Below are 72,089 nucleotides of genomic sequence, written 5' to 3'. Positions count from 1 at the left end.
TCCCACATCACTCCCCCAGTAATCAACCGATCACGATACAAAAGAAACGAAGCGCTGTGGTCTTACAATCTGTCTGCCAGCGCGAGTGGTTTTGGTGGCCATTGGATGTGTGGCATCCCCTAATACAGGGGTGGGCAAAAGCCGGCCCGCGGGCCGGATCCGGCCCTCTTGCTAATTTTATCCGGCCCGTTGAAAAATTCCGCACATAAATTTTTTTAAACTCTTTTATGAGATATTGTTGACATCAGCGTTATTACTGTGCATACTGTATATATAATAGTCTTAATAAAATGGGCGGTCGGCTAACTACACTAGTGTGGACGATGTCGTGAGCTTGAAACAATCCTCGTGTGTTTCACACGGGTCGCTCGCGACGATCGCTCTCAGGGCGGTTTTTTCGTCAAACACAAAGGAGACCGCGCTAGGTTCGAAATGCCTGTGAGTACGGCATATGCCATAGATGACTAGATGTGAAACTCTTTTTCTCGTGAGAGCGCTGAAAAATGTGCATTTTTTATAACATTTTTCAATATTGCCACACCGGTAGAAACATGAATTGGGTATTTTTGAATCAAAGGTCTGGAATTTTTAGTTTCCACACCACCATTGAGGTTAGTATTTAGTGTGCGGTTGCCCAATAGCCTTATATCACTCGTAAACACCTACATATACTAAAAATAAGCACAATCCGTACGAAATATGTACATATGTTGTTGCACACAAAATTGCTAAGTTATGTAAGCCGTTTTCTGAAGCAGAATTTGTTAAACAATGCATGGTACAAGCAGAGAATGTTAATGCAATGAGAAGGTGCAAATGTTACTGTAAGCTTTTTTTAGTACAATTGAGATCTGAAAGATTTGTAATAAGGTCATTTAGCACACCGAGTTTATAGACACCTCACTGACTTTTGCCCACACAAAAATTAGAAACACCACACATCTTTCACCTCAACACACAACACATTTCTCACCTCGACATTAAACCAATTAAATTTGTACTATTTTCGTATTTTTGAAATAATAAGCGAATACGTAAAATTTATTACATAATTTTTTTTTTTCAATTACATTAAAAAAAAAACGATTTTAAAAAATAAAATTTATAAAAAAAAGTTTGCACCGGGAATTGAACTCGAGTCTAACATGTGGCGAGGAAAAATAGGCGGTGCGTTTATTTCTTCGACTGCTTATTTTTTGACCATTTTGTTACTTTTGAAATGATAAGCGGATACATAAAATTTATTAAAAATTTTTTTACGATTACATTAAAAAAAAAAATTTAAAAACGAAAAAAAAAAAATTTGCACCGAGAATTGATGGCGAGTCACGTGGGGAGGATAAATACATTAAACTAATTAAATTTTTACTATTTTCGTATTTTTTTGAAATAATAAGCGAATACGTAAAATTTATTACACAATTTTTTTTTTCAATTACATTAAAAAAAAAAAACGATTTTAAAAAATAAAATTTATAAAAAAAAGTTTGTACCGGGAATTGAACTCGAGTCTAACATGTGGCGAGGAAAAATAGGCGGTGCGTTTATTTCTTCGACTGCTTATTTTTTGACCATTTTGATACTTTTGAAATGATAAGCGGATACATAAAATTTATTAAAAATTTTTTACGATTACATTAAAAAAAACACATTAAAAAAAAAAAAAAAATTGGCGCCGAGAATTGATGCCGAGTCACATGGGGAGGATAAATACGCAGTGCGTTTATTTCTGCGCCTGCGTTGTGAACCAAGGTTTTGTGCATGCGCGCGACGCGAATTAATTTTAATAAAGTTCTGAAAGTAATTCAAGAAGTTTTTCATTACATATATTCATAAATGAACGTATACTCTATATGTACATAAATGATGGTATATGACAATATACATACATAATATGTATGTACATGTCAATAGGAGGTATTTGCATTAAGAAAAAAAAAAAACGGTTTAAGATAAATCAACACTTACTATTTTATATTGTATGTCAATTTATAGTTTATGTATTCGACAGCATTTACATACATATGTAGGTATGTACATTTGTATATGAAAAACAATAATGCACAAGCGCAAGAACATCATCTTCCTTTCATACATATGTACATATGCATGTATGCCCAAATAACCTTGACTTATGTATGTACACAAGTCACAGCACATCACATTCTTACAAGACAAATACACATACGCACTAGCGAGTTTCTTCCTAACAAGTGCAAAAACAATTCTGCTCTATGTATGTATTATGTCCTAGCATATATACATACATATATACCTATTTGCCTTCTAAACTTCCTACAAAATAATTGTATTCATATGTTACTACATCCATGCACGTTCATACATTCATGCATATGTATATGCGCGAGCACAGCTCTCCCTTCTTGCTTCCGTGTACTTTTGTCTTTCACCAGTCGATATTCCTAATATTGTACTTACAAAAACACGATATGTACTTTGATAGACGCAAAAGCAACAGCAAGCGCAACGCCATGGCCGCTTTGCCACCGCACATTCTAAAATGTTCTAGAACACAACAAAAACACATACCTCACATGCGCATGTCGCCCAAAGCTAAAATCTAAGCCTGGCGACTACAAAAATAAAATACATTCGTAGACGCAGTCGCAGCGGCCATAATTCTATCAGCGACTGCGCTGAACAATTTAGAAGAAAAACAAAAAGTTCATTCATAAGTTAGAGCTCATATTTCAATTTCATTCATAAAACGAGCCGCCCATATGCCAATTTTCGCGACCATTCGAAAATAGTCAATATTGGAATATTTCGCGTGGAATTATTTGCCAATATTTGATAAATCTTAAATTTTTGTCATGTCGAGTGGCCGCGGCTCCGTATGTATGTATGCACCCTTATATGTATGTAAATATGTCTTCTAACTGTGCGACAGTCGCGAGTTAATGCGACTTCCAGCGAATCACACATTGCTGTCCGCAAAGCCGCAAGTATGCACCTTATGATCAGAAAGTACCGGGAATGTTTAAATTAAACAAAACAGAGTTAAATTTAAGGCAAATTTATATTATCTTCTTCAAAATATGACCCGTCTGAAGCAACACACATGTGCCAACGTTTAACCCAGTCCTCCAAACACCCCCGGCAGGCCGATTTGTATTCTCTTTGATCAGTGCGATGGCGCGTTATCATCATGCAAAATCTGAGAATTGTTTGCTCACATTTCAGGCGGTTTGCAACACACAGCATCTCTCTAAGGTTTCAAAACGGATAAATAATATTCTCTATTGACTGTCTGGCCCGATGGAAGGTACTCATGGTGGACTATGCCTTGGCAATCGAAGGAAGCAGTCAACATCACCTTCCCGGTTCTTTTTGCTCATAGGGTATACATATCCCATGTGTCAAGTGTGCGCAGAAGCTTGTGTTCTGGGTTTTGTTAGAATGGTGGTGGTTTGTGCATATATTTAAACACATATGTGAGTATGCGCGTTAGGCTTCCTGGATGGATATTAGAATATTTTCTCATCAATATGTGTATGTAAGTAGTTCAGATTTGACTGAAGAAATTAAATATAGGAATGCATATTCATATGATTGACTTTATGGCTGTTTTACATATAAATCAATTCAAATGAATAATGTTATATAGAAAATAAATTTCTAAATAACTGGTATTAGAAAAACCTGAATACACTATTTTAAATCAATTTCAATTAAACCAAATATAAAAAATGAAATAAAAATATCGAATAAAAAACTGTGCACAGGATTTGAACCTGAGTCAAATATGAGACGATGTACTGCATATACGACACGTCTTTCACGATTGCGCTAATCTACAATTATTAATGATCTTTTCTAAATCACTCATTTATTCGATTCGCAGTTTTATATGTACATATTCTGCGTTAGTTGAAAGTTTGTATGCGTAATTATATGAATATGCATCTGTGTATGCGCGTTTGGCTTTCTGGACGGATATTAGAATGATATTTTCTCATCAATATAATTTGGATTTGATGAAATAGATTATAGACATATGTACATATTTTCTGTTTTGATTGATTTATATAAAAATCAGGTCATATCCAGTATGAACTATTTTATACCGAAAAGAAATTTCCATTTATAAAATACAAAAAACAGTATTTTAAAGAAATTTTAATTAAAATAAACTCAAAAATTTTACCAAACTTTCCTGGTTTGAATTGTAAAAAAAAAAAATGTGCAAGAAAAAAAATATGACTTCAGGATTTGAACCTGAATTATATACGTGCCAAAAAACAAAACAAATAATTCCGCCGACTTTAGCTTCTGCACCACAAACTAACTACCGCGCGGCCTTCTTAATCGCAATTTTATTCGCTTCGATTTCCTTAGTAGTGTGCCGAAAAATCTTATGAACGTCCTCAATAGTATGGTAAACGCAGAAAATATCTGAATTCTTGGCCTAGCGTGGTAAGTAAATATAGAAACCCTCCACTCGCGTCACTCGCGTGGTAAATATCTGCAATTCCGACCTCTTCAGGAAAGTTGAATTTGAAATGACCTTATTATGAATCTATAAATTAGAACTCGAAAAAAGCTCATTTAACATTTGTTCCTTCTCATTGCATTAACATTCTCTGGTACAAGTGCCGGAGATATGTTGTCCTGAAAAGAAACATATTTTTGAAAATGTAAGCCTTTCAAGAAGAACAATAGTACGACGGATTGAAAATATTTCAGGAAACTTACTTGACCAGCTAAGAACAAAAATTGCTGATTTTACCTATTGTTCTCTGGCTTTAGATGAGTCCTGCGATATTACTGATACAAGTCAATTATTAATATTTATTCGCGGCATTAACAAGAAATGCGAAATTAGCGAGGAACTTCTTAGTGTGCATCCAATGAAAGATACAACTACTGGTGAAGACTTTTTTCTCGCTCTTGAAGAGTGTTTAGTTAAAGTAAGTTTAACTTGGAATAAAATAGTAAGCGTCACTACGGATGGTTGTCCTAGTTTAACAGGGAAAAATGTAGGCTTACTTAAACGAATTCGCGACAAAGTAAAAAAGTTACAACCAGAACACGATATATTATTTTTGCACTGCATTATTCATCAAGAAGTGCTATGCAGAAAGGTTTTAAAACTGAATCACGTCGTTACTGTTGTGACCAAAGTTGTGAATTTTATTCGAGGACGTGCCGTAAACCATCGACAGTTTGTTGAATTTTAAAGAAATTGAAAGTGACTTCTATGAAATTCCTTATTACACTGAAGTGAGATGGCTTAGCATTGGTAAAGTTTTGGACAGATTTCAATATTTGCTTGATGAAATAGTATCCTTCTTGTCGATAAAAGAAAAACTACATGATTTTCCTGAATTGCAAAATAGAGCTTGGCTAAACGATTTCTCATTTTTAGTAGATATCGTAAAATATTTGAATGAACTAAATATAAATCTACAAGGGAAAAACAATTCGCTTTCAATATGCACTCAAACGTCAAAGCATTTATGACAAAACTAAGTTTACTTGCTGAAAACTTTAATAATAAATTATTAAATCATTTCCCCTCATTGCAAGCACGGCGAGAATCATTGAAAAATACAGATTTTTTTAAATATAGTACAATAACACAAGACCTGCATTCTGAATTCCAAAGAAGATTTCAAGATTTCAAAGCTATTGAAAAACCTTTATCATTAATTAGCCAACCTTTCAATTTCGATGTGCAAGAAGCCCCTGTTGAAATTCAACTAGAACTAATTGACTTACAATCAAATATTTTACTAAAAGAAAATTTTCACTCAAACGAATTGAGTGCTTTCTATGGCGCTTTGAATGATGAACATTTCAAACATTTTTTGAACTATGTTCAAAAATACCTTGTTTTATTTGGTTCGACATATATTTGTGAAAGAACTTTTTCTTTAATGGTTTCCACGAAAAATAAATATCAATCACAAATTACTGACGAAAATCTACACTCGCTATTAAGGATTGCTGCAAGTGATTTGGAACCCAATTTTGAAGAAATAATGTCAGATGAACATTCGAGATTTCACGTTTCGCATTAACTTTAAATATTTATTTTACCGTTTGATGTTTTTCTTTTCTTTTTTGAATTCTATTTACTATTATATTTACGAAATGCAATATAAATGTTAAATTGTAATAACTATGTGTCAATATAAAATAATTTGTATCATTAAGACATAAATAAGTAACAAAATAAAATGTTTCATTGACTGGTTTATCTAATAGGCATTTATTTATAAAAATATTTCTTTAAAAATTACGTGACATATTTTATTCAAATTGAAATGATACTTAGTGTTTTTGTCAAAAAAAAAATTGGCAGGGAAAAAAATCCATTCAAAACATCCGCTTGTGCAAAGCATATGCGGTATAGTCCTCCGGCCCGGGAGACATTTTGAAAATTTCATTTTGGCCCGCGCTTTAAAGTATTTGCCCACCCCTGCCCTAATAGGTTGTTTTTTGTAACTTAAATCTAATGGCTGTACATTTTGCTTAGGAGTAATTGTTGGTTGAGCCTCTTGATTTCTATTAATATTAGGAGGTAAATTTTGGTTAACAAAATTTGAGTCTATGCACGCAGCCGTGACTCTGTCTGTGGTTACCGTCACCGATCTGCCTCGAATGTCAATGTCAAGGGTCTTATCTCCACGTTTGATGATTTTGTAAGGCCCGTCATAGAGACGTTTTAACGATTTGCGAACTGAGTCGACGCGTAAGAAAACGTGAATCCAGTTGGCAAGCCCACTCTAAATGTAGCTTTTAATATTGGCGTGGTTGGACGACGCGATCGGACGTAACTGCTCAATGGTACTCCTCAACCCGCTCACGAACTCGGTCGAATACTCAGGTTCTTTGGAATACTCAAAAAAATCACCGGGGAGACGCAAGGTTTTACCGTAAACGAGCTCGGCCGGCGAGGCATAATGAGAGGAAGTGAATTGGACCAAGTGGGATCGTTTTTGCACATGATCGCAGCTTTAAGCGTGCGGTGAAAACGTTCGATCATGCCATTCGCTTGTGGATGATACACAGTCGTGTGATTGTGTTTGAATCCAAGAATTTTTGATAATTCCATGAACAAATCGGATTCAAACTGCCTACCTTGATCCCTTGTGATAACGCGTGGAACACCATAGTGAGAGATCCATCCGTTTAAGAGAGCATTTGCGACAGCCTCCGCCGACATATCTTGCAGTGGAATGGCCGTAGGCCATCGGGAGAATCTGTCAATGCAAGTGAGACAATAACGGAAACCATTTGAGACCGGCGGAGGACCAATCAAATCGATGTTGACATGGTATGTTGACATGGAATTTTAAACTCAGCAAGAGTTGCTCGATTATGTCGACAAATTTTACTTTTTTGGCAATCGAGACATTGACTTGTCCAACGCGTGACGTCTTTTTTCATGTCTGGCCAGAAATAGCGTTCTGTGATAAGCTGTGATGTTTGCCGGGATGACAAACATTGTGTACCAGATTGAAAATTTGTTTTCGTAAAGCTTGTGAAATGAAAGGGCGAACCCTCTCCAGGGAAATGTCGCAAAATAGGGGTAAATCAGAATCATGAATCGTGATTTTGTGAAGCTTGATATGAGTGTTGGAATCTGGACTCAACAATGATGTCAGCTCCTCATCATTGCTTTGCAACTGAGCGATATCACGATGGCCAATTTCGCTCTTGGAAATGGATTCGATTCTTGATAGAGCGTCTGGCACAACGTTATCTTTGCCCGATATGTACCGGATGTCTGTGCAGTATTGGCCAATCAAGTCAAGATGCCTTAACTGTCTGGGCGAAGCTTTTTCCGGTTTTTACTTGAAAGCAAACGTAATGGGCTTGTGATCGGTGAGAATGATGCATTCACGACCCTCGATCACGTATTTATTATGCTTGACAGCCAAGTAGATTGCCAATAATTCACGATCGTAGGTACTGTATTTCTTTTGGGTATCAGACATTCGTTTGAAAAAAAAACTTAGGGGTTGTAAATCATTACCCACTCGCTGTTGTCAAACTGCACCAACCGAAAAATTGCTGGCATCAACATTTAAAATCAGTTGGGCATTCGGCAAAGGATGTGCCAGCAGTGTGGCCTTAGCCAGATCAGACATGCATTGTTCAAACGCCTGGGACGCCTCTTCAGTTCAGATCAATGGCGTTCTGTCTTTTTTTGTATATCCGACAATGAGAGATTGTAGTTTACCCTGCGTATAAGCAGCATTAGCCAAAAAACGACGATAATAATTGAGGAGTGCCAAGAATCGGCGCAACTCATGAGTTACTATCGGCTTTTTGAACTGACAAATGGCCTCGGTTTTGGCCTTAGGAGGCGCGACGCCATCTGCCGTAATCGTGTGGCGAGACAAATTATTTAGGGCTGGCCGAGGGTGCATTTGGCGAGATTAATCTTCAAATTGTAAGCGCTTAATCTCTCGAAAGCTATGCGAAGATGCTTCCGGTGTTCGGTTTCGTTAACCGAAGCCACGCAAATATCGTCTATGTAGACGAAAACGAAATCAGAATTCATGAACAGCTTGTTCATGAACCTTTGGAATGTTTGAGAAGCATTTCTCAGACCTAATGTCATGACCCGAATTGGGTGATTATGGCCGTTTTTTCCTTGTCAGACCTATCAAATGGAATTTGGTTGTAAGCACTAACCCAATCGATGATCGAGAAAATTTTGCATCCAGCAAACTTTTGTGTTAAGTAATGGATATGAGGCAAGGGATAGCGATCTGGTACTGATAGTCAACGCAAAATCGCCAGCGCCCATCTTTTTTGGGAACCATATGTAATGGACTTGCCCATGCACTTTTGCTTGGACTGCAGATGCCAGCATTGAGAATGGCTTCGAATTCTGTTTTGGCAATTTTAAGTCGCTCCGGGTTGAGACGACGTGCTGCCGAAAATATGGGCTGACCCGTGGTAATGATTTGATGAGTAATGTCATGAGATGGGACTGAATCCGTATTGCTAAAAATCGGTGGAAGTGTCAGAGCCTTGAATTCGCTAATGAGATCAGCCATATTGTTATTCCCGACATTGATGGTGGATAAACGTTCATATGGAGTCATAATGGAATTGCATTTCAGTTGGGGTTTTTCGTCAATAATTTTGCGCTTTTTGACATCAATAATGATACCGTAGTAATTTAAAAAGTCTATGCCGATGATTGGCTTATCTACATGAACATCACGATCATCACCAATTATCAAGCAAGCTCGAAGTGTAACAGGCAATCTTTCAATCTACCAGCTTTTTAAAATTGTTTTCGAAACTGAGCTTCCGGCCAGGTCAGGCATGTGGCGCAGAAGCTGAGATGGTTTACGGTCACCAAGCTCAACGTCATTAAGTAACTTTCGAATTTTTTTCGATTCGGAGTCCGCGAATTCCGTTTTTGAGACACTCGTATTTGTCCGTTTCGGGAGGATTGCGAAGAAAATCACTGACCAGTTCGAGAATTCGCGCGTCCAATGCGACGACCACGTGGTCATATTTTGTATCATCCCGAGAAATGTTAGCGCGTCGAAAAGGCGTCTACATTTGAATGAAAAATATATGAGGGCTACTTTTCAAGAAAACGGGTGGTTTAACGACAATATGACTACTTTGTTAAGGCTGATTGGTGAAGGTACTCACATTTTCGCGAAAGTCTTGTTTTAGTTGCCGTTGAGAGGCTCCTTATGAGGTTCCAGGTGTGCAGTCTCCTTGGATCATTCTGGTAAATATTGATTGTAGGTTCCGTTGAATGGCTTCCAAAACCTCGATTGGTATTTGCTCTCTTGGTCGTAGATAAGGCTTCTCGTTGTTTGATGATATTCTCCTTCGAAAAAATATTGCATCCAAAATGTTGTAATAGGACTATGAATAAGTTCGTGCGGTTTTACAACAGATGGCGTAACTTGATTATTATTCCATCGATCCACATTTCCAAACATTCATTGGAGAGCTACTGTCGTAAGGCACAAACGTCAGTATAAGTTTTTTATTTGAAGCGTAAACAACAATATTTTTACCACACTTGAAAATGTCGAATTTCGTGCCAAATAATGTGTTTTTGCGGGGAATTTTTTAATATGAAGAAAAAAGCAGCCGAAAGTCATCGTATCTTGGTGGAAGTTTATGGTGAGCATGCTCTAGCTGAGCGAACGTGCCAGAAGTGGTTTGCACGCTTTAAAAGTGGTGATTTTGGCTTGGAAGACGAAGAACGCGAGGGTGCGCCGCCAAAGTTCATGGATACCGAATTGGAGGAATTGCTCGATCAAGATCCGGCTCAAACGCAAGAAGAGGTTGCAAAAACTTTGGGAGTTGATCAATCAACCATTTCCAAACGTTTAAAAGCCATGGGAATGATCCGAAAGGTAGGCCATTGGGTGCCGTATGAATTGAAGCCAAGAGACGTTGAACGCCGTTTTATGGCATGCGAACAACTGCTTCAACGGCACAAAAGAAAGGGTTTTTTGCATCGAATTGTGACTGGCGATGAAAAGTGGGTCCATTACGACAATCCAAAACGTCGGGCAACGTATGGATACCCTGGCCATGCTTCAACATCGACGTCGGCGCAGAATATTCATGGCCTGAAGGTTATGCTGTGTATCTGGTGGGACCAGCTGGGTGTTGTGTATTATGAGCTACTGAAACCGAATGAAACGATTACGGGGGATGTCTACCGACGACAATTGATGCGTTTGAGCCGAGCACTGCGAGAAAAACGGCCGCAATACGCCGATAGACACGACAAAGTTATTTTGCAACATGACAATGCTCGGCCACATGTTGCACAAGTGGTCAAAACATACTTAGAAACGCTCAAATGGGATGTCCTACCCCACCCGCCGTATAGTCCAGACCTTGCGCCATCCGATTACTATCTCTTCCGATCGATGCAACATGGCCTGGCTGACCAGCACTTCCGTAATTACGATGAAGTCAAAAAATGGATCGATTCGTGGATTGCGGCAAAACCGACCGAATTTTTCACAAAGGGAATCCGTGAATTGCCAGAAAGATGGGAAAAAGTAGTAGTAAGCGATGGACAATACTTTGAATATTAAATTTGTAACCATTTTACGTCAATAAAGTTTCAAATTTCGAAAAAAAACCGCACGAACTTATTCATAGTCCTATTATTTGCACGTTGAATTGCGTTTAAAGTTGCATTAATAGTACAATTGTTTGTATGGTTGCATAGAATTGTGAGTTAAATGCGGAAGGTAATTCCTACCAACCGCGTTGCATCAATAAAAACCCCTTTCAAATCTTTGTGTTAAATTTCGCCGTTAAGTTCCGAACTTTGGTGTAGCACCACAAGCGTTGGTTACACGTGGTGGAATGCGCGGTTATGTTAGTATGCTGGTGCAGGTGAAATTTAGGTTATGGTGGATGCACGCTCGCCGTATTAGAAATGTCCACAATTTTCTCGGAAAACACTTTTTTATGAAAATGTTCTTTGTTCGGGGTCACCAATTTGGGTTTTTCTAATTAATACGGCGCTTCCAGATTCTAACTGCTGCCGTTTGTAATCGCTCCTACACCGACTCTACGTTCTTGCACTTTTCTCACCCTTCAACTCCAACTCGAAGCAACTTAAACAGCCAACCAATCTATGTGGCGCGGAACTTTTATTTTAGTTTCAATTGTTTTCCTCTTATTTTTAGTTATCAGTTATTAAAAACATTCGTTGCGAAAAAAGAAGCTCTTATCAAGACCCAAACCGAAAAAGTAATAATTCAAAACAAAAATACTAAAGCAACGGTATGAATTGTGAAATTGTTGGAGCATTGCAACAAATGCTACACGAAAGAAATAACTTAGTCCGAATGTTTAAGAAAGCTCTTGAACAAATGCCGAATAATGAATACAAAATCGTGATTAGAGCAGATAGAACTCCAGCAGGTGAACATGAAAGACGTTTCAATGCTCCAACATTAGATGAAGTTGCAATCATCATTATCGGTAATGAATTTGACAGGAGGGACATTGTGCTTCACAAAAGAAGTAATGCCTTACAGCGAAATTCAGAAACCCATCGATCATATGACGCACTTCAATACTCGTATTCATTGCTTTTTTGGGAAGGTGAAGACGGATACAATTTTAACGTTCATGAAGTTAATTCCCTAACGCATGAACCCACAGATAAAAAAGTTTCGGCAATGAATTTTTATTCTTATCGCATAATGATAAGACCATCTACTACACTGTGCAAAATTATTGCAACAGTTTTTAGTTGACAAAATTGAAAGTGAGCGTCTTTTATACGTGAGACTTAACCAAAAAAAACTAAGAGCAGAAGAATATGTTCACTTACGAGATGCAATGCCGAAGATATAGGAAAAATGGTAATTTTACCTTCATCATTTACAGGTAGTCCTAGGCATATGCAAGAATATACGCAGACAAAATCATCTCAGCTGAAATACCAAACGAGGAAACAGATCCTCTTTTATTCAAAATTGTTAGCAAAAACATGATCCACGGTCCTTGCGGAGCATTAAATTCCGCTTCACCATGCATGAAAGATGGACAGTGCACGAAAAGATTTCCGCGTGCATTTTTTCTCGAGACTCAAACTGGACAAGATGGCTACCCCACATACAGAAGAAGAAGACCAGAAGACGGATGGCATGAAGCAATTGTTATGAAGCAATCTATTAAATATATATGCAAGACATGAAGCAATCTATTAAATATATATGCAAGTACATTAACAAAGGAAGCAACAAGGCAATGTTTGGAGTCACGAACGAAAATGATGAAATAACTCTGTTTAAAATGGGGCGGTACATTTCGAGTAACGAAGCAGTTTGGAGGATTTTAAACTTTCCAATACATGGCCGTCACCCGACTGCTGTTCATCTTGCTGTACACTTGGAAAACGGCCAAAGAATCACATTCACAGCTCAAAACGCTGCATAACTAGCAGCTGATCCACCAAACACCACACTAACAGCTTTTTTCAAATTATGCAATGAGGACCGCTTTTCCAAGACACTACTTTATCCAGAAGTTCCTCAGTATTACACGTCGAATGCATCACGAAAACAATTTTATCAGAGGAAACAAGGCGCTATAGTACCTGAAACAACTGCAAGGAAGAGCGACGCTCTAAGTAGAGTATACACGGTCCATCCTAACAATGCCGAGTGCTTTTACTTGCGGATGCTACTACATGTTGTGAAGGGTCCTACATCGTTTGAACATATACGCACTGTCGAAGGTGATATTTGCTCCACGTATCGTCAAGCATGCCAGAAACTGGGACTTCTAGAAGATGATCAACATTGGGACACAGCATTCGGAATTCACAGAGAGAACGTTGGTTCCAATCTCGGCGAAACACCAAAATTAAGAAAAACATTTTTCTAATAGCGGTCGCCACTCGGCAGGCAATGGCAAACCTCCGAGTGTATTTCTGCTATGAAAAAGCTCCTCATAAAAATATCTGCCTTTCGGAGTCCCCTTGAAACTGTAGGTCCCTCCATTTGTGGAACAACATCAAGACGCACACCACAAATAGGAGGAGCTCGGCCAAACACCCAAAGAGGATTTACGCGCCAATTATATATATATATATATATATGTATATTTTAACAACCTGTGCACCATCTGATCCAATGGCATTGTGGAAGAAACATCGTGATTCATTGAGCGAAGATTATCTGCTGCTATCACGCAGAGTTGCAAATAATCCCGACTTGCAGATTTCAGACATGCTGTACAATAAAGCCTTAATCGACATTGAAGACACGTGTGTGGCAATTCTTAACAAGCCTCTAAACAGCTATCGCATCATCAGGTATCGCAGCTTCTCTCTTGAAAGGGGGAAGAACTGCTCATTCAGCTCTCAAATTACCGCTCAATCTTTCGGCAACTGATACTCCCATTTGCAACATCAAAAAGAATTCTGGGCAGGCAACTGTGAATGAATACACCAGGCAATTACTCCGTAACATTCCTTGAGACATTTTGCAATTTGGTCGAATCTGTAGAGGAAATTATTCAAAACGTGTTTCGGGACATCAATGAAAATTTCGAAAATCATGTATCATGTATCATTTCGGCACCGCGAAATGACCAAGTAGGCAACCTTAACATCATTATCCAGGACAACCTACCAGGAGCTGTAACAACGTAAAAGTCCATCGACACTGTAATTGATGAAGACCAAGCCGTCAACTATCCTGTAGAGTTTCTCAATTCGCTTGAATTATCGGGAATGCTGCCCCATCAACTTATTTTGGTTGAAGCAACAATTCTGTCTGGCAAAATAGGTGAAGATGTCTCCTTACCTAGAATTTCCCATAATTCCATCAGATATGCCTTTTGAGTTTAAAATACTTCAATTTCCTCATGTTTCATGTTTTTCACACGGTTAGTTATACGTTGCCTGATCAAGGGTCGGCAACCCAAAAAATCTATTCATATATGCTCCAAATAATACAACGAATAACGTTGTTTACCAAAATGCATTAAAATAAAACGCATATTATGTTATACGGCTTCCGATTTAATTACTAGAGCAAAAGATAATATATGTCAAGAAATGTTACAAAGTATTATATTTATGCTTATTGTTATATTATGGTTAATAACCATTGGTTATTAATAATAAATTATTTTCTATGAAATTGTTGTTTGTAATTCTTTTATATGCATATCCTAAATCCCTCAAAACTACTCCATTACTACATAAAGCTAGTTTATAAATATTTTTTTGAATAAATTACTTTTTTTATTACTTCTTTTGTACGGTTTTTTGAAAAAAATTTACAAACATATCCCCAAATTTAAAATACCTGCCCTGCCCATAATTATGAAAGTGATGTAAGTCATACAGTCTCTTGTTTCGAGATATTTAATGAATTGGGTTTGAAAGAGTTAAAAAATATTTTTATATTGCTACATTTTAATTTATAATTTTCTTAGTCTTGATTAATGGAAATTTATTATCAATATGAAATTTTGTATGAATTTTATACGAAAATTTGGCTTTTAAAGCTCTAAACTTAGATTATTTTCAAAAGTAATTGAATGTCCTATAAATGACTTAATCAAACAATAACTTTAGTGAAATAATTTATAAACATTTATTAATTATTTTTAAATATATTTAAAAAAAGAATGAACTGACGCTGTCAGATGTATTTTTTACACGATTTTTTCGCACATTTTCTATCCTCCCTAATACTATATCATATGTACCTACATAGGTACATATGTGTGCTTGTCAATTAGTAGGCTTACTTTATTGTAATACAGCTCAATATATAACACACACATTCATGCTTATGTTTGCACATTTCATATTATTGAAAAACTTACCTAAGTTGAGGGTGGGGATTGCACCCTTCTTTAAACATTGTCCCCCACAACACATGCTTCAAAATGTTTTATAAAACAAAAGAGTTGTGGGGTGAAGATGCTCCGTCCGGGCAATATGCAAATTCTGCCTCCATTTTTTCGCTTGTATAGTCTCCTGAGGGCGGTCAGGCAGTTACTGTGAATAGTGTTCGCTATCGTGAGATGATAACGAACTTTTTATGGCCCGAATTGGAAGATATGGATGTGGACGATATGTGATTTCGACAGGACGGTGCCACTTGTCACACAGCTAACGAAACAATGGCTCTTTTGCGCGAAAAATTTGCTGGCCGAATAGTCTGACGTCGCGCCGATGTCAATTGGCCGCCAAGATCATGTAATTTGACAAAGTTGGACTTCTTTCTTTGGGGTTATTTGAAAGAAAAGGTGTACGTCGATAAGCCAGCAACAATTCAATAGCGAAAGGATGAGATAATTCGGCACATTAACGACATAGAACCTCAATTATGCCTCAGCGTCATCGAAAATTTCGACTATCGGATGGAGGTGAGCAACCGAGGCCGCGGCGGCCATTTGGCCGACATTTGGTTCAATACGTAGTTGAGCCATACCAATATTATCATAATAAAGAGAAATGACAATAATTTGCTCCTTTACTATTTCTAAATACTATTTGGTTTGAGATAAAAATATGCTTACATGTATCTATTGTATGAAGGGACAAAGACTATGTTTCTATTGTTTATCATTATTATTGTGTGGAAACAAAAATAATTAATTAATAATTATCATTATTATTGTTTGGAAACAATAATAATGTATGCTTGCAGTGTATGTATGTAGTGTATCTGTGTAGTGTATGTGCCAACTTCGTTAACTCTCCCGGTGTTTAAAATGAAATGTCCTCATTTCAAATCTGCTGTAGTCGGAGTAGTTCGGCTTCATATGCTCTTTGGAATATTAAGCGTCTCGTTTCTTTCCGTTGGTTTCAGTTATATTGGCTTAATTTTAGGTATAAGTAAATTGTTAAGGTAAAGGCAATTATGAAAAAAATAACATATAATGTAAATTTTAATGGATGCTCTTCTATAGGTATAACATATTTATGTAATTGTTGAATACTATTAAATTTATAATTTGAGTTTGCTGCAAGATATCTACTTGTTCGTTATTTTGTGCGTGAATAACGTTTTTTATTTCTTCTTGGTGGTTCACATATGTTTTATTATCTACACTTGTAGAAGTCTCAAATTGTATTAAATGTGGTCCGTTTATTTTTAAACCATTCCAAGTATATATAATATGTTCATTAGTTATTACAATATTGCCGTGGTCTAAAATTTGTATTGAAATATTATTTCCTTGTATTATGTTACATTGAGCTTGTTGATTTGATAACAGTGGCATTGTGCAGTTATCCTTTAATTCCTGTTTACAAATACTAATGCCTAATTAGTTTTTACATTTTGATACATTAATAAATTCGTTATTATATTTGGAACCCTTTGGTTCAATTCATATTTTCCTTGTTTAAATGCTAAAGGAAGCACTTGATATAGTTGACATTTATTTGAAATTACAGAATATTTGTATATGGTTATTATTGCGGTTTTAAACATTCCTACATGGATGTCGGAATATTCTAGTATATCAATTAAAGGAATATTATGTATTTCATTGTTGATTACTTCATTTATTTCTTTTAAATTTAAGGTTCCTGAATAAAAGTTTTCTAACCTTACAAAGTTTATCGTATTGGTAATACTTTCTAATTCTTTCAGGACTTCTGTCATAATTGGTTTCTATTCTGTTTACGAGTATTTCTTCTTGTTGTGATTACTGTATTTTATAGTGTGACTTCATTATGTTTTCGTATGGGGCTAATATATTAGATAAGTTCGCTATGTGATATAGGTAAGCTGTGTGGTCAAACATATACATCTTATCTGATGCTACAAGTACAGTTTTTTACCTTTTAAGTCCGTTATTTTGTCGGAATAAGTAATAATATAAATTCAGTTGCCTTCATGTTGCTACTTTCCTGATACTGTCTTTATGTATAATTTTCCCTTTTACTGTCAGAATCTTGTCCCCACGATCTTCTTTGACATGGTGTTTGTTGTATTTTGCCGAGGTTTTATTTCGCCGATCTGTCCTTCTGTAAATCGTATGGCCTTCTTTGTAGGTTATAATCTTTCGATTTTTGTTATGGTACTTTAAAAGCTGGTGCTGCTTCTGTTCAAGTTTTTCACGAATGTCAGGATATTTGTCGCGATTAAAAAACAAGTCATCAGGTTTATATCCTGTTCTTGAGTGAATAGTTTTGTTGTATTGGCAAACTGCGTTGTATAATTCGACATCGGGAGCTGTTTTCTTCTCTGCAGCTTAAGTTTGACAGAGTTCAATAAGTGTGCTATGTAACCGTACAACTTGAGCGTTTGACGATGAATGATGTACAGGCGTCACGGAGTGGGTTATTTGTAGTCGATTGTATACTGATTTTGCCATATTTCCTATGAATATACTCTCGTTATCAGTCATAAGATATTTTGGGTTGGAGTAGATTTGTGTGAGAACTTCCTGAATATACTCGTGGCAATGTAATTTATTTTCTAATTTTCGAATAAAACAGTATTTCGAGTATCTGTCTATTGAACTAAGATACATATTATTGTTCATATGAAATATGTCCATTTGTGAGTATTCGCCTACTTTTGTTGGTATTGGTGTTTTTCCAATAGGTGGTCTGTTCGGTTAACGTTCGTATTTATGTGCAAGGCATATTTCGCATATGTTTGTTTCCTCACTGCATTTTTTTTTTGGTTTGGCCAGTAGTAGTTTAAAAGTATCTCTTGGGCGTTATTTTTGTAATTTCTATGAGCTCTTCTGTGTGTTTGAATAATAATCTCTTTTTGTCTATCGGTATTCGTAATATCAGTAAGGAGTGTTTGTGCTTGTAGAAACGTACAATTTGGAAATGTACGAATAATATCTTTTCCAAAGTGAAATATTTCTTAATTTTCTAAACTTAAAGCGTTTGTAACGTTTGGTCTGACTACCTCCTTCAAATTGTTGCATAAAAATTGTGAATCGTTGTTGTCTGAGATACGGTTTCTTTTTCTTCATTGGTTTTTATAATAATTATTTGGTTTTCGAAAGAGTTCAATGGTTGTTTCACTTTTTTCATTATTTCTGTTGGTGAGTTTTTGTGCGGAATGGGCTGAGCAATCCGTTGAGGTGTTTATTTTGTGTCGAGAAAGTGCATCTGCTACAACATTTTGATGACCAGGTTTGTAAACTAATTTTGCTCCGTACTCCTCTATTAAGTTTTTCCATCTTTTTAATCTGCTATTTGGATTTTTTTCTGATATAGAATAAATTAATGATTGGTGGTCTGTATAAATTGTCAAATCGGCTACTATACATACTATAGCTAAAAATTCTTTTTCATTGGTACTATAACTGTGTTCGGTATCGCTAAGAATTCTTCAAATAAAAGCGATGGGTTTTGGGCAAGTGCAGCTCCTATAGCAAAATTACTTGCGTCAGTCGTGAGTTCAAAAGGTTTTGAAAAATCTGGTTGAGACAATTCTACCTGTGCCTGTAATTCTATTTTAATTTTTTCAAAGGCCTGTATTGCAGCTTCGTCTAACTTTATTTCTATTTTTGCGCTTTTATTCTTTTTTACCATACCTTGTTCTCCTCTGAGATGTATTGCCAAGAGTTTTGTTATTTCTGCAAAATTTTTAATACATTTTCTATAGTAACTAGCGAGTCCTAAAAATGACCTCAATTCTTTTAAGGTTCTTGGTTCAGGAAACTTCTTTATTGTTTCGATTTTATTTGGGCCTACAGTCACTCTATTATGTTTAATGATGTGGCCTAAGTATTCAATGGAAGCTTTGAAGAAATGTGATTTTTCTTTCGAGATCTTCATGTTAGCATTATGGAGTGCATTGATTATTGTTGGGATGTGTTCAATATGTTCTTCGGTTGAAGAAGAATATATCAGTACGTCATCAATATACCCATATGCAATATTCCAATATATTCACGCAAAATATCGTCAACACATCGTTGAAATATTGCCGGTGCATTTTTTAAACCAAAAGGCATCCTAACAAATTCGTATTTTGCACCATTTACCGAAAATGCTGTCTTTTCTCTATCTTTATCTTTAATGAGGATTTGGTGGAATCCTGATTCTAAGTCTAATGTTGAAAATATTTTTGCTTTCCCTAGACTTTGTATAGTCATGTTTATATCGGGTATAGGGTACCTATCTGTAATTGTGTGGGAATTTATTTTCTGAAAATCAACAACCATCCGTCTCTGCCTTGGTCATCGGTGCCCTTTTCAGGAAAGGTCCATATAGGGGAATCATATGGGCTTTTGCTTGGTGGAATAGGAATTAAGTTTAAGTAATTTATTTATTTCACTTTTCACATACTCATGGTCTGCCATCGGATAAGGGTATTGCTTTGTCCATATGGGGTCGTCCGATTGAGTTCTAACACTACGTTACAAAAACGAACTTTTTTTCTGTCCTATGAACCAAATATACTTTTTCGGAAAGGGGAGAAAAAATAAAAATACACGTGTATCGGCGATTTTCATGTACACGTCAGAATTTTTTTTATGTATAAAATATAGAGCTTGTAGTCCGCCTGTGTGAAAAACTTCGGATCAATTTTTAACCCTTTTTCCGTGATCCAATCGCGCTGAATTTCTGCAGGCAGACTCGTGGAAATGTTTTTATTATGTGAAATTAAAAAAAAAATTATTGTATCAATTCCCAGATTTTCTTGAATTTTTTTTTCTAAAATAAAATTTTTTTTCTTAATTTTCGGCATAACTTGAAGGGACTCCAAATTTTTAAACAATTTATTAACCTTTAATTTATTGTTTCATACAACACACTCTGTGCCGTTTGTGTGTGTCTTCCAGTTCCGGAAGTTCCGATCATATGACAGTTGCGCTACTAGGAGACGTATACTTTGACAATTGTTTTAAGTTCTGTTGCGCGAAAACGTCTTTCTGTATATTTCATCTTACGAAAAATGCAGTGCCCGACTCGAAATAACTTTTGCTACGTTTGTGGCTTATTTGCACCAAGTAAAAATTTTAAAAATATTACGAAAACAGTGGTTAATTCGTTTCAGAAAATATTCAAGACTGCTTATGTTCCTTACTTGTGGTATACTCCGGAAGTCGTGTGCGACTATTGCTATAGAAATGTATGCAAGTTTACTGATGGAAGGTCAACAATAAAGTACTCTGTACCAACAATTTGGCTACCACGTACGGAACACTGCAGTGAACTGTGCTACTTTTGCGTAACTTTTACTCAAACTAAAGGGTACCAATACTTTCGCCGCAACAAAATTCGATACGCTAATGTAGAATCGGTTATTCCAGCGGTTCTGTACTCACCAGAAGAACGTATAGCGGCTTCAATGAAGATTTTTATGATGTTCCCGAATTAAGGGATGGAGAACAAACAGTAGCACCAACAATGCTATCAACATTTCTTGCATCGAATGCGAGATGCGGGGAACCAGAAGTAGCGGAATTTGTACCAGTGAACTTGGGACTGCAGTGCCGCATTTAGTAACGCAAGCCGACTTCAATGACCTTGTACGAGAAGGAAATTTGTCAAAGAGAACAGCCGAACTCTTTGCATCACGCTTTAAGCAGTGGAATATCGTGATCGACGTAGCAGTATTCCATATGACGAAATTTTTAAATTGCACGAAGATCGGGAAAAAAACCTGGCTTATTGTTGTGATTGATTCGATGTTTGAAAAAATTGGTTACCCTCATATTTCAGAGGAGTGGCGACTTTCCATCGATGCATCGGTCAACAGCCTTAAAGTAGTGCTGCTTCATATCGGTAACAAACATCCAGCGCATATGCCACCAACCTCAAAGAAACATACGAAGGCATGGAATTAATATTACAGCTGATAAACTACCAAGAGCATAATTGGAAAATATGCTGCGATCTAAAAGTGGTCGGATTACTCATGGGTGTTAAGCGTGGATTTCCAACCCACCACAGCTTTTTGTGTACATGGGAAGGTCGCAAAAGAGATCAGCATTACACTGAATTTAAGTGGAAGCCGCGAACATGCAACAAAGTAGGCGTAGAAGGTATAGAAAATCTACCATTAGTGCAGCCATCTCAAATCATTTTGCCATCACTACACATTAAGCTCGGTGTCGTATCTAATTTTGTCAGGGCGAGGCGATTGCAAGTTTGCGCAATATTTTTCCGAAACTGAGCGGTTGCAGGTATTTCTTTTACGAAGGCTTTTAGTAACTTTATTTTTTTAATTATGTGTATAATTTAAGGTGTTTTCAGTGGTCCGCAGATAAAAAAAATAGTTGCAAGTTATGAATTTTCATCAAAATGGAATGCTATCGAACAACGTGCATGGAAAGGCACAGTTGCCGTTATTGAGCAGTTTCTTGGCAACAAACGAACTGACAATTATAAAAATATTGTTGCAGAAATGATTTCGGCATATGGCGAAATGCGCATATTAATGTCGCAATGTCCATTTCCTTCACAATCATTTAGATTGTTTCCCTGGTGATTTAGGAGCTTGTAGCGATGAACATGGCGAAAGGTTCCATCAGGACATTGCGGCTATTGAAAAGCGCTTTAAAGGACAAGACATTACGCATATGCTTGGCGAATACTGTTGGTCTATTTGTCGCGATACTGACACAAATGCTTACAAACGCAAAAAAATGTAACATTTTTTAATTTTAATATAATAAAATTAATAAGAAAATTCGGGTTTTTATATCTCTATTGTAATGCGGAGTGAATTGCTCGTTTAAAGTTATAAAATACAAAAAACAAAAATTGTGACGTTTACATGAAAATCGCCGATACACGTGATTTTTATTTTTATCCCCTTTCCGAAAAAGTATATTTGGTGATCGTGAGGTATTTTGGCCCATTCTCGTATAATCGCTTTTTTCAGCGCATCCATACTGGCATATTTTTTAGTCCTCACCTTGCTCTCCAAAATGTACCGGATAGAATAGTCCATCGGATTTGCGTCTGGCGAATTCGAAAGCCATTGTGTGGACGAAATGAAGTGTGGAACATGATATTTGAACCATTCTTGGTTCACACGAGCTTTATGAGATGGTGCCGAGTCCTGTTGGAACGTCCATGGTCTACGACCGAAATGTTTGCGTCTCCACGGCTCTAAAGCAGCTTCTAAAACATTTTCCCAATAATAAGTCGCATTCCCTTTGAAACCAGGCTCGATAAAAACGATTGGAGAGCGTCCATCAGCGGTCACTGCGGCGCAAACCACTACTTGCGATGGGAAATTGCTTCCAGCCAAATATAACGCAATCACACTATTACGTTTGAGTTCCATCACAGAAAAAAAATTCAACAAAACTGAGACGCAAATGCTTTTGATGGCTTATAAACAATATATTGAACTGTCATTAGAACAATTTTGATGTTGATGTCGATATGTTTTACAAATACAAGTAGTGTGAAGTTGGTAACACTTCATATTGTTCCCCCGTATAATCTTTTCTTTGCATAATTTGACCAACTTTCTTATTATAACTCTCATTATCTAAGCTGTAATTAATTTTTTGTTCTTCAATCCTCTTTTTATGTTTCAGGCTATAATCAAATAAATTTACTTCTGCTTTTATTACACGTAATCCCTGTTCACCTAAAATCATATCGTAGTCGTTTAGTTCATCAATTTCATAGAAAGATAAGTGGTGTCCGAATAGTGTAATGACTTTTTTTAGATTTTATTACTGAGTTTCCATGCAATGTTTTTGTGCGTGTGTGACGGGTTTCCCTATTTCACAATTGAAACTAATATAATTATTTGTAGCTCCTGTATCTACTAAAACTGTTACTGGTTTGCCAGTCATACTGCATTTTGTTACAATACATGGCAAACCTTTTATACGCCTAAAAAGTACTTCCTGTTTCAAATTTGTCTTCAAAACAGCCTACATTTTCTACTCTATTTTCTTCTTGGACTGTATGAGTTATTCTCTGTAATTTCTGAGGATTTATGTTTTGATTTGACGGCACTCTGTCTCTCTTAAATGGGTTATTATATTTACAATTCTGTGTAGTCCGAACGAATACTCTTGAGTTGTCGCCTTCCATGGGTACTGCTCTCTGCGGCTGCTGTTAGTGCTGTTGGTGCTGAAATCGCTGATTATTCCCGTATATCAGTATCCCTGGATTATATCGATGTTGCCTGTCTTCATACCGTGGTGCTGGACGGGATAATGATGACGTGCTGGATTTGATCGCTGCGGCTGTATATCAAACTGTTGATTCACATTGTCGTGGTATATTGTATATATTGCTGTATAATGTTCCGCTAGTGTATTTGCTGTTTAGCCCTAGTATAAAAGTACGCACAGCTTCTTCGTTAGCATATTTTAACATTGCTGCATTGTTTTGACTAGCAGACATCTCGATTTTAAATTTAATGCCTTGCTGACCTCACTGTGAAATTCAGACAATGTACGTCTTCATTTAACTATTCTCTTCATATCGTCTAGTAGGACATATAACGGACGCTAATTTGAACGCATATGTGTAATTTAGTCGATTGATTATCGAGTAGAAATTTAATTTCGTGTTGTGGTTTGTTAGGATATCAGCAGCCGACCCAATAATCTTCGAACGTACTATTCCCAACGCCGAGTAATAACGGGGGTGTTGCATAAAACTCTTAATGGACTCCATAAATGTCCAGGCTTGATTTCTCCAAGAACGGTACTGTGCTTTATCGCCATCAAATTTTGGTAACTCCAGATCAATATCCTTAGGGGCTGTTAGTGCCAAACGGACTTCTTCATGTTGAGTAACAAATGCTACTTGTTGAAATGATTCCCTTTTAATGGTTTCGATGTGTTGCTGGAAGGATTCTTGTTGGCTCTGCGTGTTCATTATCAATGCCGTTATTTGGGCTTTCAGGGCTGCTATTTCGGTTTCCATATTGATTTTTATATCCCGATTACTGTCGTAGGTGTGTTGTTTTTCAACTAGCCGTTCAACAGCTATTTTAATGCTTACATCTAGTTATACTATTTCTTAAACCAATTTGGTTTGAGATAATAATATGTTTACAACAATAATAACACTGTGGTACAAAAAAAAAAGTTGCAAAAAAACTTTGGATCGGACATGGTGAGGGTTGTAGCTTATGAAAAACTGAAAAGAATGGTATGTATTAAATTTTGAATACACCCTCAAAATCTCGCTTTAGAGCCAAAAAACCGTTTTTAGGCATATTCATGTACAAAATACATCGTATCTTTGTCATTTTTTGACAAAATTAAAATTTTTTTTTTCATTTTCCAGCTAAAAGTTTAACCTTTCCAACCGTGAAAGAATTTTTTTATTATCTTTTGAATTCATGGAGATAGAGACCAAAAACTTTCAAAAAATTTGATTTTTTTACTTATTTTTCAACTTTGAGACTAGTTGGTAGCTTTAATTTTATATAAAACATCTATTTTCTCTTACTACATCAAAAGTGTATTTAATTTTGCTTTTAATGACCCCTAATTCAAAAGAATTCGTTAGAAATTATCCAAGGAATTGCGTTTATAAGATTATAGTCACTTTACTAGTTTTACAAGTAATGTGATATTTTTTCAATTCTTACTTCCTCGTATTTTTTTTTTGCATTTTATGCACTTTTCTATACTTATTCCACAAAATTATCAGTGTGTAGAGTTTAATAATATGTTTATCTGATACTATAGAATAATAATAAATTTTCCCTCAATCTTATTGAGGGAAATGCATTGAGAGCATCTCTGTTTTTTCATACTTATTCGGTACTCGACTATCCCACTCACAAAAATAGTATAGATTTTTGGTATATCCATCTTGCATGCCGAACAAAATTGTTAAAACTTTTAAAGCTGCAAGAATTCGCCACTTATGCTCATTATATTTTATCATTTGAAGTATTTTCTCCATTGTAGCATAGGACTCCTTCATCAATCAATAAAACGGAACTGTCATGTCGTTTATGTGCTAAAGATGCAAAAAACGTGTGATCAGAAATGATAAGCGAAAATCGAAATAGCTTTTGCTACATTTGCGGCTGGTTTATAGATAAGAAGCATCGTTTAAAATTTGAAAACAATAAAGCAATGGTTCTAGTGTATAATAAAATTTTTAACCGCGCATACGTAACTAGTAAATGGTATAACCCAGAGTATATTTGTGTGGCTTGTTCTTCAAAATTAAAACTAGCAAAATCAAAAAAGAATAACAATCATTTACAACTTTTGAGTCCAATGATATGGAAAAATCAAACTTATCATAAAGAAGAAGATTGCTATTTTTGCCAAACAAATGTTACTGGTCACCATTACAAAACACGTTGTAATATAAAATATGCTGATGTTCTGACCGTAACAAAACCTGTGCCAGTAGCCGTTGACAATTTGCACACAATGCTTGTAAATGATCAATTAAATTGTAATGAAGATCACCAATCTGTAAATATACTAGATTGTGAAGACAGTGATACAGAAAGTGTTCCTTCTACATCACATTCACCTAAACGCCATCTAATAACTAATGCAGATTACAAAGATATTGTACGTGATTTTAAATTTTCTCGAAGACAAAGCGAAGGTCTTGCTTCACGATTAAAGCAGTGGAATGTGGTAGATAGTGACTTCAAGATCACCTCCGGTCGCAATGATTTAGATCGAATGTTCTTCAAACTACTTTTTGAAGAAGATAAAAACCAATCTCTTGTTTATTGTACAGATGTTAATGGATTGTTTATTGCCTTGGATCACGCCTATGTACCGCATGAATGGCGCCTGTTCATTGACGGATAGTGTAGAAGTAAGAACACTCTAATTTAACTTTAGATTGACAAATATATTTTTTAAAAATTAATGATAATTTATTTTTTAAGGTCTGAAAGCTGTGTTATTATACAATGAAAATTCATTTCCGTCAGTTCCTGTAGCGTACGGAACAAACATGAAGGAGTCCTATGCTACAATGGAGAAAACACTTCAAATGATAAAATATAATGAGCATAAGTGGCGAATTCTTGCAGCTTTAAAAGTTTTAACAATTTTGTTCGGCATGCAAGATGGATATACCAAAAATCTATACTATTTTTGTGAGTGGGATAGTCGAGCACCGAATAAGTATGAAAAAACAGAGATGCTCTCAATGCATTTCCCTCAATAAGATTGAGGGAAAATTTATTATTATTCTATAGTATCAGATAAACATATTATTAAACTCTACACACTGATAATTTTGTGGAAAAAGTATAGAAAAGTGCATAAAATGCAAAAAAAAAAAATACGAGGAAGTAAGAATTGAAAAAATATCACATTACTTGTAAAACTAGTAAAGTGACTATAATCTTATAAACGCAATTCCTTGGATAATTTCTAACGAATTCTTTTGAATTAGGGGTCATTAAAAGCAAAATTAAATACACTTTTGATGTAGTAAGAGAAAATAGATGTTTTATATAAAATTAAAGCTACCAACTAGTCTCAAAGTTGAAAAATAAGTAAAAAAATCAAATTTTTTGAAAGTTTTTGGTCTCTAACTCCATGAATTCAAAAGATAATAAAAAAATTCTTTCACGGTTGGAAAGGTTAAACTTTTAGCTGGAAAAGGAAAAAAAAAATTTTAATTTCGTCAAAAAATGACAAAGATACGATGTATTTTGTACATGAATATGCCTAAAAACGGTTTTTTGGCTCTAAAACGAGATTTTGAGGGTGTATTCAAAATTTAATACATACCATTCTTTTCAGTTTTTCATAAGCTACAACCCTCACCATGTCCGATCCAAAGTTTTTTTGCAACTTTTTTTTTTGTACCACAGTGTAATGTATGTTTGCAGTGTATGTATGTAGTGTATCTGAGGCGTTATGTTAGCACTACATAGAGTGCGCTTGATATGGAAGGAAAAAGAACAAAAAAATCGAAATGGGTTTTAAAAGTTGAACGCAACTCTGATGGTGCGCTTATTCGTTATAAAGCGAGCTGGTGGTAAACGGCTGCTCGCAGAAACTCGGAAATCTTTTCACCTGCAGTGAGATACATTTCATAACGATTTTCGATTTCAGTACATCAAATGGATACAGTGACGGCATTATTAAATGGTGAGCTTGAAGAGGAGGATAATGGGTCAGGCAGAGTTTGTCGGTTGATAGTCTTTGTACGATTTGAAGCAAGCGAGTAAAGTTTGGAACGATAAACACGGTGCTTATCTCCTTGGGGCATCTTAGAAGTGATGTTGATCAATGCGATTTCTATTGCGTGAACGAATACATTTATTTTGACGACGTCTTCGTGTTCTCCAACAACAAAAAGGTTACGCACGTATTAAGAACGAGTTGTCTTTTAGATTTAAATCGAAAGCATGGGTTTAGCTTCATCGATGCTTGGCATACGAGTTCAGCGGTACGAGGTAAAAAAGTTAATTAAACTTCATCAATCTGAATATATTTCTAGTATAGTGAATCGTTTGGGAATGGACGATTTTAACGCTGCTTCAACGCCATTCGACTTGCCGCAAAAGCTTACTGCAGAGATGTGTCCATAAACGCAAAGAAAGAAATGGAATACGTTGTCTTCTGCATGCCGAGCAAAAAACGTGTGATACGGTGTTTGAAAGGTACTATCGACAATGGCATCGTTTATCAGAAGTGAGCTGAAGGTCGTACTGGTTTTTTCGATGCTGACTAGGCAGGAGATACATGTTTGTTATGCAGGGTGGAGCAAGTGCTTGGTCTACAGACAGACAGCGAACGGTTGCATTTTTATCCAATGAAGCAGATTTAATGTCGGCAGTGAGTGCGATGCAAGAACCAAGCACGAATAATTTTTCACGTGGACATAAAGATGAAGTTTATACAAGAGAATCTTAAGAATAAATCTGTTAAGCTGGAGTTCATCCCTACAAGCGACATGTTGGCAGTGCAATTTCCTTCTCTACCTCCATATGAGTTTTTATTTCTGGAATCTCTACCCATAGCGTTTTATTCCTAGCCGCCAGGAACCTCATTAGCCATAATCTTTTTATTATCCCTCCAACCACCCCTTGGTATAACATATAAAGTCAGTCACCGCGGGGAGGTAGAGCGGGTCATACATCGATCTTAGCTAGACATAAAAAAATATCGGGAATTGTTCATTTGAAAGCGCGCGTTACACATATGTCTAATTTTTTTTTGCTGGAATGTTGGTACAACTATCCTCTATAGTGTAGCAGGGTTTGCGCGTGGTCTGTCAATGAGCTTGTTTGGCATTTAATTAAATCAGTCAACCGCAGATGTGCTCCGCGATTTTCACTATTGATAAAATGATCGAACAAAAAATGTGTCTTAAATTTTACACCATTGAGCATGATCATCAATCGTGCCAAGAGAGTTGAATTTCTTTAAAAAAATTCATCGGAGAAAGGGGACTGAAGACATGCTTGAACAAGTGAATTCGGACCCAACGTTTATCCAGCGCATTAGGTATAACAGGTAAGAGTCGGTCGAAAGTGAAAGTCATGCTACTCATTTTCTTTGATTATCCTGGTGTTGTGCACTCGGAACTCGTTCCAAATGGTTCTACGGTAAATAAAGGATATTATTTGGGGGTTATGCGACGTTTGAGAGAGAATGTGTGTAGGAAACGGCACCATTTGTGGGAAGAAAACTCAAAGCGGAAAACCTAATAGCGGTCGCCACACGCCATTTTCCCAAACCTTGCATATAAGATGTCCTCCGTTATTTTATTAATTTGGAAGATGTAGTTTTGGCCTCCATCCGCACTTGCTGATTTAGCCACCTTCAACACCTTCCAATAATAGGTAGGACGCCGCTGAACCAACCTGTTCCATCAAATGTAGGCATTGTTGCGCTCGTATCAGCGTCAATTTTTGCAAACAGAGCCTCCAGTAGTCTCGTCTCAAATACCTTCCATTGCTCCTGCGTTATTCGTTCCAATGGGTTCCTGCGATCAGGTCAAGTGCTTCTTGGCTACCTCACTGACTACCGCCGGTGCTTTAGATGTGGATGGTTTTTCACCGTTTCTGCTTAAGTGCTTTGCGATTAGCTTTACAACGTCGCCTTTGCACCTTCTTTATGTGCTGGGCATCTTCCCTTTGCTTTCTGTAGATCGCTGCCTCTTTAAGGCCATTTGCTTCTCTACATTTTTGGCGAACTTTGGGTTCGATGCGGCACATCCAGCACGTGTTGCAAAATATGCACGGCCTTTTCCTACTTCCTCCCTAACCCATGCCATAAAAATTAAAATAGTTTTTTAACCGATAGTAACCCAAGTTTATTTGTTTTTTATTATATTAATTAAATACACTTTTAAGCGATAAGTTTCATTTCGAATCAAACAAATTCTCGATTTTGGTTCGTTTTGTACACATTCACTTGTTCAGAATCACACTGTCTCTGAGCATCTGCAGCGTCATATCATCGTTTAAGCAAGCAATGTTCAGATACTACTGACGCTTTTTCAAACAGTTTTTGAAGTATGACTGAATTAAAGTTGCAGCAAGAGCATCACATGCACCAGCTAAAAACATATTACATATGTCGATATTTTGCAGTGACTTATAGATAGTTTCTCCAATGTGACTTGAGAGGGTTTTTTTGTAGTTCTATTTAGTAAACCTCATGACGTTTTGATGCACGGGCTGTATTAGAGCCGTACAGTTTGGAGGAAAACACATTACCAATATTTGGTCGCCGCAGCCCTTTAACTCGCCTTCTTTGGGATGGCATTGGAGCATTATCATTAAGAAGTGCTTTTTTCGAAGGAATTCTTTTACTTGCTTATTTTTTTTGTTTTGACAAAAAAGGAAGATATTTCTGGAACAAATGTTCTGTGAAGCCATTCTTCTATTAAAAGTCATCCAAGCACTTTTGTTTCCTTCGTATACAACAGGTGTATAACTGAAAGCTTTTAATGAAAGCGGATTCGCCGATATCCCAATAATCAATATTTTTATTTTATGATTTCCAGGAGCATTTGTACAAGCAAGGAATATTATTCTCTCTTTACTGATCTTATGCCCCAGAGCCGAGTTTTCGTTTGAGCGCACAAGAGTTTTATCAAGTAAGATCTTCCAAAATAAGCCAAACTCATCGGCTCGGCAGATATACTCTTTTATCAAACTTAAATCCATAATTGGTTCGTTAAATTTGTTCAAAAATGTGTTGATGAAGTCACTCTTATTTGATAATTTTTCGTATTTCATGCCTCTTTTAAAAATTTGCAAACCAACCATTGCTAGCGTGGAAGCCTTCAGGCTTTTCCTGAACCTTGGCAGGTAATAACTTAGCTTTCTCTTTTAGCATATCACTTGTAAATAGTAAGTTTTTGGCTCTTTGATCCGCAAACCAATTGAACAACGCCTTTTCCATTTTTGGAAACCTAGAAATCTTGAGAGCTTTCCTTTTACCTGGACCGGATTCAGATCGAGTAACAAATTCGTTTGTGGAATGTTCTTTTTTTAATACGAGTTATTGTTGCGTTATGTACGTAAAAGTTTTTAGCTAATGTATTAATTAAAATTTCCGCACTTAATTTGTTCGTAATGTCAGATTTTTCTTGTATTGTAAGCAGCGTAAATTTTCTATTTCGCTTTGAGGCCACGCCATGCAAAAGTTAACGCAAAACTGTCATTTCGACAGTTCAATTAAAAAAATTTCATTACCAGAATGCTATCGACGGAATTTCCCCGAACTTTATTCTCAAGAATACAATGCAAAAGAGCACCACAAAACAAAAAATTTGCAAGTATCGAGATAAACATTTCCTAATGTCGCAAGTACTGTGTACGAAAGAGAAAGTTTTGTCGCTAGTATTGAGGTGTGCAAGTATCGAATGTCTTCTCTACATATGATATATACATGTACTCAAAAATTAAGCTTTTGGTCTCAAATAATGAAAAATCTTTTCAATCAAACACAAAAGCCCATTTGCTTAGAGATCACTTTAATATTGAATAATTTTTCATATCACGTTTACATAGTACGAACAAGGGGCAAATAGAACGATTTCATTCTACATTTTTAGAAATATCTCGCTACACAAAATAAGAACAAAATAAAGGGCAATCGGATTAGAAGTACTTTTTCCAATAGGATTTTTTTGACAGATCACGCGGGACTACTGTCAAACTAAATACATAATCTCTTTCAATATTCATTAACATTTCATCATGGATATACTTTGTTTCTACAATGTTTACAAATCGTACAATTGTATTACGAAAATCGACGCTTTGTGAAAAGTGTTCATCGTGCGCTTAGGCCAACTTATGGTGTTCAGCGATGAGGTCCATTTTCGGCTAAATGGCTAAGTCAATAAGCAAAATTGCCATATTTGGACTAAGAAGCAACCCGAAGCCATTCAAGAACAGCCATTATATCCATTGAAAACCATCGTTTGGTGTGGTCTATGGGCTGGAGGAATCATCGATCCATATTTCTTCAAAGACGAGGCTGGCGCCAATGTAACAGTGAATGGTGAATTCTATCGCGCCACGATAAGCGACTCTTTCATGCCAGAAATTGAAGCCCGTGATCAGCAGAATATTTGGTTCTAACAAGAAGGCGCTACTTGCCCCACAGCCCCCGTTAAACAATGGATTTACTACGTCGTCGTTTTGGTGAGCAATTTATCTCTCGTACTCGTACTCTCGTGGATTGGCCACCAAGATCGTGTGATATCATACTTTTGGACTTTTGTTTTTGGGGGTATGTAAAGTTTAAATACTTTGTGGATAAACCAGCTTCTGCTGAGGCAATGGAAGCCAACATTACTAAAGTTATTCACGAGATGCCGACCGAAGTCCTCCAGCGAGTCATTCAAAATTTGTGTTTATGGATGGCCGAATTACGGCGCAGTTGTGGCCAACAGAAAATCTAAAAGTTATTGTTGAAAAGCCTCCCTATCCTTAACGTGTGACGGTTTGGTGCGATTTATGGTCCAGCGGAGTCATTGGACTTTACTTTTTCGAAAATGAAGCTGGAGCAACAGTTACGGTGAATGGATTGCGCTATCGAGAGATTATTAACAATTTTTTATGTCCGCAACTGTATGGTATTGATCTGGACAACGTTTATTTTCAACAAGACGGCGCTACGTGCCACACAAGCAACGAAATCACTGATCTTCTCGTAAAAGATAACACCTCTTATTGGAAAACCCTTTATAAGTATATCGTTCCAATTATTTCTGTATTTATTTTACAACATAATTTATTGAAAGCTCAGATGATGTTACATGATTTATATCGAACTCCACGGTAAGTGTTTTGAAATATTATCAAGCAACATTGTCAATGGGCGCTTACACAATTTTCTGGTGTTTGGCCGAGCTCTTCCTCCTATTTGTGGTGTGCGTCTTGATGTTTTTTCACAACAGGAGGGACCTATAGTTTTAAGTCGGTTCCGAATGGCAGATATCTTATTTGAGGAGCTTTTTCATCGCAGAAATACACTCGGAGGTTTGCCATTGCCTGCCGAGGGGCTATTAGAAAAAACTTTTTCTTCATTTTGGTGTTTCACCGAGACTCGAACCTACGTTCTCTCTGAATTCCGAATGGTAGTCACGCAACAAACCCATTCGGCTACGGCTGCCGCAGACTTTTTCCAGTTAATGGAAATCAAGGTAAAGTATCATTTATTGTAAACGTACATATGTATGTAAATTAAGTTCGTAGCTCGAGCGAGCGTTAAAAAAAATAAAACACTCGCTCTAAACTCAGACTTGAAGTGAAGTCTTTATTATTTAATTTTCTCTTTTATACAATACTAGCTTTAACCCGCGGCCCGCTCGCGTAGGAGCAGTTTTGAGGGATTTTGGATATGTATGTATGTATATAAAAGAATTACAAACAATAATTTAATAGAAAATATTTTTTTTTAATAACCATAATATTACAATACCCGGCATCCGTTGCTATGCCTCGTTGAACAAAATCAAAACAACCAATCAGAAAAATATCAAGCAAAATTATTTTTATTAATTTTCTATCTCAAACTTTTAGAACTTTGCATTTCGGTCATAATTGAATAGCTTATGCGGATTATGAAGTCTAGAGTGTGCTATAAATAGTGGGAAATAGGGAAAACTAAGATTTTTTAGATTAAATTTAAGCTAATATTCGATTATTAGTGACGAATGAGAGTGGTGACGCGGCCTAGGGGCTGTGGGAAGGGAGTTCCATCCTAAAAACATGCCTATAACCTTCATTGGGTGAAAATATGAATGTACCTATACAATTTTTTACGTCATTTGGTCTTGTCGTTTCGAAGTGATGCGCGGACAACGTACAGACATTCACCTTTATAGTATAGATTTATGCTTATGCTACCCTTAACAAATAATTGTTAACGTTAAATATTTCATATTGACATTTGTTTATCTTATATATATCATATATCTATTTCATCATCATACAATTTGTGGTTATTCTAGCCTTAATATTACATATTTGCCATCAAACAGCTTTCCAGAGAAAAGTATTGTTTACTGAGACTTTTTGTATATATTTGCGGTTATGCGGCATACCGGAGTAGGGTATTTACTTGTATGTGGAATAACTTCATTGCCATATTTATTTGAAATTGTTCATATTGTAAAAACTGTTTAATGAATGTTTTGGGAAACGATTGTTAAAATTATTGAAGAAGTAACAAGTTTCAAATGCTAATAACAGTTAAAGCGCACTAACAAAAAAAATGTTAACTAGTTTTTTAATTAAACAAATATATTTCTCAACCTTTTTGTTCTATAAAAACGGAATGAAAGGGACGTTCCCAACTTAAGAAGGGGGCGAGTTAACTCATAGTTAACATACGAGTACAAACAATAAAAACAATCACACACAACGATAGTTGTAATATAATTTACGTACATAATTTACGTACGCGCTTAGGGAAACAAAGGCCAATTCAAGGCCAAACAACGCCCGAAAATTCTACCAGAAAGTTCGGCGGCTTACAGAAGATTTCAAGACCTGGGCATTTTCCTGTAAGAACAAAGACAGCGATCTGGTGACTGACATCCAGAGCATACTTAAATTTTGGAGGGAAAACTTCTCGAACCTATTAAATAGAGACAGCTAGCTGCGCATATTACAGATAATGTGAAGATCCCGATAAATCAATCGTTGACGAAGGAATTGTTGTTCCGCTACCCGACCATGACGAGATGAGAATATCGATAACGCGGCTAAAGAGCAACAAAGTCGCGGGCGCCGACGGATTGCCGGCTGAGCTATTCAAACATGGCGGCGAGGAACTGGTAAGGTCCATGCATCAGCTTCTATGCAAAATATGGTCGGATAAAAGCATGCTGGCCGATTGGAATTTATGTGTACTTTGCAATCTGTTTCAATTATCTCGGGATTAGTCTTCTAAATATCGCCTATAAGGTTCTAGCGAGCGTATGGTGTGAAAGGCTGAAGCCCACCGTCAACCAACTGATTGGACCCTATCAGTGTGGCTTTAGACCTGGAAAGACTACCATCGACCAAATATTCACAATACGCCAAATCTTAGAAAAGACATATGAAAGGAGAATCGACACACACCATCTTTTCGTCGACTTCAAAGCTGCATCCTACAGGACGAAAAATAGTTACCTGCATTTGGTATTCCCGCTAAACTGGTACGGCTATGCAAGCTGACATTGCTCAACACCAGCAGCGCCGTCGGAATTGGGAAGGCCTCCCCGAGCCGTTTGATACAAAACGAGGTTTCAGACAGGGTGACTCGCTATCGTGTGTCTTCGTTAACTTGATGTTGGAGAGCATCGTATGAGCCGCAGAATTTAATCGCTCAGGCACAGTATTTTATAAGAGCGTACAATTGTTGGCGTATGCCGATGATATTGACACGGGCCTTAACAACCGCGCTGTTAGGTCAGCCTTCTCCAAACTAGATAAAGAGGCAAAGCGGATGCGTCTGGTGGTGAGCGAGCACAAAACGAAGTACCTCCTGCCATCAAACAAACAGTTGGCGCCCTCAATGAACAAAACTAACACTCTTCAAGGCTCTCATCATGCCCGTCCTAACGTATGGCGCAGAAGCGTGGACAATGACAACATCCAATGAGGCGATGCTTGGAGTGTTAGAGAAAGATTCTGCGTAAAATTTTTGGACCTTTGCACGTTGGCAACGGTGAATATCGCAGTGGATGGAACGATGAATTGTATGGGCTTTACGAAGACATAGACATAGCGCAGCGAGTATAACTCCAGCGGCTACGTTGGCTAGGTCATGTCGTCCGAATGGATACAAACGCTCCGGCTCCGAAAGTATTCGATGCGGTACCAGCTGGTGGTAGTAGAGGAAGAAGAAGGCCTCCTCTGCGCTGGATATATCAGGTGGAGAAGGACTTGGCTTCACTTGGTGTGTCCGATTGGCGCCGGCTAGGACGAGAAAGAAACGACTGGTGCGGTTTGTTAAACTCGTCCAAAAATCGCGTAAGCGGTTATCGCGCCAATTAGGAAGAAGCATAGGGTAACAACAACACAGCTAGAAAGATTGGTCACATAAAAAGCATTTAAGCTCCGTCACTTCCATAAAGAAGAATGGAAAAATATGTGGAAAATATCAAAGACATTTAAAAGCGAAGTTAAGTATTTCAATAAAGTGTTACAATTAGTTTAACTGACATGCAGCATGGACAGAAAAATAGCGCACTTCCCCACGGTATCATATAATGATGATTAGTTTTACTGGATGACCTAGTAAGAGACTTATTTTTTCACAAATCTGTTTTTATTTAAGATGCTTTCCATTTCAATTCAACCGGGCTATTCGGGTCATGTTCTTCGATTTCGATGTAACTTAAATATGTTGCTCTCTGGTCAAAATAATGAGACACGTATGTTTTTGTTCGCCCGAAAAAAAATTTTTTCAAGAGTTATCGGCAGTTTTGTTTTTCGGCTCAAACTCGATTTTTTTTGAAATATATAAGAAAAAAAATTTTTTAAATGCCCATAACTTAGTCAAAAATGAACCGATATTAATAATTCTGGGTTCAAAATGATCGTGATTAATTACACGAGCGACTTCATGTAGAAACAATTGCAAAAAAGTAGTTGAAAATTTTTTATTTAGGAAAAAAGAAAAAGAATTCAAATTTTTTCGAAATTCAATATTTCAAAAAGCGTATTTTTTTTGTTTTTTATAACTTTTTCCAAATCAAGAGGACACCTCAAACTTCAATTAAGATGAATGCCCAGTAGCTAAAATGAGTTGTTTTTGAGTAATGAGTTTTTGAGTAAAAACCCTGTTTCGCACTTTTTGTTTTTTGCAAAATAAAACATTTTCAACTACTTTTTTGCAATTGTTTCTACATGAAGTCGCTCGTGTAATTAATTACGATCATTTTGAACCCAGAATCATTCAAATCGGCTTATTTTTGACTAAGTTATCAGTAATTAAAAAAAATTGTCTTATATAGATTCTTTCCATTTCAATTCAACGTGTCTCATTATTTTGACCAGAGAGCAACATATTTCAGTTACATCGAAATCGAAGAACATGACCCGAATAGCCCGGTTGAATTGAAATGGAAAACATCTTAAGTAAAATAAAATAAATAATAATTCAATATATACAATTACTAGCATTACCCAGTGGGCTTCGCACCACCATACATAAAATGTTTTTTTTATATCGCAAGAAATTTTTCATATTAAGTTTTCTTTATAGAACTCGTAAAATGTTGAATTTGTGGATTTTTTTCATTCAACATACTTTCTAAAGATGTCACAATAGCCTTTTCTGTACTTTTTTAAAATTTGATTGTGGTGGTCACCTATATACAGGTAAGGTGAAAGAGCTGATAAAAACTTGTAATTAAATTTTGATTCTTTAATTTCCATTTCAATTTTTTACGCTAAATAAATTATGCTAAAATAAATAAAGTTAAAAATGTTTTTCCAGTTCCTCCTGGAGCATTCAATTTTTTATTATATTTTTGGACGAAATTTGGACTTGCAATTCGATAAAAAATTGATTGCTAAAAAGATTTGATTTGTGAACACAATAACGTACAAAATAAAATGAAATAGTTTTTATTTTTATTTCGGAAAAAGAAAAGCAGCGTTTAATTTAATACAATTGTATACACAACATTTTTTGCTTTATTTTGTGGTGCATAAATAAACAGATTTTTTGGCGCTCCAACTCTCGAACATGCAACGTACAGTTGACCGTGGGGAAAGCAAGCTTCGTCTAAATAAACTCCACACACCTGGAGCGCTCCCCAATTGGTGTTTTATCGGCTTTTATTATGATTTTGTGGCCATCGGTGGGCATCAGATCGAGTGCCACTTTGAACAATTTCACCAATTCATTGTGTTGATGGAACATTGTTTGTAATTCATTCACGATTGATCTTCTCGTATTCGTCGAAATTGCACAGCGCTGATCTAATTCACGATTCTCATCACCAATAAAATATATTTGCAAAAATTGATGGTCACCATCTGGGAATGGTAGCAAAGACCCAGCTCTATGGTATATTAGACCTTGAATCTGTAAAGTTCGAGAAATATATGTAGATAACGGATCTGAATTTTTAAAAACATCGAACACTGGGACGGCACATAAATTAAATATGATATTGTGTATTCCAAACGAAGTAATAACCTTAAACGTCGGCATAAATCCATCTCTTATAATATTTGTAGCTCCAAAAGATGTCATTTGAAAGCATGAATTGTATTTTTTAATGTTTAAGAGGAAATGCTTCGACGTTGGTGAATTGCCAAAAACCAATGAATGCAAAGGTTCTGGCGGAAGCTCTAGCACCGGCAATTTGACTTTCCCACCAGCACAGCACATACCAGGCGTTTCGTTTCTGAATTAAATTCTGAATTTTATTGCTGTGCAATGTATACATTCTATATTCATTTGGCCAATGTAGGCATGCATGCTGTAATCAATTGTAGCATCGTAATTGAAAGCCGCGCGTTCCATTTGACGTATATCATTAACGGACGTACGCCCACGACGGTTTCTTGGTGCTTCACTATTAACCGACTGATTTCTCCGTCTGTGTCGTTGTGTTTCCACTTCATTTCGTCGAACACGATCTTCTTCATTTTGTGATCTTCGATTTAACGCTGTAGCATTTGATTGACTTGAACGTCTGCCCATATTTGCTCGTCTTGCACGTGGCATTTTTCAGTACAGTATATTACTAATTGAATGTAAAAGCAAAACATTGAAAATTATTTCAAGTCATTTTGGACGAAAATATATAAAAATATATTAAATTGAAAGTTCAATGTGTATACGTGGTTAAAACAAACACATGGTAACACTCACCAAAAGTATGCCTGTTCGCAATGAGAGCACGATATAAAAGAACTCAAAGCACATAAGAGAACTGTCAACTGAATTCCAACGACAGCAAATTAATATTAACATAATACACTTACAACCACAACAGTACAACAGAAACGCTGATAAGCGGCTGTGTATTTGTTGTTGTTTTTCCCATACAGGCATTTCGTATGAGAGGAAACCATTACTCACATAAAATGTCATAACTCAGGAACGGCTGCACCGATTTCAATCAAACTTCACACAAATCACCTCCTCAAATATAGAAAAGAACTCTAAAATTTTTGTGTCAATCGGTTCGGCGGTTCTTGAGTTATAAGATTACCAAGGAAATGTAACTTCTTTTTATATATATAGATAAGGGGGTTCGAAAAATCAAAAGAGAAATTAGTTATTTTAAGTTGGTTAAATTTGTTTATTTAAATACTTGCCAACGAAGCGACATTGTGTTAATTTTCTTCCTATGTCACTAACACATTCTTAGTTTTTTCGTAAACAAGCCGGCTACGACATCCCATCAACTGATTCTGTCAAATTCGCTGAGAGCCGGCTAAGGGTCTGATATTGGGCACACCATTAAAAATCTTTTCACGATGACTTACATCTACCCAGACAGAATTTCAATGAAAATATAAAGCTATGAAAAAACAAATTTGGTTCTTCAGTTTAGCGTACCCTAGCCCACTAAGGAACACACTTTCAGCAAAATCCACCCATTTCCTTATTTTTGGCCGCTTTTTATATATAGTCGTGTCAGGATACGTCGGGATATAATTAAACACACTTTCAACTAATGCTTAAAATTATACTTTATTGTAAGAAAATAATATGAATATAATAAAAAATACGTTTGAGGAGCGTAGATCTGTTAGCGATCGTCGTGTTCGTCGTTCGTTCGTTTACCGCCGTTGACGATTTTAAAATATCATGACAACAGCTTGTGGTTGCCATACATCGCTGTCGCTTAAGGTTGCCATGTGTTTGCAGTCGGCCACTCCTGAATATACAAACGCTGTTAGTTTTCTTTTTCATCGGTACTTTCGTCACCCTCGCTAAGTTGTTCGTCAAAAGCTGACAGATTACACCTTGGTCGAAGTGTATCGGAAGAAAATATTAATATGTAATGACGTTGTTTGAGTGAGGAATCTGGAAGATCGGTTATGACGTATCAATCACAATCAAGAGTTTTTCTTATGATAAAGGGGCCGTTGTAACGTGGCTCCAACTTTCGTGATTCCCTCGTGCTTGCTGGTTCGTTCACGGCTAAGAACAAATCTCCGACTTTGTATTGAGTTGGTGCGGTATGTTTTGCGTCGAAACGTATTTTGGACTTTTCCCCTTGTCGGTTAACTCGCTCGGCTGCTGCCTGTCGAAGGTCGTTGATATCTATAACATCTTGCGTGTCGCTCTCGTTTAGAATTGTCGTCAGTTTGTTTTTGGTATGGGGTTTTACATATCGTTTGATTACGTGTTGTGTTGAAAACCCATTGAATATCCCGTAGTTTGTCCGTCCCATTTCTTTTCCGCTTCGTCATCGTTCATAGCATACTGAGCAATGTTCGGTTAGTTCGTCGCACGTGGTGTGCGAACTGCGTTTTGAATGTGTTGAATATCGTAATCTTTACAATATTTAGCAAACTTTTTAAATGTAAGCGCTGTTCCACGATCTGTTACAAAACGATGAGGAGCTCCAATGTAGCTTATTACTTCGTCGAGGACTGCTAGCACGTGTTTGGTCACAGTACTCTTAACAGCGCGAATTACTGTAAACTTGGTAAAAGAGTACATCGGCTAAACCAATTGCACTGGCATCAGTATGGATTTCATGTTCTGCTTCCGTGTTATACGGCACCATTACTGGTTGAGATGAGAGAATCTGTAAGCTTGTCGAAAGCTATCTGTTGGTCGTTTGTTCAATCAAATTGGCTGTCTTTTCGTAAAAGTTTTTTTAACGGTTCAGATAAAATAGCACACTCTGGAACAAATCGTCGGAAATAACCGCTTAGTTGGTGTTATAAATTTTTCAACTGCAATCGTTTTTCTTAACCCTGGTTGAATACCACTGGAACCAAGACTATGACCCAAAACTCAGTTTTTGTTTTTAAGAACTCACATTTTTTAATATTAAGCGTTAAATGTAGCTCACGTATTCCTTAAAAAACTTGTTTGATTTTATTAAACATTTCGTCGATTGGGTTGCTCCCTACTAGGATGTCATGCTTCTAGTGTGTCATGTCAGATGATTTAATTCTGTCTTTAATTTTTGTCATGAGCCTTTAAACTACAGCTGGCACGCTTTTAAATCCGAATGGCATGCATTTAAAATTATATGACCCTTCATTAGTAATAAACGCGGTATATTTTTTGACTTTCAGTAGCTATTGGCACCTGGTAATAATTCGCATTTAAGTCAAGTGTTGTGTAATACTTACAATTCGAAATTCCTTGTAGAGTTTCTTCGATATTGGGCATCGGGAAATTTTCTTTTTTCGTATTGGCGTTTATTTTGCGATAGTCAACACACATTCTATCTGTACCGCCTTCCTTTTTTATTAAAGTTATTGGGCTAGTATAAACTGAGCCTTCAATAATACCGTTTTTTAAAAGATCTTTCACTATCAGGTCAGTCCATAAGTTCGTCCGTTTTTTAAAGGTAGTTTTAAAATTAATAAAAAAGATGTTTAAAGTATTTATTAATAAATAATATATTTTCCTTCATTATTTACAATGTCTTTCCAATGTTTAGGCAAATTTTTAATTCACTGCTCAAAAAATTGTTTGTCCTTGGAGCCAAAATATGTTTCGATATCCCTTTTTGTAGCTTCTTTTGAGGAGTAGTTCTTGTTACTCATATGGGATTGAAGTCCACAGAAAAGGTGATAATCACAAAGTGCAATATCCGAAGAGTATGATGGATGCGGCACTAGCTCCCATCAGAGTTCATTCAGCTTGCCTAATGTTTGCCTTGCGGTATTGGGTCTTGCGTTGTCGTGGTGAAACAAAACTTTGGTCAATTTTTTTTAAGTGCCTCATTCAGATTTGATAGCTGATGGGAATAATAATCAGCAGTTATCATATGGTTTGGTTCCAGGAGTTCATAATAAACAATACCGGCCATATCCCACCAAATAGACAGAAGAATCTTCTTGGGGTGAAGGCCATCTTTAGGGGTCGGTTCGGGTGTTTCATCTTTATCTAACCATTGGCGTTTGCGAACAAGTTTATTGCAAAGGACCCATTTTTCATCACCAGTAACGATACGGTTCGAAAAACTTTCATTTTAAAGCCCTTGCGGCATCTGAAAGCACACATTCACTCTCTGCTGAAGGTTTGGTACGGAAAGTCTATGCGAAACCCATTTTCCCAGCTTTGAAACTTTTCTCAACGGAACCAGGTGGCTGTGAACTGTTCCATGCGATGAATTTAACCTCTGAGCTATCATATCGATTGTCAAATTTGGCTCAGCTTCCACGAGTTCGAGTAAGGCGTCGGAGTTAAAGACTTCAGGACGCGCAAGGCATCCTCCACGACCTAGTTACCACTTCGGAATTTTGAAAACCACTTTTGCGCAGTCCTTACACTCACGGTATCCTCTCCGTGAACAGTGTTTATTTCTGCAGCAGCAATTGTTGCATTTGTACCACTTTTGTAAAAAAAAAATACAAAATATGCCTCTTAAGTCATCATCTACCACATAGGCAATTATTTCACGTACCAACTCGTCGATTTCTATTACCAATTTAATTTTTTCATTTGCCACTTGCGTACCGCCACAAATACCATTAATTGATATCACACAATTTTCACGCGTATTTGGTAATTTATTTTGCAACCGATTTACGAATCATGTGACACTGACTACCCGTATCGAGAAATGCAATGAATGTTTGTCCGTTTATTATCACTGATTTCTTAAAATGTTTCTCGAAATCGTTGATTTCCCTTCAAGTTCACTGTTTCTTAAACACAGTCTTTTGTTTCACCGCGGCCATGAACTTTGTTGCAGTCAGCGCAGCGCTGACGTCGTTTTGGCTTTGTACACTGATTTGATATGTCCTACCTCAGAACAATTATAGCAAACAATAGCTCGTTTATTTTCATTCTCATTAGCACTTGGCTTAGCGTTATCTATTTTAGGTTCAAACTTCGGCTTAAGTTCATGTTATGTATTCGCTTTATTGTTGTGTACTCGAGAATTAGAACCATCATTTTAGTTTATTAATTAATAGTCTTCCGCATATGTTTGACCGAATGAAATTTCAAAGCAGCAATTGCCAGTTGCAACTAACGATGTCTAAGTCCTTCTCGCGTATATTTAATAATACCGACGTCACTCAACTCAAATCGTCGACCTAGCAAGGATATGCGAAAACAGTAGTCAGTAACACTCTCATCATTTTGTCTACTGGCATTACAAAATTTTATAGTTTATATCTGCCTCATTCATTTCATAACTGATGCTTTCCATTTCAATTCAACCGGCAAAATTGCCGATAAATCTGGAAAACAATTTTTTTCGGGCAAACAAAAAAATACGTATCTCATTATTTTGACCACAGAGCGACATATTTGATTTACTTCGGAATCGAAGAACATGTTATTCGGGACATGTTTTGTTGCTTCCGTGGTCAAAATAATGAGATACGTATTTTTTTGTTCGCCCGAAAAATGTTTTTTGTAAGATTTATCCTCAATTTTGCTTTTCGGCTCAAAATCGATTTTTTTAATTATATAAGAAATTTTAACTTAGTCAAAAATGAACCGATTTTAATGATTCTGGGTTCAAAATGACCGTCATTACTAGCACAAGCGACTTCATGTACAAACAATATCAAAAAAGTAGTTGAACATTTTTTTCTTTGCAAAAAAAAGTGCGAAATTTTTTCGAAATTCAATATTTCAAAAAGTGTATTTTTTTTTAACTTTTTCCAAATCAAGAGAACACCTCATATATCAATTCAGCTGAACGCCCAGTAGCTAAACTCAGTTGTCTTTGAGTAATGAATTTTTGAGTAAAGACCTGTTTCACACTTTTTGTTTTTTGCAAAATAAAAAAATTTCAACTACTTTTTTGCTATTATTTGTATTGTACATAAAGTCGCTCGTGCAAGTAATGACGATCATTTTAAGCCCAGAATCATTAAAATCGGTGCATTTTTGACTAAGTTATGAGCAATTAAAAAGAAAATTTCTTATATGTATAATTAAAAAAATCGATTTTGAGCCGAAAAGCAAACTTGCCGATAAATCTTGAAAAAAATTTTTTTTCGGGCGAACAAAAAAATACGTGTCTCATTATTTTGCCCAGAGATCAACATATTTGAGTTACATCGAAATCAAAGAACAAGTCCCGAATAGCCCGGTTGAATTGAAATGGAAAGCATCAACTGAATTCTTGTTTCAAACTTATCGCGAACTCATTCCAATTAGCAAACAACACTGGCGACGAGTCTAGCCACATCTTTGCTACACCACACATTTTTCGTCCCAATCGTAAGCACTTAACGAATTGATTACACGATTTATAAAATGCTCAACCGTAACCGAATTTTCTGCATATAGATTAAAATCAGGAAGAGTCTCGGCAATATCTTTCACTGAAGCCGCTCGTGTTCGTCCTTGTACATATGTTCGTTCGCTGCAACACGGTGAATCAGCAGTTGGTAATTGTTGCGTTGTCGGTGGCATTTGTTGAATCGGAGTTTGCATAGCTGTCCGTTGCGATTGTACAATGGGCTCCTGCACTGCTGTAATTTCGTTCATCACTGTATTCATCATAGCTCTCAGTTGGTTTAACTGATCTTGGATGGAATCGTCTTCATGCTCGTCAATTTCGACTTCGTCTTTCCCAAATAATTCACTCAGCTTTAAAACAAGTTCTGATTTTGACCCTGTTGTGGGCAAGTTATTTTGGCGTAAACTAATTTTTATTTTCTCGAGTTTTGAGTTTTTTACTCTATTAGCCATTTTGAACCGTTTACCTTTTCCGTATATTATCGTTCTGTTCACAACATTATTTCAATGCATGTACGATTTCACCGAATCATATATCAAATTTTACTAATTATTAAAAACCTTTCTTTTAAAACTGTCAGGATACGTCGAGATAAAAATAAACACACTTTCAACTAATGCTCAAAATTATATATTACTATATTGTAAGAAAATAATATGAATGTAATAAAAAATACGTTTGAGGGTCGTAGATCTGTTAGTGACTGTCGTGTTCGTCGTTCGTTCGTTTACAGCCGTTGACGATTTTAAAATATCATGATAACAGCTTGTGGTTGCCATATATCGCAGTCATTTACGGTTGCGATGTGTCTACAGACTTGGTACTGTGAGCCGTTTACTCTTTCTTCTAACTTACATATGTGCCGTAATGATGTGCTTATCTCTTTCTTTTAGTACTTTTTACTAACAAGAGACGCACAACATTTTTCAGTGCCAGTACACCAGATACCCCTTGGGGGAACCTGTTATCCCTATAGGGCGCGTCCCAAGGTGGTGGATAGGGGAACATCTCCCAGATATGGAAGGTAGGGGAGTAGGTCTCCTGCGAGCCACACAAGTCGAAGACGTAAACTTCGTTAAAAAAACTCCCTCAACCCAGGGTATAACGCAACCCGTGCCTATTGGGGGGATTTGGCAGCCGAGGGATAAAATTAGGCTGTCTCTTAACGGAGCCCTCCTGACATCAGGCCGCCTCAGGTTGTAATGGTGGCCTTACCATGGTATGGGGCGCTGCCATGGCGGACCATTTATTTCTCCTATATCCTCATTGGTCACCGCACATGGCGACAGTGCAGCCCTCTGGAAGGGCAGGTGACCGTAAGAAACAGATAAATGAACAAATCACAATAAAACAAAAATTCGGATAACGCTACCAAACGGACAGACAAGCCGACGGAAAACGGACGGACACAAAGACAAAACGAATGGACAGTCGGACAGACAAGAGAAGGAACCCAATGACAAAACGGACATACAAACGGACGGACACAATCAAGCTGAGGAAGTTCCGAACTCCTTCAGAGGACGAGCTCTCGGCTTCTAGTCAAGAGACAGTTGATGACAAAGCTGTGAGCCACAGCACGCCATCAACTATAAATCAACCTGCCAAGAGGCAAAGGGTCAATACCCTAAAAAAGGTCCTTCTAGGTACAAGATTTACCAGAGGCCTCTGGCTATTCTAGGCAGAATAAGCAAAAATGAGGCCGAAGGTAAAACTCATCCCAAAGATGCGGCCGATAAGGCAATGTGCCAAAAGGTGGTCGCTGAGTACTTGGCGTTCCCGCACACCCGGAAGGCAGAAGCCGTAAAACGAACGCAATCGTTCGCAGGACGAGGGCGGTAAAACTGCGAAAAAACATAAGACGTCGCATACTGCTTTGGCGCCCAAACGCGCCAATCGCGCGTTTAACGAGGTGGCACGGGATCACCTGTAAACGGTGTTAGTGGATGAGTTAAGGAACCGCAGTGAACCTGCGTTGGAAAGGTGGTCCGAAATTGAGGCACGGCTGTCTCGTATTGTCGTTGATCCCGTCATGGCAAGCCCGGATGGACAAGTGCCAGGCTATGATTCAATGGAGGTGCTTCGTGGATACAGGGTGATCAAACGCGACGATCAGTTCCCTGTTGATTTCCTTCGCAACGCTATTAGTAAAATTCTGAGCCATTGGGAAGGTTTGAGGCTCAAACTAATCCCAGCCAGTGAGATCCCACGACGACCAAGGGCTCGTATCTGGATACCGAACATGGAGTTCGAGGCTAAGCAGTTAATACCATATCTACAAGCACTCAACCGCACTGTTCCAATGGATGACTGGAGCATCATCAAAGCGGAGGCTCCGATAAAGAACAGTGTGTCCTTCCTTCTCCAAATCTCGGGGGAGAGTATTGAGCCACTGGGAAAAGTGGAAAACGAACTTCGGTTATTCTGTTCTGCAAATCCGGAGGACGAGCACGATGAGGTTGACGACGCTAATTAGTGGCTCATGTGCATGCAACTGAAAGAGGCCTCGTCTACCAAAAACGACGGCGCTAATGAGCCGCATACGGGTATGCAACTTGACATCACTACTTGAGTCCCTATATGAATTTATCATTAATACTAGCCTAACAGTATGTAAAAGGAGTAATACCCCGATTTTCACCTTTCCAAGCACGGAAAGCTTTAGAGGATGGGCGGAAGTAATAGATATAACATTACTGTCTGAAAACTCATCAGTGAGGGTAGAAAATTGGAGGGTCTCAAGCAAAAAGTCTTTTTCGGACCAGAGCTGGATCCTCTATCACCTGGATCTTAAGGTAGATCCACCCTTACTATTTCGAAACCCACTTAGAACAAATTGGAAACGGTTCAAAAATGTAGTAGGGAGCAGGATAGGAAGGATTCCGATCCATCAAATCACTCTCATAGAAAACATGTGACCCTACTACAACATTGGAAGAAACATTGAGTAGGGCCTGCAAAAGGTCGTGTCTAATTAATTATAGCAAAAAATCATCTCCTCCTTGGTGGAGTAATGAGCTCCCAAAATTAAGGGAAGAAGCCACATCAAATTTCAATCTCAGCTACTCAACAGGTAATTGGCAGTTGTATAGAGAAAGTCGGACACAATACAAGAAGGCAATCAGGGCCGCCAAGAAAGAGAGCTGGAGAGATTTCTGTTCTTCTATCGAATCTAACAGAGATTCTGCGAGACTGAGACGTATTTTGTCCAAAGATCATTCAATGGTTTCTTGCGTCAAGTGACCAACTTGGACTTCTACGGCAGTAGAAACTATAGAACTTCTTTTAAATACTCATTTTCCGGGATGGACGCTACCCATCACAGTCATGTTTGGGAGAATCCGGCGGAGCCGGTATGACCCACAGCATCTTGTCGATGTAATAGTTACGAAAGAAAAGGTTGCATGGGCAAGCAAGTCATTCTCACCTTTCAAATCTCCAGGCCCCGATGGGATCTTTCATAAGATGTTACAGGAAACTCTTGATAGTATTCTACCATGGCTAATGGAAATTTTCAAAGCCTGTCTAAACCTAGTTTATATTCCAAACAGCTGGAAACTTGTTAGAGTCGTCTTTATACCAAAAGCAGGTGGAAGAGGCCATGAATCAGCGAAGGACTTTAGGCCAATCAGTCTGTCGTCCTTCATTGTAAAAACTTTTGAACGGCTTTTAGATATGCACATTAGAAGTTCGCTGGAGAGTTCTAGTGTATCAATAGCACAACATGCTTACCTCAAAGGCAAATCGACGGAGACAGCGCTTCACGAGGTAATCCGAACAATAGAGGGGTCTCTAGTAAACAAACCGTACACCATGGCAGTTTTTCCAGACATAGAAGGCGCATTTAATAACATAAGCACTGATGCTATACAAAGGGCGTTAATAGACTTAGGGGTGGAAAATTGTACCAGCAATTGTATCATCTCTATGCTAGAAACCAGGATCAGCAAAGCTAACATGGGTAATATAACTAAGAGAGTCCATAGGGGTACTGCACACGGGGGAGTATTATCTCCACTTCTTTGGTTATGTGTGATTAACAAAATCTTAATAAAACTTAAGAGAGGTGAGGTAAAAGCGGTGGCATACGCTGATGATGTGGTGCTAATGGCGTCAGGACTGTATCCTAATACGATCAGTGGGATCATTCAAAGGGCATTAGGTGACCTTAATTCTTGGGCAACAGGGTGTGGCCTAAGTAGAAACCCGCGTAAAACAAAACTCATGCTCTTTACCTTCAGATATAAGGTACCAATCTTTACCCTACCAAATATTAACGGACAAACCCTGTCACTCCACTCAGTGCTAAGTACTTAGGGGTAAGTTTGGACTCCAAACTTAGCTGGAAATTAAACGTCGAAGAACGGGTAAGGAAAGCAGAAATTGCTTTATATGCCCGCAAACGTATGCTTGGAAGCAGATGGGGTCTTCAACCTAAGCAGACATTGTGGTTGTATAAGGCGGTTATACGACCAATTTTATCGTACGGTTCGGTAGTTTGGTGGAAAGCTCTAGCGAGAGATTATAGCACCAAATTACTCGGTAGAATACAAAGATCAGCCTGTGCAATAACGGTCGGTGCAATCAGATCATGTCCTCGGGAGGCTCTCAAAGAAAGAAAGAAAAAAAATTATGGTCATATCAGTCTACTATTGCGACAAACTCAGTTAACCTCGGTGAGGACTGACTACATCATCAATAGGAATTTTGCCACTCTCTTTCCATCTAAGGAGGAATGGAATAAGGGATTCTCTCTAAACAACTTCGACACTACAGTCTGGTATATACTCTCATACTTTTAAAATTGAAAAATCTGTGCGTCTCCCAAATGCCTGCAGTGTCTTCCAGGCGGAAGTACTGGCAATTGGGGAAGCATGTAGGCTACTAATCGCAGAGTTCCCTTTTAAGAGCAATATCGCTATTCTTTCGGATAGCCAAGCTTCAATCCAAGCACAATTTCCCTAAAATACCTTCGAATCGCGGATTGTAGATGGAGAGACCAGACGAAATGCAAAATCAGGAGAACGTTGTGGCCCACCTACATCCTCAAACAATCGTCAGTATTGTTAAACATGAACCGACGGGATGCCTGGAGATTAACGGCAGGGCTGGAATTTAGAACAATGTATATTTGAGAGTTTCTGGCAAACTGTAATGTTTTTTTAATGAAGCTTGGTGGAGATGTTAGTGAGGTGTTAAGGAATATTCTTTATTACTTTAAATTATTCGGGAAATAATAATTTTTTAATTATTTGCATTCAAAATGCCCTCGGGAATTTCACTATAATTTGCCACATTACACTCTATATTTTTTAACATTTCACTAAAATTCACCAAATATACACTCACACGCGTGTTTTTACTGATTTGTATGCTAATATTCTAATTATTTCTATTAAAATTAAATGCAAATTCATTTGCCCATGCAATCACTTTCCAATTTTAAACGCGAATAAGAAGAAGATTGGAATGACAACAGTATGGTGTTGCCGGATGCCTGCAAATGAAAACAAAAATTAAGTACTTGAGTTTAGTGTTAATGATGGGGATGGGGGTTACTGTGCCTCCTTACTACATACACGCATATGACGTTTTAATTTTGGGTTCAATGGTTTTAACACGGAAAGGAGTTTTACGCAAAAATACTGTGGATTGCGTAGCCGGAGTTGGACTGATGAGGGTTATTTTTTTGAAGCGCAGCCGAAGGCCGCCCACGCAAAAATGAGTTCTACGCAAAAATACTGTGGATTGCGTAGCCGGAGTTGGACTGATGAGGGTTATTGTTTTGAAGCGCGGCCGAAGGCCGCCCACGCGAAAACGAGTTCTACGCAAAAATGCTGTGGATTGCGTAGCCGGAGTTGGACTGATGAGGGTTATTTTTTTGAAGCGCAGCCGAAGGCCGCCCACTCGAAAGGAATTCTATGCAAAAATTCTACAAATTTACAAAAACCCTTCTAGTCGACGCTCTTGTAAAATGCAAAAGAACCTGCGTATGTATACCGTTTGTTTAACTGTTATTTTCCAATGTTATACAGTTATAAACCGTAATTTTGGCTTTTAATTACTTTATTAATATCATTGTTTTTAAGTTTAAATGAGTTGTATGTTTTTATTTTCAAAAATATTTCTCAACTTTAAATTACAGCAAAAAATACTACAGTTTTACAATGAACCTTCTACTGAACATCCCTGCGTGCGAACTTCGTTTTCATTTCAGGTGTATGGCAACCCCAACTTTTCACTAAATTAGAGAACTTTAACATTAAATTACTTAAAAACTATAAGCCTCCGGCGGGTTCTGTTTTCAGTTTTAAGATGGGGATACACCCCTCTATCACCAACTTTTAACCGTTTTTTTTCAAAGCGCTATACATTATACTAAAGTTTTCCCAACGGCAGTTATCTCTGGCTTTTTTTCTGTCGTAGAACAAGCAGCCAAAATGGGCACCTCTCACAACACATACTGTCACAGTTATAAACAACCGGAGAAAAAATTAGACAATTTTCAATTTCCTCTGTGAATGCCCTACCCTATGGAGGGACAGAATGTTAACCCTGGGCCGACCGCTGTTCGAGAATCTCGAGCAACTGTCTGGCCTAGACGTCAACACCTAATAAGGTTCTTAAACCGCACAGACTGGATATAGTCATGCCGTAAATAACTGGTAAACAAGTTGGTAACGAGGATGTGGCAACAAAATGGTGCCGAAGCGCTAGTTGGATTCTGGAAGAATCACCACAAAAACCAATCAACCAACCAACACCAGACACGTCACATATCAAATAATTTCATTGAAGATTTTGTTTATGTTATTACTTACTCAAAACCGTAAAACCCAACCTTTCTGATTTTCTCCAACTTTTAGCCAAGGGTGATAGGTTACCAGGTTTGGCCAACTGCTACGGTGAAAAACAAAATGTATGTAGTGAGTAATTCCGCCTGCCACGTCACCGGAGACTCGTCAGTAGAACTTCGCTCGCTCTTTTTACACGTATTCACACACTCTTCCAATCATTCGTTCTTCAGGTGGCAACGAAGTAAAGATTTTTTTCATATATCACCAACACAATTCCCGTTTCTTCGTAATAAAGCCGTTATCATGACCCCTGTTACGTCAGTCAATCAGTTGATTCTATTAAATTCGGTGAGAACTGGTCTGATCTTGCCCACAACTCTGACTTCTTTTGACCATGCAATTAGCGTATCCTCATTGTGCTAATCTCAATCTCACCGCCGCCAACCGATAGCACGTTTATTCTGCGCTATTTACCTTTCATTCCAATTGGCGCTTACTACCTTTGGGTGTTTTCGCCGAGTTCCTCCTATTTGCAGTGTGCGTCTTCATGTTTTCCACAATAGGAGATACCTTCAGTTTTATGCCTCCTTCGAACGGCAGATGGTTTTTATGAGGAGCTCTTTCATGACAAAAATAAACCGGCATGACAAAAGGAAAAAAAAATGTTGATTGAACTGGAAGATATTGAATATTGAAACAATTTTCTAATGAATGTCTAAATAATTGTCTTAAACTTAAACAAATTCTTACAACTAAAACTACTCTATATTGTAAGTATTAGGATGCGACCGAAGTGTTAATAAACGTGAACGTGGTGTGTTTCTAGTACGTGATAGTAACTCCATCGCAGGTGATTATGTGTTATGTGTAAGGTGCGTGCTTTATTATTACTTTAGTTCTTTGTTATGAAAATATGTGTATACCCTACAACAGTTTAGATTTCAGTTGCATCTACATTTTCGCGCTTTCGATAATACATATAGATAAAATCGGTATATAATTCTGATTTTCAGAAACCGGAAAACATATTAAATTTATGAATTAAGATATTAGAAATATAATCTTGCTTGTTAGATCAATAACTGTATTAAATTTGAGTATGATCTCAAATTTTTTTAAATCTATTTCTCTATTGCGATCTGTTATTTGAACATTAAGCAATTTACAATATTTAAGAGAGTAAAACATTTATGGAATACACCCAGTGGTGCAACCATTTACTAATTTTAAGATACATAATAGTTTGGCCAATTTACATATTATCATATAATGTCTTTTGTAGATTTTCTCTTAAGTATGGTGAAGGTTATGGGATTTGCAATTATTTCTGTGACAAGAGTCGTTGAGTATGATTGGATTCGTGTATTGTGTGATGTGGCATATTTTCGTATGGCTTTGGTTATTGTGAGTACTTTAAAATCACGACGAATTTGTGCAATTGTGCATTAAGGGGCGTCTGAGCTCATTCTAAGGAATCTTTGAAGTATTTCGATGTTGGAGTTAGCTGCAGTGCCCCAAAGTTGATTGTCATATGTCCATATCGGTTTCGATGTAGTAACCAATATACGCTTCTGAGTTTTATTCCTAGAGCCTTCCGTTTGGTGAAAATAAGGGTTTTCCATGTAAGTTTACTATCAGGATGCATGCCGAGATATTTTGTGACGTTAGTTTCGGGGATAATTGTGTTATTGAGTTTAACGGGTGGGCAAGGTCATTGATTCAGTGTTAAAGTGACTTGGAAAGATTTTGTCTCATTTGTCTTAAAGAACCACTCTTTCAACCAGTGAATTAATGATTTGGGATTATATTTCGGTTTTCAATTACAGACATCATTATTTTGAGAAAAAGGGCAATAGGCTGATGGGCCGATATGATTCGGCTTGTTACAGTACTTCCATTATGAGGTCGTATTGAAGGTTCTTTATCACTTCTTTAACCTATTTTTTTTTATGGGTGTGTGGGCGTGTGCTCTAGGGTATTTTTTACTTTTTGAGCAGAGCTTAGAGAGGGTTCAATTTCCTGGGGGTAGAATAATCGGGTTAAGTGACGAGCAAATTTGTTAGTTTCCATTTTAATGGATGATCGTGCTAAAGTTGGCCTTTTTAAATTTTTGGTGGGAGTAGTCAGTATCCAGGGTTGCATCAACTTTGCTGAGATAGTTCTGGAGCTGAGAGTTGGGGGCCTTTTTTAAGGAGTTCTTTGAGTTCTTGAGTAAGTAAGTTAAGTGTTTCTTTGTCCTCAGGGTGTCTGCTTCTTTTCCATATTTCTCTTGCTTGTCGTCTTTCTTTTAATTTTTTTTTTACTTCAAGTAATATCTGTGTGTGGTGTTGCTTGTTGAGACATGGTGTGGAGTTCCATGCTGTATGTGGGACACATTTATTGATATGCTCGACAGCATTTATAATGCATTCATTGCTCTTGAGTAGGTATTTTAAGCTAATGGGAGACGTAATAAAGTTTCGGAAAAACATCCAGTCGGTTTAAGAATACTATTGTGGAGACAACAGTGGGTAAGTGATTCAGCTGAATCTTTATTTAATGTGACAAATACGGGAAAGTGATCGGAGGATAGTTCATAACGTGAGCTGCAGGTTATTTCACTAGCTGGAATACCTTTCGAAGGTCGATTAGATCTGGTATTTTATTACTGTCAGTGGGCCATACGTTGCAGAGCCTGAGGAAGTTGTGGTGAGGTTCAATTTTGTGATGGCTGCAAATAGTTGACGACCTTTTTAGGTAGAGAGACGGGATCCCCAATGGGTGTGTTTGGCATTATAGTCTCCTCCTGCTAGAAACCAGTTTCCAAGGGTTTTAAAGATTTTTTCTTTTGTACTCCTCTGATTTGATAGCATGTTTGAGTGGGCTATACACTGACGATATTGTGATAGAGCCATTCGAGCTCTCCACAAATATATATGTGGCTTGAATAGCTTCTGTGAAAAAAGAGTTAATGCTGTAATGCTTCATATTACTTTTTATGATAATAGCAAAGCCGGCATGTGCTATTTTTATCGGGGTGCATTATATATATATTATTACTTGTAATTTGGGATTTGAAAATAGCTTCTATCGGTAAATTGAGTTTCAGAGATCAGGAGAATATCTATATCGTGTGAGTGCAGAGTTTTTACTTCCAATATATGTTCTGTTAGGCAATTGGCATTCCAGAAAATGGATTTATGAAAAATTATTATTTTTTAATGAAGGGTACAACGGCTTTCCAACATTGTATAGTATTTTACCAACTTATGTTTGAACTTGTGGTTTTATTATTTCTAGAGAAGACACCAAGGTTAGCAACTATATTATAAACAAGGTAAAACAACAGGATCAAATTTTCTATGGATTAGATGATCAGCTATTCGAAAATTAATCAATATTTTTAACTTTTAATACACTGCATTACTTTGACACGACGCCACTTCGACGTCCTGCTTCAAAGAAGCCGGGAAAATTATTGGCAAATTCGATTTTGACGGCAGTGTATGCAGAAACATTTGTTTAACATGGATTTCTTATTTATTCAAATTATAGAACATATCTTATTTTTAATTAGGATCAAGACAATCTACCATTCAGAGGTGGCGAGATTTTGACTGTTATTCGTAAAGACGAGGATCAGTGGTGGAGAGCAAAAAATCAGCAAGGGAAAATTGGTTAAATACTTGTACCTTATGTTCAAAGAGTGAGTTTGGCTAATTTTTATACAAATATACCTTATACCTACGAATGAACTCTACTTTAATACCATATGCTACACATGTCACATATGTAAATATGTTTCTTGATTTACTTCTTTATATTAAATTAGTGCGAGGAAAATACAGATGATAATTGCATTCATCGACCCCTGTCGAGTATAAATAACTGTGATAACACTTTGGGGCATAGTAATAGTCTTCGTTCTCCACGAATGTCAGCTGCAAAAGTGATGCAACAGAATCTTCAATTACTGCGAATTTCCACTATTAAGCAAATCTTTTCTTAAAAAAAAAAACAACCTACATGTATGTATTTTACAATTAACACTAATAGTTACTTGATTTTACATAATCTCTTTTGATAAATTTTAAAGCGAAAGCTACCAGCCTATGCTCGAGTGAAACAGGCACGTGTACCCAACGCTTACGACCAGGGTTAGGATTTAAAGGCAGCAAACATTTGAAAATAGGCAAAATGAGTTTTCAAAAAAGGCAAAAAAAGGCATTTATTTTTGAATTTTTTAAATATGTGCACACTTTTACGTACTGTTAAATATATTTAAAAATTATATACAGAGGTTGACTACGATTTTTCGCCCTTGCTATCATAGTAGCACAGTGCCACTAAGTGCATTTTAAAATTTTCGGGTAATAACCTTATGCGATTATCACGAAGCATTGATTTGAATGAACTAAAGCTCCTCTCGACATCCACAGAGACTAATGGTGCCCAATTCAAAAGCTCCACCTCGTTTGTGATTATATTTTCTGGCCATGCTACCGACTTTTCACCATTCAGAATCCCGGCAATTTTTTTTATCACTTGCAGACCTTGATTCGCTTGAAATACCATGTTAAATTTTTCCAATATTGTTGTAGCTACTGGCCCTCTGGCCTGTTTTAAATTGTTTTCTATATTCTGCAGTGCATCCAATACAATATTTATTGGCTCGCCTAAATATTAATTATTAAATTAATATACCAATATTAGTATATACTCGTACTAGCCTAATCCACTACAAATTCGTAGACCGTGCATTTTTCAACTCAATATTTATTAGTGTCGTTTTCACCATCTTCAGTTAACGCTAACTGGCACCTTATCTGACAGATCACCGAACGATTTTTGCCAAATATATTGCCAGTTAGAGTTAACTGAAGATAGTGAAAACGGTCGTTATGTAATTTCGTTTTAATTTCAATATTAAAAGTAGGAAATCGGTATAAATCTACGTTCTAAAATCAACTTTTAAGTCATTTAAAATCGTCCTGAAATAAAAATGTGTTCTGCACTTGAAAATATTGAAATTAAAACGATTTTATATAAATAGTCCGTAAGACAATGCATAAGGGAACAAGTTAATAGCGGATTGAACTAGTATACAAAAGTATGTACATATGTTTTGGTGTAAAAGTAACCTCTTTTCTGAAGAATTTTGAATGAATTTCTCTCGCCTACTATAAACCCAAAGTTAGCCTGAATATAAGCCAAGTCCTCTCGAATTCCCTTGTTTGCAAACAATTTCTTTGCAAAAATAACGCAAGCCGCATCATCCTTGAGACCATCAACAATATCTTTGATTCCGTTAAAATTTTTTGCATAATATGATACTGCCTCCAACCAAGTTCCCCAGCATGTCAAGACTTTTAAAAATGCCAAATTTTTCAATCATTTATACATACATGGATTTAAAAAAAAAAAGTTTACTGGTTGAGGTGGTAGAGGTAGATCTGGTTGCTTTTCTTGAAAGAATCGAATACTTCTTGGACTTTTTGAAAATATTTTCTTCATATTTGCAAGTAAGGAATCAACTTCTGCATACTGGCTTCGCAGTTTTTCACATACCCTGTGAACTCCGTGCGCAACACATGTAATATGAATCGTTCGTGGATAAATAACTGAATCCCAACAACGCTTTTTTTCATATATGGTGCAGCGTCTGTAACAAATATCAGTACTTTATCCCGTTTTACTTCTTCTGGCCATAGAATTTTTAAGGCATCATCAAAGAGTTAACCAATTTCCGAAGCGTTTACCTTTTGTGTTACTTCCGATGTTAGAAGAAAGCCTCGGCCACCTTGACGTAAAGGACCGACAATGACATTGCAAATGAATCTGCCTATTTTGTCCGTAGTCTCATCAATTGACACAAAAATGCTGCTGTTTCCAATATGCGACCGTATTTCTTCCAGAACATTTTAATAAATTTCTTTTAAATAGTGCTTCCGCATAGTTGATTGATCAGGAACTTTTTTCTGGACATATTTTTCCATAAACGAACTGAACTCTTTATGATTGGCTTTTATTAAAGGTATATCGCAGGCGGCCGCCGTAGCCGATTACCATTCGGAATTCACAGAGAGGTCGTTGGTTCGAATCTCGGTGAAAGCAAAATTAATAAAAACATTTTTCTAATAGCGGTCGCCCCTCGGCAGGCAATGGCAAACCTCCGAGTGTATTTCTGCCACGAAAAAGCTCCTCACAAAAATATCTGCCGTTCGGAGCCGGCTTGAAACTGTGGATCCCTCCATTTGTGGAACAACATCAAGACGCACAAATAGCAGGAGGAGCTCGGCCAAACACCTAACAGAAGTGTACGCGCCAATTATTGATGTGGCATTATTTAAAAATGAAGTTATAGGTTGTGCCTTCGGAGCCAGTTTCAGTGTCGCCACTTTTTTGTGTTTTTCCGTTTGAAGATGTTGTTGAATATGATGTTTTTTGTCGTGATTTACTTTTATTCCACAGCATGAACAAATGGGAATCTTTCCGTCAGTCGAAAGTATGTCTTCCCCAAATTCCTTTATATAGCCGCGGATTTTCACGGAATTATAAGAATGTGCCTTAGGCATTTTAAATTATCGCAAATATTTAACTCACAAAGAAAATTAACGTACGGATTTGAAAATGCCAAGTTTTATCTACCAAAAAAACAGAAGCTCATCATATCGCAAGCTGAAGAAGAAATAGAAATCAGCTGATGAGTAGAGAACAGTGTTGTAAAACAAAAAAGCTGTGCCAAATCCAAGGTACTTTGTCAGGCTTTAAATACAAAGAGGTAAAGCACCTAGAAAAGGCGGAAAAAGGCGATAAAATCAAAAAGGCGCAAAAAAGGCAAAATAAAAATTTATATCTTGTATAAAAAAGATGTGAAATGCGTAATTCTTGATTTCGTTAACAGATAGGATCACGCAGACAAAAAAGGCAAATGCCTTAAAATCCCTGCTTATGACAAAACGGCATTAAAACTGGATATTGACGACGTAATTAAAGTAACCAAAACGAACATAAATGGTGAATGGGAGGGGGAGCTAAAAGGCGAAAAGAGAAATTTTCCATTCACATATGTTGAATTCATTGATGATTGCGATCCACCACATAGTGCCGAAGGTAAAACGACGGAGGCGCAAATATGATTTGACATGATTATTTTTGAATAAATATTAAAACGATACCAAAAATTTCAATATGGAACGTATTCTTACCAAAGGATTCATCTAATTACAATAAAAAACTATTATAAATAAGTATAAAAACACTAATACAACATTTTATTGCTGCATTATATCACAGGATGAGATTAGAGTAGGAAATACGTGTCGACGACGAATTCAAAAGAATTATGGAGTTGACACTTAGGTTCATATTTGTATAGGTATACCTACATACACTTAAATATTAATATTAAATGATATTAGGCGGCCGCCGAAGCCGAATGGGTTGGTGCGTGATTACCATTCGGAATTCACAGAGAGAACGTCGGTTCGAATCTCGGTGAAACACCAAAATTAAGAAAAACATTTTTCTAAAAGCGGTCGCCCCTCGGCAGGCAATGGCAAACCTCCGAGTGTATTTCTGCCATGAAAAAGCTCCTCACAAAAATATCTGCCGTTCGGAGTCGGCTTGAAACTGTAGGTCCCTCCATTTATGGAACAACATCAAGACGTACACCACAAATAGGAGGAGGAGCTCGGCCAAACACCCAAAAAGGGTGTACGCGTCATTTATATATATATATATAGATGCTGTTGGAGGTCTCATAATGGTATCAAAACGGCGCTTTAGTGCTACTTGAGGAGTGCCAGATCGGCACTTCAACCATTTCACCTACCTACCTACCTTTATTGGAATGCTGCTTCCATCAAACTCAGAAATAATTTTTGCAAAGCTTTCTGCACTTATTTTTGTTTTTCTATTATGCTGCTCTTCGATTTCAATTTTTCTATGTAGTCAGTAGCCGCACTATTTCCATTATCTGTATATTTTCTTCGTTCGGCAAATTTTGGTGTGCTCCCTTTACTGTTTCGCTGTGTACTTCTTTCATGTCCTGCTTCTCTTTTTTGATCTTCTGTTTCTCCTCTACGTGCTGTAGAGAACGTTAATGTATAGAAAAGTCTCAATGACAGGAACGTATGGAATTTTGAGTGGTACTCGTTTCGCGAAGACTAATCACCACAGACGCATTTTTCACCAAAAGTTAACAGTAAGGGACTGTATTATGTAAATTTAACCGCAGTCGATAAGAATTTGTTGGTGATTAGAAGCAAGGAATGTTAGGTAGCTTTTTAATATGACCTATATACGAGGGGCGACAGCTATTCGAAAAATGTTTTTTATTAATTTTGGTTTCACCAAGATTCGAACCAACGTTCTCTTTGTGAATTCCGAATGGTAATCCATTAGACTTTACAATCGCTTTAAGTCGTGATGGCATTGATTTCACCAAGTTTTCAGTTACAGCTGGTGGTATTTTCTTCCATTCCTCTTGAAGGACGTTTTTTAGTTGTTCCTTATTTCTAATGGGATGTTTACGTATTTGCCGCCTTACATGCTCCCATAAATGTTCGATTGGGTTGGTATCCGGGGACTGTGGCGGTGTTTTGAGCTGTTTTCCCACATTATATTACAGCCACTCTCGTACAATGTTGGATGTGTGCTTGGGGTGATTATCCTGCTGGAAGATAAACGTTCCTCCAAGGCCCAATTCCGTAGCGGTTTCTTTTAAAATATATTTCAAAATATTTAAGTAACCATATCGGTCCATAATATTTTCTACAAATACCAACTTTCCAACCCCGTTCGCAGCCATACATCCCCAAACCATCACAGAGCCCTCTCCATGCTTCACAGTGCCGGTCATATTGTTTGGATCAAATTCCGCGTTAACTTTTCTCCAAACGTTTTCACGGCCATCAGATCCACAGATACTGAACTTACACTCATCAGAAAATATGACTTGGTTCCAAAACGTTTGGTCATATTTTTCATGATCTTTTGCAAATGAAATCCGATTGACACTACTCATGAAGGGCTTTTTCCTAACACTGCGCCCATGATAACCAGCACTATGCAAAACCCGGCGAATAGCTTGGGTGCTAAATTGTTTTCCAGTTTCATTTTCAACTTCAGATTGCAATTTGGGGGCACTTATTTTGGGGTTTGTCCTGATTTTCCGTACGATTAAGCTTTTTTCTCTGGGACTTAAGAGCGGCGGACGCCCACAACGCTCTTTATTAGTAGTGCTTCCCGCATTTTTATTTTTTTTCACAATCTCTTGAACTGTAGCAAAACTCCTATCTATCAAACGACCGGTTTCTCGCAATGATTTATGTTTCTTGTGATATATTATAATCAGTTTTTGTAAATCATCAGAAAGCTCTTTTCCTTTTGGTGCCATTACTAAAAATGTCGCAAAAATTAACACAAAACGTACTTCCCTAAATTTGTATACTCACTTTAATTATTTCCTTTTAATAGCTTTAACTTTTTTAATCAATACGTAAAAGTAAATGTTATGCTAACTGAACAATCTTTTGCTGCATACTAACTTTTGTGACATAAATTTCGCTGGCATCAAAGACATAGCAAAGCGTGGATAACGGTACCTAAAATGTATAGCTAAATTAAGGCGCATATGAAAGCTTTTCCCATTACATAATTACCATGTGTGAAATATTTTGATTACATGTTAAGGAAAGCGTTAGCGTCAAACAATTCCATAAATCCGGCTCCTGTATACTTATTTATGTTACTAACTGTATATGATGTTTCACGCGCTTCGCGCCGCGACTACTGTTGTTTGTATGCTGACAACTTCAAGGGCACGATTCGTATCTCATACCTAGGGTATTTTTCTGATCTTCTTCTTCTTAAAAATCAGATACGCCAATCAGTTGCCACACACACAACTTTTTACTTATGTACTTTTGTTTATTTACCGCACACAAATTTGTTCAAATTATGAACTTGTTTTGCCCAATTTGCAGCAATAGTGGAAATCACTCGCGTTTATTTAAGTTGTTTGGGACCAGCCCTCATATGTAACATAAAAGGTTAATAGCTTATTTAAGTATTTATTTCAATATTTTTAATGTCTTCTTAACATTTGTTGAATTATAGTTTAACAGGATTTAAGTTTTAATTGTGTTCAGAAATTAATTGTAGAAAAGTAATATCGCGACTTCTCAACACAATTTATTCGTACATCCTGCGTAGTACCTATGTACATAAAAAACTTTAGCTTTCCGCAAAATATTTGCTGTGACAATATATTTTTTGGGTCAGTGTAAGAATGTTACATTCCTTATGAATTGCCGCAAACAAAACTCCAGTTATTTCAACTCACACTGAGGGGAAAGCAGGCAGACGTAGGAAAATGCTGCAAAACATTTATTCGTACACTTTCAGTTCAAGATATTGTTGCTACAAAAGTAACAGTAAAAATGGCGGAGTAATATAGGCTTTTTTTAGTTTTTCTCGATGATTCCGTTTCAGTTGCGCGTAATATCTCGATTGGAAGTGACAAAATGGGACGAAGTGCGGATTTACCATTAGAAATGTGGAAAATTGTTATTAAATTGTACGTGGAAAACAAGTATCTGCACGAAATCGACAAAAAATTGGCAAATCGCATTATACGGTGCAAAGTGTTACTGCTAATTACCTTAATACTGGTAAATTGGAAGCTAATCACCACCAAGCCGAAAGGCGAAAAATATTGACTTCACGTGCGGAACGCAACATAGTAGCATCAGTCACGCAAAATCCCAAAACAACCTGCACGATGCTATGCCGAAATATTCTAGAGTCTTTGCATAAAAAGGTAAGCCCACAAACAGTCCGTAATTGTCTGCAAAATGCTGGTTATCATAGCAGAGTGGCACGCTGCAAGCCCTACATTTCAGATATTAACAGAAAGAAGAGATTGGAGCTCGCCAAACGCTATATAAATGAGTCAGATTCTTTTTGGGAAAACGTCATATTCAGTGATGAGTCGAAATTTAATGTTTTTGGATCAGATAGCCCTCCAAAAGTGTGGCGAAAAGAAAATACAGAACTCAATGAAAAAAATCGTATTACTATCGTTTAGCATGGAGGAGGAAATGCACTAGTTTGGGGGTGCATAGTTGCATCTTGAGTAGGAGTGGAGATGGTTGTTATTGATGATAATATGGACAAACATCTGTATTTAAACATTTGGAAGAATTAAACTTGGACTGAATGTTGGAGGATTCTTGTTTCAACAAGAAAATGACTCAAAACACTCATCTCGTGTAAGAATGGCTTATTTACCATTGTAAGCAGTTTAAATATTCACCTCAATCACCGGATCTGAACCCAATTGAGCATGCCTAGGAGCTCTAAGAAAGGAGAATCAGAAAGCACAAAGAACATCAAAGGCGTCATTAAAGACAGCTTTAAGTGTTGTGGGAGAAAATTGCAAGTAATTAAACCAAGGTATTGGTAAAAAGTATGACGCTTTGAAGTAGTTATTAAAGCTAAAGGCGGCCCAACAAGGTACTAAATACTCGTTTTTTCATTATTTTTTTAATAAAATATTCCTTATATTATATTATTCTCTAATTTCAGAAATGAAATTGAAAGTTTTTGATCCCTAAATATTGAATAAATATGTTATTCTTTACGAATATATCAAAATTTTATTCTTTTGCATACATCGTGCTAAGTATCAGGTGTACGTTTGTAACCTGTGAGTGTACGGATAAATTGTGTGACCACTGTATATAAAATATATATACATATATATATATATATATATATACATATATATATTGCAATTGGTATTGCAATATTTGGTGGTACACAATCAGTTCCAAAAGACTGATTGGAAGTGAAGACAGATTGCAGATACTCAGCAAATACGCACCCTTTTTCAGAATCCGTACGTGCGCAGTTACTATTCGCTAGTCGAATTGGTAATTCGTACTGTATGGGCCGATTTATATTTGCTTTCCACAATGCATAATCTGTGTGGTCAGTAGGAGTAAGATTGGAAAGAAAATCGTGAATATCCCTCTCCTTTTCTTTTTTAAGAGCGCATTCAGATAATAATTTCTTGTATTGTGGAGAAGGATATTGTTTCCAAGACTTTCTCAGCTTTCGTTTTTTTTTAACTAACTGTTCTATAGTCTCATTATTGTTCCACTTGCAAATAACCCATCTTTTGCTATTTGCAGCCACTGCTGACTAACAGCTCCGTGCATTAATTCAGTCAATGTACATATCTGCCTATCGCGATCATTATCGTTCTTTAAGGCAACATTGGTTTTTATATGAGTACTAATATATTTCCTATACTTAAACCAGTTTATAAGATTGGGATTGGGGATCTGATTACCCGCTGTTCTCCTGCAAGGACTAGCTTCCATGGGTATAATAGATGGAGAATGATCGGAGAATTACATAAAGGGTTTTCCAATAATAGGTGTTATTTACGATATTAACAGGTATAACGATGTTTTATGGCCGGAATTGGATGGTATTGATCTGGACAACGTTTATTATCAACAAGACGGCGCTACGTGCCACTCCAGCAACGAAACCATTGATCTTTTACGGGAAAAGTTTCCGGACCGTGTTATCTCTCGAAGAAATGATCACAAGTGGCCACTGAGATCTTGTGATTTAACACCTCGTGCTTTTTTCTTTGGGGCCACGTGAAAGAGAAGGACTACTACCAACAGCCCATGGTCGATTCAAGGCCTTAAAGATGGAATTCGTGAGACTATCGAGGATATAGGGCAGCCAATTTGCATTTCGCTTATGGAAAATTTAATGAAAAGGATATTGTCCTGCAAGCGTGGTCGTGGTGGTCATTTGCCTGTTGGTATTTTCCAATATTAACGGCATACCTTCCTCTTTATAATGAAATAAAGATCATTTATATTAAAAAATAGCATTTTACTTTGAATATCAAAATAACACCTCTTATTGGAAAACCCTTTATTTTCATTTCTGTTGATAGAATGTTTATGGGGCGTAACCCTGCAATGATGACAGCTGCGTCATCGGAAATTGCCCGGAAGCCGCAGATATTTCGCAAAGCGCTTAACCGATAGACGGCTATTAATTTTTTTTGCATAGCTATGTATTTATATTCAATGCATCAGCCCAGATCGGTGCCGCGTACAAAAGGACCGAGCTGACAACCATATGCGTATGGCTAGGGCCTCCGTTGTTTGGCATTATTGGCCAGACAAAACTGTACATCCGACGACTATCAATAATAACCCCTAAGTATTTAAAAGCGAATTTTTAATTGATAGCTACAGTTCCAATATTTGCCTTCATAAATTTTACTGACTTCATGATACTTATTAGAACCACTGGTGTGGTATTCCCCTATAACCCCCGCGATATCATCCGCAAACCCAATGACTTTGGATCTAGGAGGCAGTCTAAGGACACCGTCATACATAAGATTCCACAGTAGTGGGCCTAAAACTTCAATACCTTTGTCAGTTCTGAACCTCAGTATACGTTCCGAAAAATAGCTACAAATTATTCTGATGATATAATTGGGATGCCCTACTTTTATGAGGACTTCTATTATATGTTGCCAGCTAGATATATTTGATCAGAGTTACCACAGCGCAGTATTCTTTTTTCCCGCCACACCATCTCTTGCCCTCAATGGCTTCTGTTGCTAGTTTCACCACGCATTTGATAGAATCCGCTGTTGAGTGATATTCCCTGAAGCCGAACTGGTATGTCGGTAAAATACCTTTATCTTCTGCGAAAAATGATAGCCTGTCGCAGATAATTCTCTCGAGAATTTTCCCCATTGTATCTAATAAGCATATCGGTCTGTAAGATGCGAGTTCACCAGGCTTTTTATTTCCCTAGGGTAATGGCACAAGGGTTTGCATCTTTCACCTCTTTTGGAAAGTGCCCTCATTTAGGCAGGTTTAGAATACCGCTAAAAATTTGTCCGAACGTTTAGAAATCGCCATTTTCAAGACTTTAGTTGGTATGCCCTCCGGACCTGCAACTTTCTGAGACTGAATTTTATTGCACGGCGCTTGGTAGCACAAGGGATGTCACCTACTTCGTACTAAATGTTGCGTCGCAATACGTTCTCAGACCTTTGAGGAAAAAGAGTTTTAATAATTTTGCGCAACCTTACTGGGCAAGTAATTTGGTGTGTTTGTGCGCTTTTTGTTTTGATAGTACCACCCGGTAAGCAGGGCCCCAGGGGTTGATATCAACTTCTACGCAACGTTTCTTAAAACTTTCTTGTTTGCTAGTTTTAATAGCGGTTTTTAATGACTACCTTGCTGACCTGAAATAATGAAATTGGGGATGTTTGAGGACTAATGCTTGGGGGAAACGTATTGTGCGAAACCACTGATTTTCTATGTATAACTATACTGTACTCGAAAAATTCCACATACATACCAGCAGCAGCAAGACCAAATCGTTCAATTCTTGACTTAATTCACAACTTACAGTAGTAAACAGCTTATGCCTTGATGACCTCACAGTCACATTTAAAATTGATGATAGTGTACCTTTGTCTCTACTCGTAAGGCTTGATTTTAAAAATGGTAATTGGCAGCCGCCGTAGGGTTGGTGCGTGACTACCATTCGGAATTCACAGAGAGAACGTAGGTTCGAATTTCGGTGAAACACCAAAATTAAGAAAAATATTTTTCTAATAGCGGCTACCCCTCGGCAGGCAATGGCAAACCTCCGATTGTATTTCTGCCATGAAAAAGTTCCTCATAAAATATCTGCCGTTCGGAGTCGGCTTGAAACAGCATGTCGAACAACATCAAGACGCACGCCACAAATAGGAGGAGGAGCTCGGCCAAACACCCAAAAAGGGTGTACGCGACAAATATATATATATATATATAATTGGGTTCTATACAGAAAAAAATTACAGCAATCGCAGAAAAATATTACGATGGACTTAGGATCTATTCAGAAAAACTTCAAAAGATCTGGCCAATATCAGACCTTTAACTGACTTACAAAAGAAACTGAGATTGTGTTGGTGGTATGCGGAGAAAATCAACGTAGCCTTCACTCACGTTACTTCTTTGTCGTCTGAGCAACGGATGTGTGTGAATACGTGTGGAACGACTAGTTATCGGTTAATTAGCCTAAGCAAAGTTCTACAGAAGATCTTAAAACAAAAAACTACAAACGAAATTGTACCAAATTAACAATTTGGACTTCGTAAATTTCATAGCACTACACACCAAATTAAAAGGATTTATAAACACATAAGAAGGAACTTTGAAGTAAAGAAATCCACCAAATTCACGCCCTCTATTTCACGAGAAAAATAAACTCCTTTATCTAAGTTTATAGCCGTATAATTTATATTTGCAACAATGAAGTTCAGTGGTCTATATTATGTATCCAACATATAATTGGCGCCTACACGCTTTTTGGGCATTTGGCCGAGCTCCTCCTCCTATTTGTGGCGTGAGTTCTGATATTGTTCCACAAATGGAGGAACCTACGGCCCCAAGCCGACTACGAGCGCAGATTTTTTTTATCAGGAGCTTTTTGATGGCAAAAATACCCTCGGAGGTTTGCCATTGCCTGCCGAGGGGCGACGGCTATTAGAAAAAACTTTTTCTTCATTTTGGCGTGCATCTCCGTGCATGATTTGAACCTACGTACTCCGAATGGTAGTCACGCACCAACCCATTCGGCTACGGCAGCCACCAGTTGCCCAGCGGTCTACCAATATTAAATATCTGGGAATTGTATTTGACCAGAAACAGCTTTTCGGAGATCACATTCGCCCCATATTCACCAAGTGCAATATATGTAGCTCTCAAACTACTATTTTTTTATTTAACCGCAGAGTTGCATATGCGAAATAATATGATTCTTCTATCGAATCGTTTAATAAAATGGCAGATAAATTTAAGCGGCTCGGTGATACCATACATCGACAAATCCTTAAGTAATTGAATTGATTCGTATTTTTTTATTTTATTTTAATGCATGCAGCAATTTGCTTATGTAATATTCATAATTCATAATTCATAATTAATTACCTATTCTAGCAGCTCTTCACATAACAATCTGCGAGAATGAAAGAATAGTGGTATGAGAATGGAAAACAATTTGATGATGAAATTCCATTAATTCATGAGATTATCTTTAGACTTTCCTATATCCCTTTATGACTCTATACGAAATCGCATTTTTTATAATAAATAATTGTAAAGAATGGTGATCATACACATTATTAAATAAAGCCAATAACAAAAAATAATTATATAATTACACTTTTCTCAAAACATAATTATTGGCAAATGGAGTGACCTACAGATCCTAGCCGGCTCCGAACGGCATATATTTTTTATGAGGAGCTTTTTCAAGGCAGAAATACACTCGGAGGTAGCTAAGGAATACACACACACATCTATATATATAAAAATTAAGCCGAAAAAAAGTGTGCATTTGTCTCCGGTAATCTCAGCAACGCGTGTAAGGAAAACAATGAAAGTTTCACACATTGTTGGTGTTGCTTTGGCAAAAGTTTCTGTGAAGTTTGGTTGAAATCCGATAACGCGTGTGTGTACGGTGCACCAGTTAAGTGAGTGTCTTTTTACTATTTGCCGCACGTATTTTTTGTACCGCACATAGCATTCATTAGAATTGAATACATTTTGGTCGTGTGTGTCTGGACCGATTATTATGAAATTTGGTATATATATATATTTTTCCACGGTGAAGGTTAGTATAATATGTTTATTGATTCCACTCACCACCAGGTGGCGCTGCCGAAGGCCAAAACGAGGACCCGGGTAACCCTAGGATGTGTTTTTACATTGTGGGTATCAAATCAAAGCTACTGATGAGTGCTTTAATACAGAGTATTTTTTAGATCTCTGAGTTACCAGGGTCTCGAGATATAGCCGAAAGGTGGACCAAGGTACCCTTGGATGTGTTTGTACAATATGGGTATCAGATGGAAGCTGTTGATGAAAGCTTTTAAGTGAAGTAATTTTTACTGCCCGTTTCCGGGATAAAGAAAGGAGATGGAGCTGGAGATGGAAGAGGAAAAGGAATAGCTACAGGAAGAGGAAGAGGAAGACCACTTATTATTAAAAATAAAAATAAAATTCTAAAAAAATTGTAAAATGTTACATATACGCTTATTATATATATAAACGTTAATCTGAAGTCAGTTATAGTGACTGTGTACTCACAAATATACGGTTGAAGCAAATATATGTCAGTTTTTTTACTTCGCCTGGAAAAGTTTATATACATTTAAGAAGAGTAAATAAAACTTATTTTATATCAGACTTCACGCAAAAAACGACTTCACGCATTTGCACCTGAACACATAGCTGGGTTAAAGCGGGGGGGAATAGAACAGTTCTCTTCTCCTTCTCCGCTTTTTCGCACACGTAATTGTATGGGATGAGTGCACGATGGCACATAAAAAGTCACTGGAAGCTCTTGATAGGACATTCCGAGATTTACGTAGTAAAAATGAAATGTTTGGGTGTGCCTTAATGCTGCTGGCAGGTGATTTTAGACAAACACTGCCTGTTATTTCTCGAGCAACTGTAGCAGATGAATTGGTTGCATGTTTGAAATCATCATATTTGTGGAGACATGTTCAAACACTCAAACTGACTACAAATGTACGTGTTCTTATGCAAAATGATCCATCAGCTGCTGAATTTGCACAGCAATTATTGGATATTGGAAATGGCAAAGTTCCTGTCGATAATTTAACTGGCTTAATAACTTTACAACCAAACTTTTATCAAATAAGTCAAACGAAAGAGCAGTTAATTGAAAGTATTTTCCCAAATTTGCCTCAAAATTACAAAAATCATGATTGGCTTAGTAAACGAGCCATCATGGCTGGCAAAAATAAAGATGTGAATGAAATGAATGCGGCTATTTCGGCTAACATACCAAGTCCAGAACAAACATATCGATCCGTTGACACTGTTACAAATCAAGATGATATTGTAAATTATCCCACTGAATTTTTGAATTCCCTTGATTTACCTGGATTACCGCCACACATGCTAAACTTGAAAATAGGAGTACCGATTATTATGTTGAGAAACATAAATCAACCACGACTATGTAATGGCACTCGATTAACAGTTAAGAGATTGATGAATAACGTCATTGAAGCAACAATTTTGAATGGAAAATACTCTGGTGAAGACGTTTTAATACCGCGAATACCAATGATACCATCGGATATGCCGTTTGAATTCAAACGTCTTCAATTTCCTGATCGACTTGCATTCGCGATTACTATTAATAAGTCACAAGGCCAAACTTTATCAATTTGGGGTATTGATTTAGAATACCCATGTTTTTGTCATGTCCAACTTTATGTTTCATGCTCAAGACTTGGTAAGCCATCGGTATTGTTCATTTCTTCAACAATGCATGGAAAAACGAAGAATATTGTACACCAAAGAGCATTACAATAAAAAAAGTAATAAAGTAAATCACATCAAACGTTTTTTAATTGCTACTACTATTTAAAACTTCTTTCATTACTATTCATGCGCGAGAATTTTTATAAAAAATACACAGTATTTTTCGGGTTAATTTAATTAATTAATCTAGATTTTTTAAAGACGACCAGTGGAACGGGCGGGTTTTCGCTAGTTATAAATAAAAATAGTTAAGTAAATTCTGAGTATAATCATGCAGGGCTGAACAAATCCAAACATATGTTTTTGAAGAAAAACAAAAGATAAACATATGTTAAGCATAACAAATATAAACATGTTCTTCCTAAACAGCAAACAAAGAGACAAATATACAAGTCGTATACCTAAAAAAGTAAGATGAGGTATAAGTATAAATACGACTGTTAAATATGTTGGCAGCCTGTCCAGTATTAACATAGTGTTAAGAACTACCCAAAAATTAAATTTAAAAAATATTATTTTTATATTTTTCCAAAGTCAAGGGAGTCCTTAACTAACTTCTAAGTCTTTAACTGGCGATCCTGCACAGGATTCCATTGATGCTCCAGTGAGCGGACCAAAAAATAGTCAATTTTGTCACATCAAGGACATATGTACATACATAATCCTTCATAATAAAGGACAAAATCTTATGTAAAAAAAATAAAGGTTGTAAGGAAAATAAGTGAAAATACAATGAACGAAGAAATAAAAAAATAAGTGATAGAAAAACTATTCGTGTTTCTTCCATTAAAAAAATAAAAACAGTGATCTAATTCTCATAGAAAGGAGCAGATGAGAAAATCTTTGGAGAAACGTAATAAACTTAATACAGACAAATTTGGACACCATTGACGTTATGGAACAAATGGATGTGAACACCATGATTCAGTAGACGACCAATTAGCAAGTAATTCAGAGTATTCAAGCAGAAAATGCAACATTAAGAGCCCGGATAGATCAGATCCAAGTTAACCCAGCAATGATTTCACAAGCAGCAGAACGATTGGAACCAGTCAACATAACTTATACCAATCCAGTCGATATCAACCTGGACGATTTTAAAGCACTACCGGTATTTGATGGCAACATTTCCAAATACCGCGTATGGAGGGAAGATGTCTCTAGACTTATGGATGGAATTAGGAATCATAGGAATTCCAGCAGATACGTAGAAGCTCTTATAAAAACTAAAATACAAGGTGCAGCATCTTACGTGTGGAACAACCATAACACAACATTTAATTTTGATGCAATCAGGAATAGATTGGACTATATCTATGCTGATCAATGACCTTTATATGTGTTGCAGGACGAGTTGAAGACACTCATACAAGATAAACACAATTTAAGTGAATTCCAGGACAACGCTAATCATGTCAAAAATATCTATGTCTGGTCATAGCCAAGAAGTGACCAAAGTAATGACTGATGAGGCAAGACAAGAAGCGGTAAGAGTGTTTAAGGATGGAATAAATAACTCATATATTCGTTCCACTGCAAATGCAACGCGTTCTTAAATGGGATTTTTGCATAAAAAGTCGCGCAATATTTGCAGGAAAAATTTTAAGACTGCCATTTAACGATGTCTGATGAAAAGTAAGTATAATAGTAATTTTTTAGGCTTTTTATGAAAAAGTATATTGAAAACACGATAGTTAAACTATATTTCATCATATTTTTCTTTGTTTTAGCGATTATTTTAGTACTTCCGAAGTGAAATTGCTGCTCATCGGGAAGGAGGAAGAAGAGCGTCCTCTGGAATAAGGTTGTGGAAGAAATACAAAAAGTTCAAAAAGTTAATAAAGACACGAAGACCGACAGGAACATCGCGCAGCGAAGGTTTTCAAATCTATTAATCACATACAAGCGTATAAAAAAAAGAAATAATGCATCTGGTAGGGAAGCAAAAAAAAAAATGGAGTTAGGGCGGCTTTTAAACACTTCATAAAATGATTTTATTAAAAACTGATTCAACTGGATATCGAAAACTTACCTTTGAGGTGGATGGTAACCAATGGTGGAGTGGACCAATTCATTAGAAAATGAGAAAAAAATGTATCCTCGGGAAATGATTTTATTGCTTCAAACAAAGACTTTTTTTCGGTATTTTTCGTTTTAATAATAAACTTCTTACAAAATATATATTTTTTTTTTGAGCTTCACGCGGTTTTTTTTCTTAAATTTAATAAAAAATTATCAGTTTTTGACTCACATGCATCGTCGGCTACTAAACTTAGTAATAATTCCATTTTACTGCAGAGCGCGTTCTTAAATGCACAAATTTATTTGCAAAACGTCAGCAAATCTATCAATTGCATTAATTGTCACATTGGCAGTGCTGCCAACAGTGCAATTACTGAGCATTATAATGTGTTTCTCAATATACCCTACGTCTAGGCTATGCACATGGGCGCCGTAGCCGCATGGGTTGGTGCGTGACTAGCATTCGGAATTCACAGAGAGAACGTAGGTTCGAATCTCGGTGAAACACCAAAATTATAAAAAACATTTATCTAATAGCAGTCGCCCCTCGGCAGGCAATGGCAAACCTCCGAGTGTATTTCTGCCATGAAAGAGCTCCTCATAAAAATATATGCCGTT

General features: G+C 36.9%; 2 pseudogenes; one reads left to right on the top strand and one right to left on the bottom strand.

The window, feature by feature from the left end:
• Nucleotides 1-38,125: 38,125 nt before the first annotated feature.
• On the bottom strand, nucleotides 38,126-38,580 carry LOC129250138 (uncharacterized; annotated as a pseudogene).
• Nucleotides 38,581-46,292: 7,712 nt separating this feature from the next.
• LOC129250137 (adapter molecule Crk-like) lies at nucleotides 46,293-58,175 on the top strand (annotated as a pseudogene).
• The last annotated feature ends 13,914 nt before the right edge of the window (nucleotides 58,176-72,089 follow it).

This window comes from Anastrepha obliqua, chromosome 6, assembly GCF_027943255.1.
Source record: "Anastrepha obliqua isolate idAnaObli1 chromosome 6, idAnaObli1_1.0, whole genome shotgun sequence".
In the NCBI taxonomy this organism is placed as follows: domain Eukaryota; kingdom Metazoa; phylum Arthropoda; class Insecta; order Diptera; family Tephritidae; genus Anastrepha; species Anastrepha obliqua.
Note: the sequence above shows the minus strand (reverse complement) of the source record. Positions and strands in the feature narration are given on the sequence as shown.